Here is a 72,089-nt window from a genome sequence, read left to right as displayed (position 1 = left end):
ACAAGGCAGCAGATGCAATGGCTACCATAGGTTCTCTGATTAATATGCCTACTAATGAAACTCAGTCTGAGTTTATCATAGAACAGTTGATGCTACCAGCTCATGAGATTCCTTCAACAGAACATGTGTGTACAATTGTAGGTCCAGAATCACCTTGGTACAATGAAATATATACATATTTACATACTCAATACATGTCACCGGATCTGTCTAGGAATCAAAAGAAGACATTTATTCATCAAGCATCTAGATACACCATTATAGGTGATACTTTGTATAGAAAGGGCTTCGATGGAACTCTTCTCCGATGTCTTGATGAGAATGAAGCACACCTGGCCTTAAAAGAAGTCCATGATGGAATTTGTGGGGCTCACCAAAGTGGTACATCATTGTCAAAGAAGTTGCTGAGAACAAGTTATTACTGGCCAACCATGGAAAAGGACGCCTACAAATATGTACAATGCCAAATGCATGGAGACCTCATTCATGCACCAGCACAAGATCTTCAATGCATTACATCACCATTCTCACAATGGGGATTAGATCTAGTAGGAAAAATCAACCCTACTTCTTCCAATGGACACAAGTTCATATTAACAGCCACTGAATACTTTACCAAATGGGTTGAGGAAGTTCCTCTTACATACACTACTGGAAAGCAGATATCAAAATTCATGCTCAACTACATTATATGTAGATACAGAGTTCTAATGTGCTTCGTAATAGATAATGGATGTCCATTTAAGAACCATGAAGTGAAGGAATTGTGTGATAAGTTTCACATACAACAAATATTTGCCGCACCATACTACCCACAAAGCAACAGAGAAGCAGAGGCTACAAATAAAACAATATTGAAAATTCTCAAGAAAGTTGTTACTGATATAGGAAGGGACTGGCATCTCCAGTTAAATCCCGCTCTTTGGGCTTATAGGACAGGAGTGTGCACACCTATAGGAGAAACACCGTATTCTTTGGTCTATGGTAGCGAAGCAATACTCCCCATTGAAACAGAAATACCTTCTCTAAGAGTTTCTTTACAAAACATCATATCAGAAGAAGACTATAGGGTAGCAAGGTTACAAGAACTCGAAACTCTTGATAAAAAAAGACAAACAACATTTAATCATCTACAAGGATATCAAAATAGACTGAGACAGAGTTATAATAAAAGAGTCCGCCCACAAGCTTTTGAAGTGGGAGATCTAGTCCTTAAAGAGAATCAAAAGAACCTAGCAGAATGAGAAAAGCCAAGGAAATTCAAACCTAACTAGCTAGGTCCTTTCATCATAACAAGGGTTATAGGCAATGGAGCATATAATTTGGCTACCATGGAGGGAGATCCACTCTCTGACCCTATGAACAACATGCATCTTAAGCGATATTATACCTAAGGACTGTGTAGTTTAGGCTTTACTTTCAGCATTGCATATCATATCATTCAGAACATTGCATTACATATAGTTTTCAAATGCATCGCATTCTCAAAGATTTTACATTTTCATATAGCAGCATCAATAAAACAAGGCAATTGTTCAATTTTATCATCTGTTTACATTCAAGAGAAATAAGGGTCATCTCCGTTCTTAGATGTTCGGACATGAATTCTTTGATGTCCTAAGGTCATTCATTTACAACATTACCCTACTACGACACTTTACTTATGGTTGGGTAGTGATTTCACTATTTGAGACTTGTTAACCTAAAATCTATCAATTGCTATATCTCAAACATAAATCTTTGATTCATTCTAGACACCTGGTTGATCATATGACTAAGTGAAAAATCTAAAATCCACTTCAGCACTGTTGTAATTGTCACATCCAAGTAGGTTTCATTACTTACAAGTCAAGGCAAGAAAATAAAAAGAAAAAGAGCTATGCCAAATATTCATCTCAAGGCAAAAAAGAAATGATATATAACTGAAATATCACACATGCAAGTGCGATAAAAAATCTTGACTATGGGAACATGCAAGTAACTCCATCAAGGCTATGAACGCCTACTAGCAATGGAGCAATATTTGAGAAATTATAGTCTATAACCTCGTCGAAGCTCTCAAGGCTTGCTGGCAACGAGGCTCTATTCGGGATGCTTTTGAAGTTAGGATAATCCATGTAACTAAGTCATATAGGATGTTAAGGATCTCTAGTGAACACAAGAGTAGGAATTAACTCATCTGCACACACATGGGCAAAAGAAGATCAAAGTTTCAAGAACCAATGGGGAATTTTTCCACGTCTCCATTTGTAAATCCTAGTCACTGAGTGTGTTAATTTGGATATTCCAAGGGACCTTAGGGATCAAGTGACTGCTTATCTTTGACATTTTTTGCACCTCTATTTTCAATGGGTGCATTACAAATGCTACAACAAACACAATCAACCTTGTTCGAATAGAAAATTCATCTTCATCATGCATGCTGCATTCACATAGGTCATGTCAAAAATTCATTGTCTCCACATACATTTTCCAGATCGTCATGTCATACAGGTTTGTACACTGAAAACAAAAAATACCAAAACATCCATATAATGTCCTTAAAAAAAAAAAAAATTAAAAAAAAAAAAAATCCAAAAAAAAAAAATCATATACAATCCTGAAAAAATCCTAAAAATCATATAAAGTCCAGCAAAAAATCCAAAAACACTGAAAACAAAGAATACCAAAACATCCATATAATGTCCTGAAAAAAATAAATAAATAAAAAAATACCAAAACATCCATATATAGTCTGAAAAAATCAACCAAAAACATCTGTAAAAAGTCCTAAAAAAATCAATCAAAAACATTCAAATATCGATCCACATAATCCAAAAACATCGAAAACAGCTTTTGAAAAAGAACTAAAAATAAAAAATCAATCAAAAAATTTGCAATAAAATGTCTCGCAAGAAACAAATACCCTAGCAGATATCCAACAAACACTTCGCACGAAGTTAACAAAGGATACGACTATCCAGTCAAACATCTGCAATCAACTGATCAAACTGCCTTATCAATCGTATCATATCCATATCAAAGTGATCATTATCTTGTCTTAAATAGAAGAGGATACACTCAAAATCAGACAGGTTAGTCTTAGATGGGGTCCACAACTTTTTGAGATCAGACATTATCAACCATCACATCAAGCAACTGAGAACGAAGGCACAAGGTCAGTATAGCTGCTGAATTTTGTCCGGGTCAGTCTTTATCTTTTATCATTTGGTGACAGATTATGTTCCTATGCTACTCAAGGATGTCTACAAGTGACTAGAGGAGCTATGATGGGAATTATCTTTTTCTTTGTTTGTTGTTTGTGGTGTGAACCGATTAAATTCTAGGGAAATTGCTCTAGTGGGTGTCTGTGATAAGAACCTTCACATTTAGGTGAAATTGTCACACATACCTCGACCCCTAGCATAATTACCAAAATGGAGGGTTCACTCCTTGTATGCTACGTGTTTGTTTCTACAGTGAGATATCTTTGCATCTTGGTTCCTTATACCCTGATGTGCTAAAGCTTCATTGTTCAAATAATAAGGCTCAGTGATGAATATATATTGACACAATAAAATATGTGACACAGGTTCGTGATTCTTTCAATTTCATTCTCACTCTCATCTCATTTACTTATTGATAGTTTGTTGCTTTCTCATCTTCTAAATCACATTCTTTCTAAGATTATTTTTATCATCAATTTCTCTCTCTTTCATCTAACTAACATTTCTTGAAGGTGTATCTGAGTTAAAATTGGTTCAACCATTATCATACAAAAACAATCATATAGATTCATTTGCATTCATTATAGATTCATTTGCATTCATATAGATTTATATAGATTCATTTAGATTCATTTAGACTCATATAGATTCATATGCATTCATTGTAGATTCCATTAAGCATTAATAAAACATTTCATTGCATTTACTTAGATTTCATTTGCATCGTTAATCCATACATGTACTATCATTGTATTTTACAATCATATAGAATCAAATAGATATGCATTACAACACTCATACAAGCATACATGAAAACCAAAACATAAACAGATCATTGCCAAAACCCACGTATCATATATATTCAACCTCAAAAATGATAATGTGTGTGAATGCAATAAATAAGCCCGAAGGCTCAGATAACATGATCAACCAACACTACCTCTATCAGCAGGTGGATCCTGTCTGCTAGATCCTGCCCCAGGATGTCGAGGTGGTCCCATAACACCACCACTGCTAGTCCATCGTGAAGTAGATCTACTCGATCTCCTCCCCATGAATGCACTAAAGATAGGCTCTCTCTGACCCTCAGGGATGGCTCTCTCATATGCCTGTCTATAATAAATAACCTCCTATGCAGCAGTGAAGTATCTCTCTGCCTGGTCACGCGCATTAGTACCTGCTCTAAGAAGTTGATCAAAGGCATCCATAGTGATCTGACATCTCTGTACTACCTCATCTCTCTCCCTCTAGAGATGGTCTCTCTCAGCCTCAAGGGCACCATAGTCTGCACAGTAGGTCTCCCACTTGATATCCCATCTAGCGACCTCATCCTCCAAACTCCAGACCCACGCTCTAAGAGTCTGCGGATCATCCTCATCGCCCACATGCTCTCTCCCATCATCTTTGATAGGTGCATCCTCCAACTTGGGCATATCATCATCATCTCCATCCTCGCTGCTCGATGACTTCAAAGAATCATCGTTGTCCTCACTACTAATAGACTCAATGTCTCCACCAATGTCTACATCCTCATCTCCCTCTCCTCCCTCATCTCCATCAACTCCACCCTCTCCTTCTCCTCTGGATCCATCTCCTGTGACTATCCTCAACCACTGTCTAGGATGCTAAATCTACTGTGTTGTAATGGGAATGACAGGATCAATAAGTGGAATAGGTCTGTGTTTGACAAACTAAGCATCATACTCAGGCGTTGTTCTTGGATCAACTATACCTATACCCCAACCCCAGAGTAATGGCTGCAGAGCATCAAACTCAGCAGAAGCAACATAAGGCTGTATACACACACCCCAATCACAAACCTCACGAGAAACACGAGTAAAGTAAGCAGTAACTACAGGTGTCACCTAGACATCTCTGAACTGTGTCAGAACCCGCCCTGGAAGATACATCTCAATAATCCGCTGGGTCTCAAAAGTCCTACCAATAAGATATCTCTGTTTTTCGGCAGAAAGGCAAGTGTATTGCATCATCCGGCCAACCGGGGCAATCTAAGTATGGTCTCCAAATGAAATGCTGCAATATGTCTAACTGATGTCTCCAATACAAGGTGTTCCCCGAACCCTTGTGTCTGATACCTGTTGTGTACCTAAAGGCATAAGGCTCATTAGGCTGCAAATATACATGAATGACAGGTCTCGAAATAGAAATGTGCTCCCATGCCCATGTCTGAAGCAAAGTAACACCACAACTGATAGATCGATATCTAAGATACACCATACCATGCATCTGATAGTATAACATGGCTAGAAGACAAGGACCCCACGCATACAATCGACGATGAACAATCATATCATGGAGTACTCTGCCCTATCCAACTGGAAATCCGTGACCTCATCTATCAGGTATCAAAAAACCACCGACAACATTGCATAAAACAATAGTCAAATCATCATAGTATAATCAGGCCCAAGGGATGTTATAATGACCACTGATCTGCAAGTCCTATATCTCACACTCGAATAGTGCACATAACCCAGCAATGCCATCATCATGGTCATATATAACTCTCTCACCATGAATCAGAATACACAGTATACGCCATACATCCTCTAAGGTAATCAATGCCTCACCAGTAGGAAGACAAAAATAACAAGTCTCAGAATGCCACCGCTCTATCAAGACTGTAATCATGGCCCTGTTGGCCGTAACGTCTGGCAAGTGTAAAACATGATATAGACCAAGCTATCAGATATGCTTGATCTCCTCATCTGGTAAGTTCGTACGAAGATCCAATCCATTAGGTTTTCTCTGTCAGCAGTATAACACTCCAATGTTCTCCTGCAGTGAGAAATTGTTCAAAATATCAGATATCGGATCTCGAAAAACTTAAATATTTTCAAACGCATGACAAAAATTATACATACAACGAATGCATAACAATAATGACTAATGTGGTTCAATTATGACTCTTGCATAATGATTGAGGCTAATGTGTAATGACATAAACACATGCATAACAATACACACTCTTGCGTAATGATATACACAAATGCGACATGTTTAATACTAATGTGTGACACTTACGACACATGCGTAGTATTTACATTGTTTGCGGTATAGTTAACACTAATGCGTAAAAATCGACAGGCGATTGCATGATACAATGCAAAAATTGATCATGGAATTTGTTTTTGAAAAACAGGCAAAAATAAAAAAAAATTGGAAAAATACCATGCCGCCAGTCCCAGGAGGTCTCTGATATGAACGTACTCGGTCAAACAGATGCAATTGAGCTCTATAACCAGCCATGATGATCAAATACTCAGATAAAAGCACATAAATTGTAGAGAAAACCAAGAAATAACCAAAGTGCAAATGAGCAAATGAAAACCTAAAAATCTCCATTTATAGCTCAAAATTAAGGTTTTTTTTTTTTTGACACCTCGACGCTCGTGGTCCTTGCCAGCTTCAAATGCCTTGTAGCCTACTCAAATGATTTCGAAATCACACGAAAATTCACACGCTTGCTTGTTACGCTATTATCAAAAACATGGTCTCAATTTTGGAATTTTTCGACCACCTTTTCCAAGGGGGCATATATACACTATACAACAGTACCAAGGCATACTGGGGCAAAAAATTTCATTTTCTTTGAAACAATGTTGTTTCGACATTATCTCACAGAGAGGCAAATGTAGACACCTAAAAATGTCTCATTGATCATGTACTAATTATTCCTCTAATTGATTAAATAATTCTTTAATTATTTAATTAAGTTAATTAATCTTATTCTTCTAATTTCATATTTCCTCATCATCTTACTAATTATTCTATTTTCCTATTCTTTCATCATTTAATCATTTTAACCATTTTCTAAATATTAATTAAATATTTATTATTTAATTAATTCTGGTTAATTCCTCAATTTAAATAATCTTTATTATTTAAATAAATTAATTCTCAATTTCTATCTCAATCCTATCAATCTCTAATCATCAACCCTCTTCTAATTATTAATTAAATATTTATTATTTAATTAATTCTGATTTTAATCCTTTAATTTAAATAATCTTTACTATTTAATTAAAGTCCATTTCTAAATAATTAAATAGTTTCTGTAAATTATCTAATTAGCTAATTAATTCTTCCATTTCCAAATCTCCCAAATTCTAATTTCACCTAATTTCACATTCTTCTAATTTCTTCCAATTCAATTACATGTGCATGATTTCAAAAACCATATTGAAAATCAAAGTCAAGTTCTAAATATATTCAAATGCTAAATTGAATTTAATTCAATTATTTGAATTAAAATCTCATGCAAAAGATTTAATTTAAAAATATAAGTTAATGTGCAAGCACATGCTAAATTAATTAATTCAATCAATTAATTAATTAAATCATTTATCTCTCCAATCTCTAATTCCATCTTTTAGTTAGCTTTTTCTAAATTAAGCTTTCTTTGTCATCCTCTTTATTTCCTCCAATCATTCTTTTTCTTCCTTCAGTTAACTCTTTCATTAATCAGTTAACTCCTTTAATCTATTCAATCTATTGAGTTTCACTTCTAAATCAACAGTTCAACTATCAATTTTCATGTGAGCTCACCTGAGTTCCACCTCTTGATCAAATTGTTCCACCTTTCAATCAATATTCTCCAAAAATCTATAAATTGAGCATTCAATCTCCATTTTCAATCCTCCTCAATCTTGGACAATTACTCTGAATCACGAACTTCGAATCTTTGTGTCACTTGCAGGTTACCAGTGCAATATCTGAGAGCCATCATACCACAGAGAAGAGAAGAGCAATGGAAGCAATATGCGATCTTGGGATAGGGAGTTTTGATTGATTTCATTTATAATTCCTATTTCTTGTTATTGCATTATTTCATTGCTAGTTTGTTAGAATTCTTTGATTAGAAAGGGATTCGTGATTTCCCTATTGCTTCTAATTGATTGCTTTGAATAAGATGAATTTTACACACGACAAAAAAAAATTATTTACTTTCTATATTTCTTTTTTTTTTAAGATAGGTATATGTGCTCTCGGGGTTAGTAATAAGTATTTCCAAGAATTGAGCCACAATTATTGAGTAATTAATACATTCTTGGTCTACAAGAATGGAAGATTTCCTGTTTAAAAAATACCTTATTTGTCAAAGTGAAATATATCTTAAGATATTGTATAGAATTGCCCTACTTGGTCTTATAGAACCAAAAGTGAAAAGGATATAAATGTTGTTATTGAATTATGTTGGTTGGCCACTATCTTAAGGTTTTTAAGCATAGGAAATTGATACATCCTTAGAAAATCTCAAGTAATCAGTTGGAAGAGCCAACAAGGTCAACCTCAATACAAACTCAATGATTAGGGTGAGCCAAATAAAATTTATTAAGTTCTACATAAACAATAGTACCCATTGAGGTTGCTATCAATAAAATAAAGTGTCAAAAAGGCATAGGTAAACCTAGGAATAAAACTCAAATAGGACATGAAGAGACCTTTCATCTACGACAGGAAAGTCATGGGTCCAATGTGGTAAAAACAAGCAAGGAAGAATGAACAATCCATGGGTCGTGGGTGAGAACAACCTAAGCACGATTGTCTTTGGCAAAGAAAAAAAGAAAAAAAACTTTAAAAAGTTTTTGCGTAGCTACCAGTCGAATCCAAACCATGGACATTGGGTGAGAACAACCTGAGCACGATTGTCTTTCTCAAGGAAAAAAAGAAAAGAACTTTAAAAAGGTTTTGTGTCATTGTCAGTCGGATCACATGTGGACTCCAAAATTTATCAATCCAATCACGAAGCACACTTTTAGGGGGGGACCCTTCCCACAAAGTAACCCACAATGGTGAAAATTTCAAGTTATTTGTAGTCTTCTTCAAATTATAGAAGTGGAAACACAATGTCTAGAGGTGTGTTAAGAGACGTATCTCATGAAACACCTTTGAAACAATTTTTGGGGGTTGTTTGAGTGGGGGAGCCATGGGACGATATTGTCAATATTTCAACTCTACTAGCAATAGTTGTGGAGGAATGAAAGGTTGAGGCCATATAAATGAGAGAAGAGAAAAGGTCCTCATTCCTATCCAATTAAAGGGCCCACAATAAATGCAAGAAAAAACTAGAAGATTCCCACAAAAATTGTGATATGGAATGTTCATCAAAGCCAAGAAGCCAAAAAACCCTAGCACAACACCGATCACTTTCATAATAAACCTGCAATTCAAATGTTAATTTAATAAATTAGCAAATAAATGTAATGTCTAAATACATAATATAATTTTAAGTACTCTTAAAATAAAAGATTTTTTAGTTTTTTATTGTATTCAAATAATCTAATAAATAACTTAAATAAATGTTCTAACCAACAAATCAATGAAATAATTATCTTCTAAACAATTTTTTATACAACTTTATCCATAAATATAGATATAAAAAATGCTACTCTTTTAATAATTCCTCCTAAAAGAGGAGCTTATCTAGTATAAATATTCTAAGAATAATGCCACTCTTTTAATAATTCCTCCTAAAAGAGGAGCTTACCTAGTATGAATGATCTAAGCAAATAAGAAATTAAAGGTCACAACATTAAGTGGTTAGAGAAGGGCCCAAGTCAATTTTGTGTGGAGCACATAGATCAAGATCATATAAGAATAAAACATCCACATTTAAATTATATATATTGCCATGACACCATTTTCATACCCACTTTAAACATTGATATGAGAAAAAGGATATTATTAATTTAATTAAAGAGTCGAAATTTGTTTATAGACAAATATAAGATATTTAAATATAATTATATTTAATTGGATGACAACTTAATATACATTTTAAGTAGTTAATTTGAGAATTGTGAAATTTAATATTTTTTTATAAAATTGTTAAGGAAATATTGTTTGCATTAATTTAATAATATATAAATTAATAAATGATGATGGGAAATAATAAATTTATATAATTAAAACTATTGTTTTAAGAAAGTAAATATAAAATAAATAAATTTAACTTAAGAGTTAAAGAACGCAAAAAAATTGTGGTGTTGAAATTTTTATGCTTTTGAGTTTGTAATTAATAAAGTTTGGTTACAATTTAATTTCAGATTTGAAACAATTAGTTTGTATTGAAAAAATTCGAGTTTATGAATCGGAGTTGATTAAGTTTTAGATCAAAGAAATGTTTTGTATTGATTGATTTGATATAATATTCCATAAATTTATGCTTTTTTTTAACCTAATTTATTTTTTCTTCTTCTATTTTCTCAACACTTGATGTCTAGTGATAAATACTTTTGTAAAATTTGTCATTATATCATAAACAGACAAGTTCTTCTAGATCAACCCTTAAAAAATGTACAAATGTTTGAAGAATGAGAGTAAGGACCCTAAAATTACATATGCAAATATCTTATTTCTTTTAAAGAGCCAAATTAATATGGGTCATTTTTAATTGCTCCTAAAATACTCTACAATTAAAAAGACTCATCAATTACAGATTTGTAAAAATGAATGCTTGTAATTTTTATAAATACAAGGATATAGAAACAAAAGTAATTTTTTTATTTAGTTGGTTCTTGGAGAGAAACAAATTGAGGAAAATTTAAATGGCATAAGAAGAGGACAAAGTATAACAAATATATGAAAATATGTCCATGCATAAATGTAGTGAATGTATAGAATCTATGAATACACAAAGAGAATAGGAGATGTGTACATAAAATTGTGTATGATAAATGAGTAGGTGACATAAGAAAAAAGATCCTACTTTATATAAAATTAGATCATTTATAAATCAATTTGTCAATTTATTAAGATACTCTCTTTGTTGGCAATTGACACTCAATTGGTTGGTTTCACTATGTTGTCATTGATGACAACATGGCAAGTTGTTTTAGCTTCATGTTTTGGTTCAGTTGTGTATCGGCAACTACTTCATAGACACTTCACTCGCACCGGCACCGACAGGATGGAAGGAATTCTCAGGTTACCGACAATGCAGGTCGACATGGTTTAGAATAAGGTTATCGATATTGGAGGCTGACATCTTTTGGATCCGGCATCGACAATTGTTTTTGATATTCATGTATTTATGTTATCTAGCTGACATGTATATTGAATTTGTAATTATTGTTATAAGCCGACATAAGGCATGATGAATTGTAAAGAGTATATAAGTCAGTAGGTTAGATCATTTTGAGAGGTGATATCATGTGAATATGTATTAGGAAGGAAATAATGAAGGAGATGTGAAATATATCACAGAGATCATGTATGTGAGGATATTTATGTAAAGGGGTATTTTGGTAAAGGGTTTAGGGTTTCAGACCGGAACAGATAGAGCTTAACCGAAATTGTACTCAGGCATAGAAGATGCTATCTTAGTAGTTCACTCACTTCTCTAGATTGTTGTCTGGATTTATATATAGTCAGTGAGGCTCCTTTTGTGATTGAGGAGTGTGCTCTAGGCTGTAAGCCTTCATGCAAGTGCAGGCCCCTTATATTTTGTAATATCTCTTCACATGGCCAGTGAATTGATATTGTGGGTCACAAATCCCACCGTGGTTTTTCCTCTTTGAGGTTTTCCACGTATAATTTTGTGTGTTATGGTATTCATTTATGTTATTGGCTTATTGGTTTCTTTACTTGTTTCAATTCTATATGTACCGGTATACCGGTTGGTGTATGCATATTTTAATAAGGTTAAAATTTGTCATTCTGGTAGAACACTGATTCGGCCCCCTCCCCCCCCCCCCCCTCCCTCCCCCTCTCAGTGTTCTTGGATTCCAACAATTGGTATAAGAGCTTTGTTCCTCAGAGGAAGTTTAACAACTTGAGGGAGATCCTAAATCCAGAATCCGTGGATATGAGTTTGGAAAAGCAACTTGAGGTAGCACTTGAAGATTATGATGTCGAAAGGATAAAAAACTTGAAGTTACAAAATGAATTGAATTCTGCTCAGGAATTCATTCTTGTCCTACAGGAAAGGTTGTCATCTGTTCAGGCTAGGAGGAAGGAACTTTTGCAAAATTAGGATGATGAAGAGAAAGATGCACACTTAAGAAAGAGTGTCAGAAGTTGAGTCATGAGAACATGGTCATGAGAAATGAAATGCAAGCTATAACTATGATAATGTCTAAAGAGATTGAAGACCAAAAGAAAAAGGAAGAAAATCTTGCTATATCTTTAAAGAATAAATTTGAAGAATGTGGTAGGTTGGTTCATGAGAATGATATATTAAGATCCGATTTAGTACAATCCCAGAGTAATGAACAAGAGCTTGAAAGACAAATGATAATTTTGAGAGATGATTTGACTATTGCAAGTGAGTATAGAGAAAAATTCAAGATTAATTTAGCACAGTTAGATGAATTATTGAAGAGACAAAGGTAGAATGGAGATTCAAGTGGGCTTGGATTTGAATAAGGTCGGAGTTCCGGTACTGCAAATGAAGATCAAAACCATAAGATGCCGGTAAGCCAGTTCAATGCTTATAAATTTAATGGTAGATGTTTTATTTGTAATAAATTTGGTCACATGGCTAGGCAATGTAGAAATAGAGAAAATCAAAACAATAATTCTACTCTCAATCAATGTTCTAAATGCAATAAGAATGGTCATAAAACATAATATTGCAGAATGAATGTAAAATGTTATGCATGTGGAAAGTTTGGACATATGGCTAATCAGTGCAAGTCAAGCAATTATACCGGTTTTAGCAAAGCAATTCAAAAGAACAATGTTACATGTTATGCATGTAATGAGTTTGGACATATTGCTAAATTATGTAGAAGTAGAAATCCACTGGTTGGTAATGGAGGATCAAAAGAGAAAGGGAAAGAGAAGGTTAATGAAATCTGACAAGATCATACCCAGAGATGGGTTAGGAAGTCAGAAGATCAATCTGCAGATGGGAATGCACCAACTAGTTATCCGGCTGAGGAGGTTGCTCCTGCACCAACAGGAAGCTCAACTGGTAACTGAGGCAGATGCCTTAGGGGTAGGCAAAATTCATGAAGATGTTGCATATGCCCCAGGAAGAGGTTCTGGAAGATGTTACAGACATTGGAGATGCTTATCTGGCATGGAGATTTTTTATCGAGATCCATTATCTTCCACCAAAAGTCATTTATATTAATGACAGATTAGGGTTTTTCTTGAAGGTTAAAAGGTTGAATCCAGTTCATTTTTTATCACCTTGCATTCAGAGTGATCAAAGGCGATTCAGTGCAATCAGATATCTTCTTGAGAGATTTCACCGACGATTGGAAGAGTTTGTTAGAGTTTCACCAGAAGCGATTCATAGGTATTTATATTTAATCATGGAAGCGGGATCATCATTTGTGCCTATCTTTGTTGCAAACCCAACTGTTGTTGAGGTCAAGGACTGTCCTAGGCCGACTTTCAAGCAATATCTGCATATTGCTACCATGGATGATTCGATTGGAGCATTTTCCCTTGTTCTGGAAGAAGTTGTGTATGTAGAAGATGTTAAAGCGTACATACATTGTCATATTGAGGATTTGGAAAAATTTGATATGAATATCATGTTCATGAGTGAGTTAATGGGAGATGCAGGAAAGATAAAGCTAGAGTACAAGCACATTGAAGACTTAGGGTTTACTAGCATTTTGGACATTCCAAAATTTGAAGATGAAATAGTTAGGTATGTTTTGAGCAGAGTACATGGAGAGTTCATCTAGTTGGATAGACCATACAAGATTACAAAGGAGGCCATGAGGGCACTCACCAGTTTACCACAAGTTGGGCAGCATCCAGATAAGAAGGTCTCTAATGATCATGTCAATAATATCACCGGTGCAACATCAGACAGGTGATCTATGAGAATCAACACTATCACCGACACAGATATTAGATTTGGTAGCATGGTCATTAGTTACAAGGTAACACAATCAAACTGACTGAATTTTGTTTCTAGCTCCTGCATTTTCATAGCTTATAAGATTATGAGAGAGAATGAGAAATTGGAGAACTGTTGATAAACCTAGGAAAGATTAAAGGTGAAAAGAAAGGAACTTTCTGATATGGCAACTTAATTGTCTGTTTAATGCTATTTTTCATCAATGAGACTCCCGTTTTTGGCAAGAAGCGGTGGGAATTTGATATCCCGGTAGGGAGGCAACTGGAATAGTCAATTTCTTCATTGGGTAGTCAGAGAGATGATAAAGTTTGGGGTTATTTTAATCCATTTCAAAAAGCTATGAAATCTAGAGAGAGGGTTCGTAAGCACATTGTTGAGAAATACTCAGCTGACATATGCTTCATGGAAAAGAAAGATGAAACACTCATGGAAGCGGTCAAACCTCAAAAGATCTGGATTGAGGAAATGGGCTATGAAGTTGATGCACATATTTTAGATGCCTATGCAAAGATGCAAATTGATGCACTGGTAGATGAAACTGTCAAAACCTTTGGTACTGCAAAGCAAAAGACACGAGAGGTTGAAACTGAGTTCAACTGAAAGAAGAGAGAGAAGCGGGAAGGAAAAGAAAGTAAGTTTGTGGAAAAGGTTTCTCAGGACATTAAAGCATTGATTGATGTTTTCCCAGAGAAAGGCAGAAAGAGAAAAGAACCAAAGATGTTCATTGAGCCTGTTACAGCAAAATCTGCATCTAAAGATGACACAGCCTTGGCATTTAAAAGGATATTAAGGAAGAAAACTGAGGAAACCAAAGTAGAAGCTAAGAATAACCTGGTTAAGAAGGTTACATTCAAGTTACCGACATAGAGACGAGCTCTAAAAGAATCACCTTCTGCTCCATCTAGTCCTGGAAGAAGGAAGAACATGGATGACACTAATCTGGCACTTGTCACCAGTAATGTAACTACTATTCCACCTAAGAATTGTGCAGAGTTAGTTGATGAGATTACTAAAGATCATATTTTAAAGAATGTACAATTGTATTATGAGTATTTGGATAATGTTGAACAAAGAGAGGTAGAGGAAGCAGTATTGTTATATTTGAATATTTATAAGAAAGCCTTGATAGAAATTGAAAACCAAATACCGGTAGAATTGTATGATATGTTAAATGCTAGGAGACTATCAACAATGCAAGAGGACAAGCATATTAAGATTCAAGAGTTGTTATCTGTTTGTGTTTATATTGCTCCAGAGGAGATGGATAAAACACTTGAGGTTGCAGATAGGAAAATCTTTAATAGCAAACATAAAATAATCAGTCTTATGTTAGGAAGGGTAAATAAGATAACCAAAGAGACCCACAAGGCATGGGTTAATTGTTAGGATAACTAGTGAACAACTGAGAGGAGGGGGGTGAATTAGTTGTTAACAGATTATATCATTAAATCCACTTAATAACCTTTAACTAGATTAAGTATCAGTAAATTAGAAACAGATACCAGTAAACAACACAACTTAATAATTAAACAGATAATCAATGCAAAGCAACCATACCACATAACACCATGATATGTACGTGGAAAACCCAAAAAGGGAAAAACCACGGTGGGAAGCCTACCCACAATCAAATGATACTTTTGCAGAAAGTATGTGATACAATGAGGGGTTTGCACATGTAGGAAGGCACACTGCCTAGACCATACTACTCATTACAAAAGAGTCTCACTGACTATAGAGAGGATACAACCATCTCAAGATAAATGGACAACAATCCAATAGAGTGAACTGCCAGAGATAGCATCTACCATGCCTGATTACAGTCCTGGTTATGCTGAATACTGGAGGCCTTTGACCTCTTCCTTAATCCCAATTCGATCACCTATGGTCGACCAACTCTCCTTCGCATATGATATTGCATTCCAAGACTATGACACATATTCCCCATGATCTACAATGAGATCTTACATAATTTTATACAAACCTTAAGGCCTAAACCAATTAGGTCAGCCACCTAAAAGATATTACAATAAGATCAATACATAAATCCATTTACAATGATATGCCATGTCGTCTTAAGACCAAAAAAACAATAATCAATCCATAAATCATCCCAAAACATCCCGGTAACATGTAGAGTACACGTTAACATGATACCGGTCCATAACCTAGATAGGCACTGAACCTATTCTGAGTCCACCATGCCAAAGTGATATGTTCAAGAAGTTGAAGCACAATCAAAGAACATCTTTAACATCCTGAAATCCATCTAGAAGCCACACCAACACCGATTATGCATCCTGTCAAGATTCCTCGGTGAAAGCTCTATCGGTAGAGCCTTAAACCAATGTCGATAAGGGTTTACCAAAGTGTATGATAGCAGATCTGATTAACAAGTCAATACCAACTGACCAAAACATTCTCAAGGAGCACGTAACACATAAAATCAAACATACTCCATTGATCCAAACATGTCGGAAGTGTCCAACAGATAGTCTCTTCTGTCGGTAACACTAGATCTTGTACCGGTAACCAGAACCTGTCTTCTGGTAACCAAAACCATAATAGCTAGTGTTGACATCAATGCAACACATAATCAATTCATCCAAAATGCCAATAATCTCCCCCTTTGGCATTGATGGCAACACTAGATGTGAAAAAACATCTAAGTACCAAAAAATGCCAAACAAGTCTCCCCCTGTGGAAGACAACCAACAATCTCCTGAATAACTCTCCCCTGTTAATGATATCTATGTAAAGTTCTGAAATTATTTTCCACATCACTATCTCTCCCCCTTTGACATCAATGCCAAAAATCTGACACAAATATCAAAGCAAGAATATAAACCTCTGTATCTCAAAGATGACTACTCCCCCTGAGTAGTAGCACCACTCATCAGTGCCGAAATGAATATTATCTCTGATAATGCATATCAGACTAATGACAAACCACATCAATTAAGTCTCTTCTGGAGGGGTAGAAACCCCTAACTTGTCTCTCAAAGACTCAAATGATTCCTTAGACAACAGTTTAGTGAATATATCTACAATTTGTTCTTTAGTGTTCACATAAACCAATTTGACTTCCTTTCCTTCTACCTTGTCCTTCAAAAAGTTATACTTTATTGATATATGCTTATTATTAGAGTGAAATACCGAATTCTTAGGCATGTCAATAGATGCAGAGTTATCACAGTAGATAACTATCGGTTCACTACAATTTATCTTGATATCCTTCAACATTTGATTCATCCACAAGACTTGAGTGCAATTAGTTGTTGCTGCAACATATTTAGCTTCTGCAGTAGATAAATAAATGCATGACTATTTTTTGTTGATCCATGAAACCAGTTTCTTTCCAAGAAAGAAATCTCCACCAGAAGTGCTCTTCCTGTCATCAGTATCTCCTACCCAATCTGAGTCAGTATATGCACATAAAGTGAAATCATCATTTTTAGAATACCACAAGCCATCTTATGTTGTTCCTTTCAAATATTGGAATATCCTCTTTACTACACATTCATGATTTTCTTTAGGATTACTTTGATATCTTGAAACAATACTTACTACATTCATAATATCTCGTCTAGTCTGAGTTAGATATAACAGACCACCAATCATAGACTTATACCTTGTCGTATTTACTGGTGTAGAAGTATCCTTGATAGATAATTTCTCACTTGTCACCATAGGAGTACTTACCGGTTTGGAATTATCCATACCAAACTTCTTCAACAATTCCCTCAAATACTTAGTTTGACAGATAAAAATGTCTTTGTCAATTTGAGTAATGTGCAAACCTATTCAACAATTCCCTCAAATACTTAGTTTGACAGATAAAAATGTCTTTGTCAATTTGAGTAATGTGCAAACCTAAGAAAAAATTCATCTCACCAATCATGGACATTTCAAATTCATTCTTCATGTTGTTAGCAAATTCCATGCACAATTTATCTTCTCCTCCAAAAATGATATGATCAACAAATACTTCAATAATCAAAATATCATTATTAGTGATCTCATAATATAAATTATTATCAGCACTACCTTTAGTAAAACAAAGCTTCAAAAGATATTTATCCAACCTTGCATACCAAGCTCTAGGAGCTTGTTTCAATCCATATAAAGCTTTCTTCAATCTGCAAACCATATCATTATCATCTATCAGTGAAAATTCATCATTTTTCTCAATGAATACTTCTTCCTCAAGTTCACCATTAAAAAATGCACATTTAACATCCATTTGATAAACCTTATAGTTCTTATAAGCTGCATATGCAAGAAATAGTCTAACAACTTCAATTATAGCTACAGGTGCAAATGTCTCACCATAATCAATTCCTTCCATTTGAGAATATCCTTTACAAACCAATCTAGCTTTGTTTCTTACAACTTGACCATCCTAATTCAGTTTATTCCAAAAAACCCATTTAGTTCTAGTAACATTCTTATTTTTAGGCCAGGGAACTAAAGTCCAAGTCTCATTCTTCTCTATCTAATCTAATTCATCTTCCATAGCCTTTAACCAATGTTTGTCTTTACAAGATTCAATAATAGATGCTAGTTCAATTTAAGAAATAAGACATACCTCTTCATTTGCCAGTCTTCTTCTTGTCATAACTCCCTTGTTCCTATCTCCAATGATTTGATCTTCAAAATGATTTAATCTTACATACCTTGGTGTCTTCTGAACTTCAGGTTCACTGCTCTGATCATCAGTCATAGTTGAATTTTTTGATTGTATCAGTGTAACTGTCTCAGTTTTCTGTACCGGTTGAGACATTATCGGTTTAGTTATAATCATTTCCACTATCATTTCCTTGTCATATGATATAGATTGATTTATGTATTTCTCATCCACTTTCACATTAGCACTCTTCACAATTTTTTGTAATCTTTTGTTATAACATCTATATGCTTTGCTTTGAATTGAATAACCAGGAAATATCCCTTCATCACATCTAGGATCAAACTTTCCAATTCAATCATCTCTTTTGATATGGAATTTACTTCCAAAAATTCTGAAATTTATTAACAGTGGGTGTATGTCCAAACCATAATTCATAAGGAGTCTTACCGGTTTTACCTTTGATGTGAACTCTATTGAATGTGTAGACCATTGTACTCACTACTTCTCTCCAATAGATGTGAGCAATTTGGATTCCATCATCATAGATCTTGTTGCATCCAAAATGGTTTGATTCTTTATTTCCACTAGTCCATTCTGCTAAGGATTCTGAGGTGTAGATAACTGTCTCTTGATTCCATTTGTCTCACAGTAACTGTTAAATTCATGAGAAGTGAACTCACCACCTTGATCTGATCTTAGACATTTGATTTTCAATCCAGTTTCTATTTCAAACTTTGCTTTAAAGATCTTGAATTTCTCAAAGGCTTTAGACTTCTCCCTAAGAAAATTCACCCACATCATCCTAGAATAGTCATCAATAATCAACATGAAATACCTATCACCTTGAAAGCTTCTAGTCCTTGATGGACCACATAAGTTAGTGTGAATCAAATCAAGTACATCATTAGATTTATCATGTATGCTCTTAAGAGAACTTCTAACTTTCTTTCCCAATTGACATTCTTACATATCAGATTATGAGGCTTCATAACCTTAGGTATATCTCTAACTGCCTTAGTTGAACTGATCTTAACAATACAATCAAAATTAACATGACACAACCTCTTATTCTATAACTAACTCTCATCAGTATGAGCAATCGAACATGTCTTACTACCAGTGTTCAATTGAAAGATATTACCTCCAGTCTGAATAGTTGCAATCTCCAAACCAGTCTTGTTAATGATTTTGCATTTTCTATCTTTAAACTGAAGTTGGAAACCCTTGTCCACCAATTGACCAACACTTAAAATATTATGCTTTAAACCTTCTATATAATAGACATTATCAGTATTATGCTTACCATCCAAAGAAATAGTACCTCTACCTTTGATCATACATGCTTTGTCATCTCCAAATCTGACTTGACCGCCATTGTATTCTTGTAGGGACATAAATTTTCTTTTATCTCCAGTCATATGATGTGAGCATCCACTATCAATTACCCATTCAACCTTATCTTCAACTTTTTCTGCCAAGGCCTTTTCTTCATTCATGATATCCGGTTTCAGTTCATCTTCCTTTAAAGCATAGAACACCCATTCCTTTCCATTGCTGGATCCACTAGCAAAGTCTTCTGTCGGTTCATCTCCAGAGTCATCACTTACTCCTTCCTCATCCGCTATGTATCATTGTTTTCTTTTCTTGAATCTATATCTATTCTGGTTAGGCTTAAATGATTTCTTAAATCTTTCCTCAAATCTTGCATTCCTTTCAGGACATCTAAATGCAAAATGACCAATCTTATTACATGCAAAACATTTTAAAGGTGCTTTTCCTTCATACTTACTTCCTATCGGTCCTTTAGGTACTCTTCTAGAAAATAAGGCTTCAAGTTGCTCAAATTCTTCATCTTCTTTCCTCATGTCTTCTAATTCTTTTTCATATAGGACTTTACAATCACTTTTGCCGGTAGATGATGATGATGATGCATGAAAAGCAGGTTTAGACTTTACAGCTCCAGAAGATCCAAATTCTTCAAGTTCAAAAGCATATAATTTCCCAATCAAAATGTATTTGTTAATTGAAGAGTTAGCCATTGTTCTCAACTCATTAATTGCAGCTGCCTTCATCTTGTAAGCCGGTGGAAGGGCTCTCAAGACTTTGGAAACTATTTCATTTTCACTTAGAAATCCTCCACAACATTGAAGTCCCATAACAATCTCATTTACTCTTTCCATAAACACAACAATTCTTTCATTATCTTCCATCTTTAAGTTTTCATATCTTACCTAGTAACCATCAAGTTTAGCAATCTTGACAGTGGGATCACCTTCATTCAGAGTCTAGAATTTATCCCACATTACCTTTTTCATTGATTTATCAGTCAATCCCATGATCTGTTGATTAGTAAGTGCACACAAGAGGGATTCTCTAGCTCTGCAATCATTTTTAATATTCTTATCCAAGTCTGCAAGAGCAAGATTGCCAGATGTTGGATCATAAGCTGTGTATCCTTTCTCAGTGATCTCCCAAATATCCTTGCCAAGACATCTAAAATGAGTCTCCATTCAAATTTTCCATATACCATAATTTATTCCATCAAGCTTAGGGATTTCTCTTCTAAAAATAGTTGTCGGTGGATTTGAAGTGTTAGCTACCATAGGATCTACCTCAAGCGGTTAAGCTTCTACAAAAGAGGACCAAAGCTCTAATACCAATTGTTAGGATAACTGGTGAATAACTGAGATGGGGGGGTGAATCAGTTGTTAACAAATTATATCATTTAATCCACTTAATAACCTTTAACCAAATTAAGTACTGGTAAAGTAGAAACAAATACCGGTAAACAACACAACTTAATAATTAAACAAATAATCAGTGCAATGCAACCATACCACATAACACCATTATTTGTATGTGGAAAACCTAGAAAGGGAAAAACCATGATCAGAATCCTACCCATAGTCAGATCATACTTCTTTAGAAAATATGTGATACAATGAGGGGCCTACACATGTAGGAATGCACACTGCCTAGAGCATACTACTCATTACAAAAGAGTCTCACTGACTACAAAGAAGCTACAAACATCTCAAGATAAATTGAAAATAATCCAATAGAGTGAACTTCTAGAGATAGCATCTACCATGCTTGATTACAGTCTCGGTTAAGCTCAATATCGAAGGCCTCTGACCTCTTCCTTAATCCCAATTCGATAACCTATGATCGACCAAATCTCCTTCGCATATGATATTGCATTCCAAGACCAAGAAACATATTCCCCATGATCTACAATGAGATCTTACCTCATTTTATACAAACCCTAAGGCCTAAACCAATTAGGCTGGCCACCTAAAAGATATTACAATAAGATCATTACATAAATCCATATTACAATGATATGCCATTTCGGCTTAAGACCAAAACAACAATAACCAATCCATAAATCATCCCAAAACATCTAGGTAACATGTAGAGTACATGTTAACATGATACTAGTCCATAACCTAGATAGGAACCAGACCTATTCTGGGTCCACCATGCCAAAGCAATGTCTTCAAGCAGTTGAAGCACGATCAAAGAACATCTTCAGCATCCTGAAATCCATCTAGAAGCCGCACCAACACCAGTTATGCATCCTGTCAAGATTCCTCAGTGAAAGCTCTGTTGGTAGAGCCTTAAACCAATGTCAATAAGGGTTTACCAGAGTGTATGATAGCATCCGATTACCAATTGAATACCAACTAACCAAAACATTCTCAAGGAACGTGTAACATATAAAATCAAATATACTCCATTGATACAAACATGTTAGAAGTGTCCAATAGACAGTCTCTTCTGTCGGTAACACTATATCTTCTACCGATAACCAAAACCTATCTGTTGGTAACCAAAACCATAACAGCTAGTGTTGACATCAATGAAAAAGCATCAATGCAACACATAATCAATTCATCCAAAATCCCAACATTAAGTTCTTTCAAGAGAACCGTGGTTTCTATGCTTCACTGGAATCAAAAATAGATACTGCAGACATCCCAATTGAAGGAAAAGGAAAGGGCATTATGGGTACTTCACCCTCAATTTTGAAAAACATTAAGATAGTGGAATTTAAGCCCCTGATAGATACAAATGTATAGAAAAATGTCAAGATACCAACAAATACAGAGAGTGTAAAAATTGATAATGTATAGGATACTAAAGTTGAAGACAACAGTCCTTCGGATACAGATGTACAAGATAAGGATACAGTTCCTAGGGAGGAACTGACAATTACTAAGACTACACCAAGTGGCGAAGCCACCGGTGTAAGTGAGGAAGCTACAAAAGTCAAATCATCATAGGAGAAGAAAGAGGAATTCGGCAGGGAACCGGTAGTGAGTCCATCATTGTTCTCAATTGACACCTCGCAGGTTGAAAAGAAAAGCATAACTAAGATGAGTTCTATTGAACTCATGATGATGGTTGTACATAAAATGTTGAAGGAGGGATCTATGGATAAAGGGACTATTGATTAGCCTATCACTATATTGCATAGACTAGTCCCAGAGAGAAAGTTTGACAGAGAAGCAAGCCCATCCGGCAAGCTTAAGACAATCACATAACACATTTCAAAGGATTTCCAATCCTTTCAGTAGATTTCAAACCAGCAAGCACTGGAGAGGTTCACATAGGCAAAAAGAGCTACATTTGATTAAATGATTGAGTCTGAAAGGAAGGAAAACAATGAAAAGTTGAAATTGATAGATAATTCTTTAAAGCAATGTTTAAATATTTAAAGAGTATGTTGTAACACAGTTGTTCTTACATTTAATTTGGATAAGAAGATTAAGGAATCTCATGAGATAATTGCAAGTATAGCTAATTCTTTTGATGGATTAAATTCATTGACTACATCCATTGATGGTCAGATTTTGGTTTTGGAAGCCCAAGTTTCTTCTCTTGAGAAAGAAAAAGAAAAAATCATAAGAAGAGCCAGAAGTCTTAGAGGTTTGGTGAGTCCCTGATTGGATTCACTCAGTGTACATAAGGAATGTATAGATATGGTTGGTAAGCCCACATTGGCAGAGTCAAATGAGAAAGAGTCATTTGCCCATATGCTGAATGGACTTGTATCTATTTCCAACACTTTCAAATCTGGTTGGGACACTAATCTTGAGCTATTGGAGAAGGCATATCCAGAAATTTTCAAACATATTAAGCTCCGATAAGATTTTTTGGGGATATTCATTGTACGATATCTTTCATTCTTCGTCTCGGTTTTGGATCTTTGGTACTCATTTTGAAAATTTTGATGGCATTGATGTCAAAGGGGGATTGACATAGATGTGAAAAGAAAAAGAGGGAGTTTAATACATTAGGGGGATTATAGATGGAAAACTATGGAAGTATGAATTATTTTGTATTGATGGATATTCATCTCAGGGGGAGTAGGCTCAGGATGAAACTGGCAGATGAAACCATGATCATTTTTTACATGAGTGTTGCAATCAATGCCAAAGGGGGAGATTGTTGGCAATTGACACCCAATTGGTTGGTTTCACTATGTTTTCATTGATGGCAACATGGCTTCATGTTTTGGTTCAGTTGTGTACCAGTAGGCACTTCACAGACTCTTCACCAACATCGACAGGATGGAAGGAATTCTCAAGTTACCGTCAATGCAGGCCAACATGGTTTAGAATAAGGTTATCGTTATTGGAGGCCGACATCTTTTGGACCTAGAATCGGCAATTGTTTTTGGTATTCATGTATTTATGTTATCTAGCCAACATGTATATTGAATTTGTAATTATCTTTGTAAGACAGCATAAGGCATGATGAATTGTAAAGGGTATATAAGTCAGCAGGTTAGATCATTTTGAGAGGAGATATCATGTGAATATGTATTAGGAAGGAAATAATGAAGGATATGTGAAATATATCAGAGAGATCATGTATGTGAGGATGTTTATGTAAAGGGTTATTCCAGTAAAGGGTTTAGGGTTTCAAACTGAAATAGATAGAACTTAACCGGAATTGTATTCAGGTATAGAATATGTTATCTTAGCAATTCACTCACTTCTCTGGATTGTTGTCTAGATTTAAATGTAGTCAGTGAGGCTTCTTTTGTGATTGAGCAGTGTGCTCTAGGTTGTAAGCCTTCCTACAAGTGCAGACCCCTTATATTTTGTAATATCTCTTCATATGGCCAGTGAATTGATATTGTGGGTCACAAATCCCACCGTGGTTTTTCTGTTACCAGATTTTCACTTTCAGGTTCAATCAGGTAGAGCCATCATGTTGTCAAGCAAAAAGGTGCATTTTAAAATCCTTACATTGTATTCACCATTATAAAATACAATTAGCTTTAAATGAACATAACAAAGTTCAAGAAGGTCATTTAATTTTTTATAAAAATGAACATAACATAGAAAGATTTGTGCAATCTTTTCTAAAAAATAATGTAATCTTTATTCATTAAATACAAAAATGTACATGTAGTCTCACACAAGCCATGAGACTGACCTTTACTTATTTGAAACAAAAGAAGAACAAAAAATATATGAAATAAGTAAAATAAAGGCATAAGCATGTAAAGAGGGTAACCAGTCATTGCCTGGATGACTAGTTAGGCATCTTCAATGGTGGTCTGAAGCTGATTGTTTCTGTACATCTCGGGTCCTTCCAAGTGCCTAGATTCCTGGATTAGTCATAACAACGATCTTAGATCATGAAGGATCTAAGAAATGACTTGTTATATGCTACATGATCATGTGCTTATACATATATTAGTTGATCTCAATGTGCATCAAAAAAGTAAAGACATGTATCAGCAAATTTAAAAAGAATCTTTTGTTAACTAGTTTGTTCCATGTGCAGTAACAGGTCTAATCATTTTCAGTATCAGCATGTGGGGTAAAATGTGGCTCCCACAAGGGTTGAGCCTAGCATGCAAATGAAAAGTACAGTAATTACATTTTCGCCTAAGACTATTTAAGTCTAGAGTCCTGCCAAACAAATAATCAGTTTTGAAAGAGAAAGGATATCTGGTGTTGGTTTTTTGTACTCGCTATCAAAGGATTCATTTGGCAGAAACTCTGGACTTAAATGGTCTCAGAGTATTCATGCCTTTCATGGAGTAAGTAGTTAGCGGTATACACAATGATAAATTAAGGTAGTATAATGACATGCCACTATCAAAGCATTGATGAAAAAAGAGCAGATTAGTGAATTCTTGAGTGGACAAGGGGGTATTCATAAATTTTTGTTAAGAATTAGAAGTGATTGTTTTGAATAGAAACCCAGTGAAGTAGTTGAAGAAAATCAATCAATATGTACAGTCAAAGAATTACCATTTGGCGGTCAATATTGAGTATAGCATTAATGGATAGTAAAAGGTAATCAAAGCACAAGCACCATTATCATAGTAGAGATATGGAAGGGCCTACAACAACTAGTACCAAAAGCCAGACCAATCTCATATGTATTCACAACCAAAATTGCAATCAAGGCATAAGGGACTGTTTAAATATGCAATGAAAATGGAGAGATTGGATTCAAGGATAGGCATTACCCTAAGATTGTCAAATTCTTAGCGGTAGAGAAATGATAAGAAAATAGAATAATCAAAGGACACGTAGTTATAGCCCTTAAGTTCAGAGTAGCAGCCATGGAGCCCAAAGTTCTCATAGAAAATAAAGTTGCACATTCATATATGTTGGCGTATGCACACTCCAATGAGACATTGTATGTGATTGAAGGTTTTGTCATTGATGGCAACCTTGCAATCCTATGGCACCGGAAAAGACATTATACCAGCATCAGCAGATCAAACTCTACACTGGCACCGGCACAGAAGAAAGGAAGTATACCGGCACAGAGGCCAACAGGATTTTTGTTATACAATATTTTGTTTATTATTGTAAGCTGACTTGGCAAATTGTAAAATGACTCTTATATATAAAGGAGATCATTATAGACATTTGAAAAAGGGAGGTAGAAGCATGAAAGAAAATATTAGGTAGACCTAATATGCGAAATATAGGTCAAAGGGTATATGTAAAGAACAGAGCAGAAACCGGTACTGAATCTGGCATTGAAGATGCTACTGTAAAGCAGTACAAGTTATTGGATTTGTTTAATCCACATTGTAAGTCAGTGAGACTTCCCATTTGAGCAGTGAGCTCTAGGTAGTTGGCCTTCCTGCATGTGCAGGCCCCTATTGTAAGTAATATTCTCTTATTGGCCAGTGAGTGAATATTGTGGGTCACAAATCCCACCAAGGTTTTTCCCACACCAGGTTTCCTCGTTAAACATCTTGTGTTATGGTGTAGTTTTCATGTGGATGTACTTAATTCTGTTTATTGCATTATTTCTTGCATACCGATACACTATTATATTATGTTCTGCATATTTTAAGTTAAGAAATTCTAATTACCGGTTAGATACTGATTCATCCCCCCCTCTCAGTATCTGTGGGAATCCTAACAATTGGTATCAGAGATTGGTCCTCTATTTTTAGAAGCCTAACAGCTTGAGGAAGATCTTGACACCGATAAAAATGGAAAATCTGATGAAGCAACTTGAAGGAGCTCTTACAGACTATGATGCAGAAAAATTGAAAAATATCAAACTAGAAGATGATTTAAGGGCAGCACAGGACATCATTCAGGCACTTCAAGGGAATTTTACCATTGCAAGAAACAAGAGAAGGGAATTATGTGAAAAATTGCAAAATGAGAATGATGAAAAGGAATTACTTAATGATGAGATAAGCAAGCTAAAACTGGAAAACATAACAACAAAGAATGAGATGCAGGATATGACTATGAGGTTCTACAAAGAAATTGAAGATAGGAAGAAGAATGAAGAAGAATTGACCAAAAGACTAAGTGATGCAGTAAATGAGAATACAAGACTTAGCTATGAAAATGACATGTTGAAGACAGATCTGATGCATACTCAGAATGACTCAAATGAACTGATGAGACAAATAGAAATCTTGGAAAGAGAACTGGAAACTGCAAATCAACACAAAGAAAAATTCAAGAAAAGCTCAGAGGAACTTGGCACCTTGCTGAAGAATCAAAAACCTAAAGGAGACACTTCTGGAATTGGCTTTGAAGTTGGTGAAAGCTTCGATACTGCAAATACTCAGGATCACAGCAAACCGGTAAGACAACCTAATGCTTATAAATTCAATGGAAAATGCTTTAACTGCAATAAGTATGGTCATGGAGCAAATGAATGTAGATCTAGAAATTATCAGAATATCAACACACCCACCGGTCAATGTTCCAAATGCAACAAAGTTGGTCACAACTCTGAAAACTACAAAATGAATGTGAGATGTTATGTTTTTGGAAGATTTGGACATTTATCTAATCAATGCAGAACACAAATTGGCATAGGTTATGGGAAAGCTATTCAGAAAAATAATGTAACTTGTTATGCATGTAACAAGATTGGGCATATTGCTAAATTTTGTAGAAGTAAAGGAACACTGGTAGACAACAAAAGTGCCAGCTTGAAAGGTAAATAAAAAGTTGAAGAGGTTAAGCAAGAATTCTCTAAACAATGGATTAGGAAAGCTGATCTAAATATTGGGAATACTCCTCCATCGGTAGAACAAACCAATGATTCACCGGCATGACAGAGTGATGCTTCACCAAAAGGATAGAGCAGTGCTCCACTAGCAGGAAGTTCTTCATCTAATTGAAGAAAATTTCTTTGAGGGTTTGGCAATCTAATGACACGTGTTATTTTTCCCTTGGTTAGAGACAAGAAGTAAAAAAAATAAAATAAAAATTTACTCATTACTGGCAAACAATGTTTAACTTAACCGGCATGCAATTAATGTGGTAGATGGTGAATAAACATTATAAAGTTGAGGTTTTGGCTCCATTTCATTTCACCGAGATTTCAAACTTTCAGAGAGCGCGAAGACTCCGAGCTAAGACATTTCGAGCAAGAAGCAAGCACACTCCAAGCAATTATCCATCCAAGGCAGTAAAAGGTATTTAATCATGGCATCCACCTCTACAATTGAATACATAGCAAACCCTACTGTTGTTGAAGTAATAAAAAGACCTAGGCCCGTATTTCAGTTAGTTCCTGAGATAGCAAATAAGGATGATACCATAGGTGCTTTTTCTCAAATTCCTAAGGGAGTTGTTTTTGCTAAAGACCCCCGAATGTACATCCACTGCAACATTGAAGAGTTAGGAAATGAGGAAATTAAAACCATGTACAAAACCGTGATATGTGATAATACTGGCAATGTAAAGGATGAACACAAAATCATTGAGACCCTAGGATTTACAGAGATCCTTAGCATTCCTGAATTTCCAAAGGATGTGATTAGGATAGTTTTGAGCAGGGTACATGGATAATTTTTCTGGTTAGATGCAATCCATAAGATCACCAAGGAAGCTGTGAAAGCTGTCACAGGGTTACCGACCACTAGTAAAAGGCCAGATAAAACCAAGAAGGTCTCCAATGACCTAGTTATAGACCTAACTAGTGCAACATCTGACAAGAGGTCTCTAAGGGTTAATGATATAAAAGATATCAATGTGAGATTCATCAATATGATATTAGGGTATAAGGCAACTCATGCAAATAGACTAAATTTAGTTTCAAGTTTATGCATTAAGAGTGCTTATGATATGGTAATAGATAATGCAAAAATTGACATATGTGAATGGTTAAAGGATGAATTAATTGACAATCTTGGAAATATCAAGAAGGACAAGAAAGGAACCTTCAGATTTGGAAATTTATTGGTATGCCTAATGCTATAGATAACAAAATAGGTTCCCGGTATAGGTTACAAAGAACTTGGATACAACATACCGATAGGCAAAAAATTGACTAAACTATTCAATAACATGGGAGAGAACAAGGAAAACAATATTAATGACTTCTTTCAAGCATTAAAAGTCAAAATGAAGAAAAGAGTAAGGTTATCACAAAAGATTGTAGAAAGTACAAGGATGAAATATGCTTTGTCATCAAGAAAGATGAAATCTGGATGGAAGCAGTCATCCCAAGGACAGTTTGGGTAACTAAGATGGGATATGAAACAGATGACCACATAGTTGAAACATATGCCAAAGCACTTCTGGAAGCCCCCAGAGAACCTAAGGAAGAAGTATTTGGTAGTGCTGAAACCATAGAAAGCCAAATTCAATCAAAGAAAAGGGTGAAAAAGGTTGAGGCATTTGTAAGGAAAGGATCCAAACAAGGCAAAAGCCATCAAGGAAGATGAATTGAAGAAAACCGGCATAACAGAGGATGAGTTAGCAGCTTCACGGCTTGAAACTCACCTATCACCGGTAGGTACTTCTTCAGGAAGTGACATGCCTGCAACTTGTAAAAGAGTTGTAAGGAAAAGAGATCCCTCACTGGCAACCACACCTTCACCTAGAAGGACAAGGCAAAAGCAACAAGCTGTGAAATCTCCAGTCAGAAAGCCTACACCAAAGAAGAAACTGACACCCAAGAAGAAGAAAAGGACAAACAAAGATTTGGCCCCTCTTGACATATTGTTAAATAAAATCATAGAGGAAGGTAAACTGAAGAATATAGAGAAAATATATGACACTCTAACAGCTGATGAAAAAGAGCATGTTGAGAATAGTTTTATATTACATATGGATATGTACAAGAAATTTTTGATGGAAGTAGTCAATGAAGTTCCAGATGAATTATTCAAAAGACTTGAGGCAAGAAGACAGACAGTAATAGAATTGGATAAGAAAATAAAAATTGAGAAGCTACTTGTTGTATATCTGGTAAACTCTCCAAAAGAAATTGATTATTTGATTGCTCAATTAAACCGGTCAGTATTCTCTACTGCACACTGGCATATTTTACTAATGGCAGGAATAGAGGAAACAGAAGATGGATGGGATATATTCCTGGTTGAGAAAGAAAAACAAGAAGAGTACAGGAACCCTAAACTTATAAAGGTTTACCAGAAAGACAGAGACAAAGGGAAAGGTAAAGTTGGTGGACCACCAAGCAACAAAGTTAAAGACAACTTACCCCCACCTTCTTTAAACACTCCATCGGTGAAAACAACAACTACTGAAGATCCACCGAAAGCTTAAAGTATGGATGTAGAGGATAATAATTCTAATTCTGAAGTCCTATATACTGTAAATGTTGATACTCAGAAGATCAACATAGTAGTAGACAAAGATTCAACTGATAAGTCAGATATGGCTAGTGAGCCTCTGGTGACTGAGGAAACTATGAAACTGGCAGATGATAAAGAGAAAAAGGCAGAGACTGAGTCACAGACTGAGGAAATTCAACATACTAAAAAACAAACAGAGCTAAAGGCTCCAAAACAACAACCACTGGAATAGGTAAATAAGGAAATAGTGCCACCGGTAACTAGTGAAGTAGGAAAACCAATGCTTAAAGAAATGCAGACACAAACTGACCTACTAGAGGTCAATACAAGCTTGGTAACTTTCACCGGTACTCAGATTGTTGGATCATCATCAGCATACAAATCAACAAATGTGACTGAGGTATTACTTAATTCTATCAAGAAAATAACCGACTGTAGCTCACAAGCTTACAAAGTAATTGATGATTCCATACCAATTTTGAAGGTAATTGCACCTAATTGTAATATAGATAACAAAGATTCTTTAGGACAATTGGACACACTGTGTAAATATATCTTAGAGAATATTGAGAAAATAAAGGAAGAGTCAGTAAAGGATAAGGTAGAAATTGAGAAACAAAAATTCTTTGATGAGGAAATAAAGAAGTGTAATAGAGATTTAGACACACTTCTACCGGAACTATGTAATTTGTTGAAAGAATACAAAAATCTGTATAAAGATACCTGTAAAACAAACTTTTTGACTATAGATATTGACAAGAAAATAAGCAAGGTACAAGATGAGATAAATAAACTTGCAGACAGCTTTGTCAACTCACCTGATACACTATCAACTTTTGAGAAAAAGATAACAAATTTTGAAGAACTACTCAAATTGGAAAGAGAGAAAGAAAGGATAATAAATAAGGCAAAACATTTGAGATCTAAACTAAGTCCAAGATTGGACTATCTAGCATCTCTGCGGAAGGAAATTTCCGAGGCATTAATACAGGGAAGCAAAACACCGACAGAGCATTTGCAGCATCTCACCGGTACAGTGAAGAGAACTGAGGCAGCAATAAAGGATAGTAAGAAGTTTATGGATAGTATAAACTTGATTTTGGGAGATCTTTTTCAGATTATAACTACCCAGCTACAAGGTTAAGTTTATGGATAGTTGAAACCACAAACTCTACTAACATCTTGACAACCTTTGTCATTGATGCCAAACGGGGAGTAGTGGGATGAGAAAATTAAAATCACTAGAATCATATACTCAGGGGAAGCACACACACTTTTGGTAACATTTTTGGACTACACATTTTTGGATACTTTTTGAAATTTCTCATGAGTGTTGCCATCAATGCCAAAGGGGGAGATTGTTGGCATATGCACACTCCAATGAGACATTGTATGTGATTGAAGGTTTTGTCATTGATGGAAACCTTGCAATCCTATGGCACCGGAAAAGACATTATATCGGCATCAGCAAATCACACTCTACACCGGCATCGGCACAGAAGAAAGGAAGTATACTGGCATAGAGGCCGACAGGATTTTTGTTATACAATATTTTGTTTATTATTGTAAGCCGACTTGCCAAATTGTAAAATGAATCTTATATATAAAGGAGATCATTATAGACATTTGAAAAAGGGAGGTAGAAGCAAGAAAGAAAATATTAGGTAGACCTAATGTGCAAAATATAGGTCAAAGGGTATATGTAAAGAACAGAGTAGGAACCGGTACTGAATCTGGCATTGAAGATGCTACTGTAAAGTAGTACAAGTTATTGGATTTGTTTAATCCACATTGTAAGTCAGTGAGACTTCCCATTTGTGGCCATCACAGAAGTAGGGGAGAAAATACAAGATGTAAAATGAACTAAGGAGGCCACAAATCATGTTTTTTAGTGTTAGAATACCCTAAAAAATATCTCGAGTTATGAAGGCATATTTTTTATGCCTTGGTTTTAAAATAAAGATTTGTAACTAATGTCGTAGTGGGCTAAGACTTATGTCTTATGCTTTTAAAACTTAGAACTTTATTCCTTAGTGTAAAAAAGACCACATCTTTTACATGAATTTATGATGTGAACAACAAGCTAAGTGTTGTTTTGTAAAACACTTCAACTTGTTTGTTATTTTTTAAATGTAAAATTGCCACATGAGGAGATCATTGAATGCAAGTTGTAGATGTAGCTTTGAAGTGATTATGTGCCTTAAAGCCTAGTCAAAGACATTTTGAAGCTTTCATGAGTTTTTCCAAAGGTATAGGGAGTTTGTTTTCTTTTAAAAGCAAAAAATGAGCTTTTGGGGGGTAGTTTGATGTATCATCATGTTGGACCAAGTCATGTATGACTTTTTCACTCATTATGAGCTCTTTTCATAAAGATTTAGGTGCTAGATTTTAGGATTATTGAAGGATCCGACCCCAATCAGTTTCTGGCTCCTATCTTCTTGGATTTTTGGAGGGAGAGCATGGTTGGTCTATTTTATCATGTTGGTAACTCATTTTGAGGAGTTCTGGATTATGCAGATTTGGATCTTAGTGACTTTTGGCAGTCTTTTGTCCAATTTTTGCCATATTTTTATAATTCATATGATTTGATATATATAGAAGCCACCTTGGAGACAGATAGCAGGGTATTATTACCTTCTTATCATTTACAGAATTGTGTATTTCATGTGATTGATCAAGTTATAAGTGAAGTTTGAATGCCTTCCTTATAATTTTGTCTCACTTTCTTCATGCCTTTTCTGTGAAAGTGTTATGTGCAGGTTACATTTTGTGTCTAAATAAGTGATGTGAGCTCAATTTCGTGAGGTTTTCTTTCCTTGGTTGAGAAATTTTCATTAAGACCTTCTTGTGAAATACTTATGCATGTGCATGTTTAGAATGAGTCATGTAAGTTCATTTTTGTCATCTTAGTATTCAAGTTTCTGGGTTTTTTAGTATCATAACTTGCAGTTTGGTGTATCACTTAGTCTTTTTTATTTAATTAGAAGTAGTAGGTTTTACTTTCCAAGTTATCCTTCTCCCTTTTCCTGGTAAGTTTAGTTGTGTGGGTGATAACCAGCTAGGATCTGACCTTATCCGGAGGTTCAGTTCAGTCGTAGGTGACCCACAACCTTGAATTGATCCCATGTTTCTCTAGAAGGCTTTAGTTTTTTCAAAACTTTGCTAACGGTGCATTTCTAGGAGATAACATTTTCCTCTTTGAGGTTTTCTACGTATAATTTTATGTGTTATGGTATTCATTTATCTGATTGGATTATTGGTTTCTTTACCTCTTTCAATTGTATATGTAACAGTATACCAGTTGGTGTATGCATATTTTAATAAGGTTAAAATTGGTCATTCTAGTAGAACACTGATTCACCCCCCTCTTAGTGTTCTTGGATTCCAACACTCTTCATATTAAATTTTAAATTAACTATTAGAAAACATAAATATATAAATTTCATCATTACAAATGTGTTATATATCTTTTAAATAAATTCCAATTTCATCTTATTATTTATATATCCTTGACGAATCTCCAATTTGTAGATAAAATTTGAGTTTATTGAAGTTTTTGATTATGGTAAGTAAGGTTTTGAAAGAACCCAAAAAATTTATGGATCGTAGGAATAATCTTGGAACACAACCCAACACCAATGAACATCAAGAGGAACTAAAAGAGACTACATAGGACAAAGACTTACAATAACCAAACAGTCTTGGCTAAGTTTAGGTGGTTTAAAAAACTAATCCAAGGAACTTTTCTTAATCTCGAAGAAGGGATCTTTCTCACTGAATCTAAATTTTTTGAGACCAGGAGTCATAGATCTTTCTCACCGAATCTAATTTTTTTGAGACAAGGAGTCATAGAATCATCAATAGAATCATCAACCAGCCCCAAATCATTAAATGAGGAGTCCATTGTTGAATAGTCTATTTGAGATTTAACTTAAATATCTACTTTTTGAACCTCCCAATGAAGGGATAAGGGAATCCATTTTAGGATTTGGTATTTATACTTCTTCTTTCGAACAAAATATTATTTTTTATTATTCATATAGATAATGGAAGCATGGTGCACTATACCACAAAAATAGAACATGACAAGGGAGTCTTCATAGTCTATTTATTGCACACAAGCACCAAATTTTGAAGAAAAAATAATTTGAGTGGGGAGTGTTTGTACATAAAATTTATCATATATAATCAGAATCAAAGGGAAATCATGAATCCCTATCTAATCAAAGAATCCTAAATAAACCAATGAAATAATGCAAAACAAAGCAATAAGGTTTATAATATTCTATCAAAAACTCCCTATTCCATGATTGCATATGGCTTCCATTGTTCTTCTGCTTCTTGTGGTATGATGGCTCTTTGATATTGCACTGCTAACCTACAAATGACACAAGATTTTGAAGTCCGTGATTGTTGAAAAATGGAGAATTGCTCCTGAAATATATTTTTTTGGAGAAGATTGAATGAGAGGTGGAACTCAAGTGAGCTCACATGTTGATTGATATTTGAACTACTGATTTGGAGGTGGAATAGAATAGATTGAATAGATAAAAGAGTTAACTGATTGAGAAAAAGCTAACTGGAAGATAGAAAAAGAATGAGAGGAGGAGAATTAAATAATGATGTAATCAATCAATTCATTGAACTGAATTGAAGATTGAAATAGATTGATTTATTAAGTGGAGATGACTGATTAAATGTTTTTTGGGAAAAAGCAAAGTGGAAGATAGAAATAGAGATTGGAAAGATAATTGATTTAATTAATCAATTAAAATTGAATTGATTAATTTAGCATGTGTTGTATGATTTTTATTTGAAATTCAATTCCATGTTTGCATGCTTTTGAACTTGATTTAGATTTTCAATTTAATCTTTGCATGATATTGAATTTTGATTATTCAATTTTCAATTTTGATTTGCATGATATTGAACTTGATTTAGTGATTCAATTTGATTTTTGCACATGTATTCTAAATTATTTGAAACTAGAAGAATCTTAATTAGAATTAGAGAAATTTATGAAATTATACAAAATTAGAATTTGGGGAAATTGAAGGAATAAATTAGTTAATTAAATAATTTAAAGAAACTATTTAATTGTTTAGAAATTGAATTTAATTAAATAATTAAGATTATTTGAATAAAGGAATTAAATCACAATTAATTAAATAATGAATATTTAATTAATATTAGAGGGGGGGTTAGATTATTAAATGATGATAGAATAGAAATGAATAATTAGTAAAATGAAGAAATATGAATAATTAGAAGAATAAGATTAATTAGCTTAATTAAATAATTAAGAATTATTTAATCAATTAGACAAATAATTAGTACATGATCAATGAGACATTTCTAGGTGTCTACATTTGCCCCTCTTTGAGACAATGTCGAAATGATGTTGTTTCAAAGAAAACAAAAAAAATTATGCCCCAGTGACACTTAGGGTGTAAATATGCCCCCTCAGAAAAAGTGGTCAGAAAATTCTGAAATTGAGACCACTTTTTCGATACCATGCTAGTGAGCAATCGTGTCAAGTTTCGCATGATTTCAAGTCCATTTGACTGGCCTACAAGTTGGTTGAATTTTAGGGGGACCACGGCTGTCGGGGTGGTAAAAACCCTAATTTTGAGCTATAAATAGTATTTTGGCCCTTTCATTTGCTCATTTGCTTTCTTTCGAATTCATAGATTTCTTTGAGTTTTCAAAGCTTTCCTGCGACTATTTGATCACCATGTCTGGCATTAGAGAACTTCAACATTTTGTTGGGAAAATGGTATCTCAACCTTACATTTACATGAGTTTACTATTTATAGTAAGTTTTCATTTGAGTATGAAATGGTGCGAAATTCTCTCTGAATCTTCTAGTTGGCTAGATAAGCATTCTAGTTTTGAAGGTATTGAATTTTTCATTTTGGAGGGGTCCAATGAAAGGTTTAAATTTTATTTTGGGGAATTTAGAGGCCCCTAAATTCCCTAAAAAAGTGTGTATAAATGATGTAGTGGTTTACGAGGCAATAGAGCACTTTGTGAGCTTTTTGGCGCTTCAAACGGTTTGTCAATAGGACATGCGATTCTCAAGTTATGGCCTCCAGAAGTTTATACTCCTGAAATAGGAAATATAAAATACATCGGATGCATAAATGAGCTTTAAAAGGGGAGGGACACATCATAGGGCATCTAGAAGGGAGATAAGGTTGGCTACACCTTATTGGGTGGTTTTAGCCCATGGTTTTTGTAATGTGGTGAAAAAGGATGATGGAGAAGTCAAGAGGAAAGCTTTTCTCTCATCAAGGAAAGGAGTGAAAGTTTTGCAAAAGATTCTCTTCAACCTTTCACACACATTACATTTAAAAGAGGGGGGAGAGTTCACTATATCCAATCTCAAGAGATTGAATGCTAAGTGAATTGACAATAAATTTAGAAAGTAAAAGCAACACCTCTTTTAGAATGCAATAGGTTGACTTATGTGATTTAAGACTAAGTGTAAAAGTGACAAAGAAATGATTATAAGTTGAGATCGAAATGCAGGATGAAGTTGTGCTAAGTGAATTGACAATAAATTTAGAAAGTAAAAGTAACACCTCTTTTAGAATGCAATAGGTTGACTTATGTGATTTAAGACTAAGTGTAAAAGTGACAAAGAAATGATTATAAGTTGAGATCGAAATGCAGGATGAAGTTGTGCACCTGGAATTATCAACAAAAAACCAAGACGAAGCTCCCCTACAAATTTGGGTAAAATTTTTAAGGACTGTGTTGAAACTGCACATGATGCTCCAAAAAATCCGTGCACCGAAAAGGGTTTTTCCATCTCTGAGAATGGAGTCTGAATCTGCAAATACAGTTGTGCACCTACAACCTACACACAAAAAAGAAAGGAAATGTTGTTGGGATTGGGGGTTTGCCTTCAGGTCAAACGCCGGTTTTGGAATTAACCAAATGATGAAAAGTATTTGCAAGTAATGAAAGTAAATGACTAAAATGGAATTCACCTCAAGAGAGGATGCAACTAAAATATTGATAGAGTTGTTTGAAAGGATATGTACAATTGTATGTCACAAGAGATCTCCTCTTCAATGGTTGAATCCTTGACTTGAATGCAACACTTAGCCTTGAAAGGAAACTTGAGAATGCTCAATGTTTGAAAGGAATGCTTGAATGCTTGATTTCGCTTAGGATCACAATTTCCTCTTCATGTATGTATCTTCTTGAACTTCTTGACCTTTGCAAATGGGAGAGAGAATGCATCTTATATATTCTCCAATTAGGGTTAATTGACTGATTTTTTGTTATAGGCCAACATAAGGAAACTTTTCCCTCTTTCCAAATACAAAGCCTAATGAAGGATAAATGTAGAGGGGGCTCAAAATAGGGCAAGGATAGGGGCGACATGCCCCTATCCTACCCTAATTCAGGACAGAAAGCAGCAAAGGAGAGTGTGAGGTTCGAGGAAATGTAAACTTCGGGTAGTGTGAGCATGTCTCAGGTCTCCAATCAAGCTTAGGGATTTGTTTCACAAATGTGAAGACCCAAATGTGGTTCAAAATCGCAAGGTCACAATTTTATGACTCTACATTTAGCCCCCACTTTAGCAAGAGTATAAGTGTACGCAAATATTTTCAGTAAAGTACAAGGAAACAAGATTTAAATAATTTCACCATGTCAAGGAAGCAAGATACAGAAAGCCCCTAGTAGACTAAGGATCTTACGACAGTGATTGACAAAGTAAAAGGGAAGATCAAGAGGGAAGGACCACGACTACTTATAGCAAGGCTTCCCTCACTATGAGTCATGAAAAGAAAGGATATCAAAAATTACAAAGTAAAGCCAAGTTCACTAAGTAACTTTGAGTATCAAGAAGGAAAATATGAGTGGAGTGTATGCCCCCATGTTAAAGTGATCACGCATGCCTTATTAGGAGTGATTTCTTTAAGGTAGGATAAACCCAAGAGAGAAAGAGAGGGAGAGCATGTTATCACAAGGATTTAGCCCCCCATTGAGGGATAAAACCAAGGATAATAAACACAAACATAAATCATGAGGTATTTTTGCTTCCCTTGGGGTCAATATGTTGTATGATAACTCATGTATATATCTATATATATATATATATATATATATATATATATATATATGTGCATAGAATAATCGTCATTCCCCAAAGAAAGGAAACTACCTTGGAAGAAAGGGAATAGAAAGTGTCTTTTGAGTCAACATGAAAGAGACCAAAAGAGATCTCAATTCTTTGCATCATCCTCAAGTAGACATTACTAGGGAACATAGAAGAATAGTGATACACATAGAGGAATGGTCACAAAAGAGCAAGAAAAGAGAGAGATAGAGGATCTACAGTGCTAATGAAGCTAATCTAGCACGTCATCCACTTCTCGATCTTGTTGATCACTATTTTGGGAAGGCAGGAAACAAGCTAGAGGAATGACATCACGCACAATAGATAGAGCTATCACAAGATCAAAACAAGGACTATGCTCATGTGCTAAGTCATTTTGTTTGTTTCTAGGAGCTAGGATTAAGGCTTTTGAAAACTTTGGAGATAAATTTTTGTCCACATCAACATATTCATAGTCACTATCAGAAGCATTAAGAGTTGTATTGCCATCATGAATAATATTTTCACCTATTTCTTCATCAAGATTTATAGAAAGAGGAGCGCAAACATGAATGGGAGTAAAACCATCACATATTTTTTGCAACTTATGATTTGGAGATGTAGGTTCAACATCTTGTATAGGAGAAAAGGGAATCATGTCAACTGTTGGATTTTTGGGAGATTGAATAGTTTGAGGAACAACTTCACGAGCTCTAGAATGATGTTTTCGTCAGTGATTTCTCACACAACGAATCCGTCAAGTCTTAGCGGAAGGCTGAGAAGAAGGAGGTATATTTATAAAATAAGGAATATTTGTTGAAGGACAAATATTCGCATATTTGGTAGTTAGAGGTTTAGGTTGAGGTATCTTAAGTTGAACAAGAGGAGAGGCATGTCTCTTCTCTCTATAAGAGAAAGGAAGCAAAACTGCACCATATAAAGGAGGAACGTTTGGTGTGGGAAGGAGACCAAGTCCATCATGAGGAGGAGGTATAGTTCTAACCTTAGGAGGAATGTTACTATTCTTCATAGGAGAAGGAATATTTTCATCCATAGGAAGATTAGTTCTATCCATCAAGGGAAGAACCTCATCTTCAAGAAGGATGGGAATATCAAGTTTTGGAGTTCTAGGTTGTCTTAAGGATAGGATCATATTTTTCTTCCACTTTTCATAAGATTGAAAGAGAGCATCACTTCTTGGTGGAAGAGATTGAAATTGTTTAGGCCAAAAGAAATCAATGGGAACACCTAGGCTTCTTTTAGCTGGTCGAAATAAGATATGGTTAGTAGTTATGATTTCTCCATTGTGGGGAAATTTCAAACATTTATGGATTGGAGAAGCAATAGCCAAGGATAGCCCAACTTCATATGGAATTTCTCAAAGGAAGGAATGATAACAAAGTTGGAATCCATAGATTTAGTGTGAACCTGAATAGGAAGTGTGATAGAACCAATGGAAGGACAAGAATCCATCAAATAACTTAACGACCATATTAGTGTCATCATAGATTTGTTTATGTAAACGTAAAGTGAAAAGATACTCCTTAGTGATGACATTAACCATGCAAGAGGGATCGATAAGCACACCATGACAAGGCATTTCTTGAATCTTTGCAACTATGTATAAAGGCTCATCAAGATCTCTAATGGTCTCACCAGGGTCAAATGTGATATATAGATCCTTAGGTTTTCTTTGTTTCTCTACCATATTCACCAAATTTTGAACTGTAGTAGTCACATCAGAAGGAGAGAAAGAGGTATGTTCAGTCTCAATCACGTTAGAGGTATGAGAAGGTAAAGGATCAGTAAAAATATTAAGATTTTGATTAGGAGGGGCTACTGATTTGTTTCCCTTATCATTCACACCTTCCATAGATAAAGTATTGTTATCAATCAAATCTTGAATCTTACTTTTTAATGCAAAACACTTCTTAGTGTCATGACCAGATTGACGATGAAATTGACAAAAAGAATTATTATCAAAGTAAGGTGGCGTTGCCTTAGAAGGGTCAACTGGATTTATGGGAGGAAGTTTGATAAAATTTGTTTGTAACAACTAAGACATAATGTTATGTAAAGATCCATTCAAAGGAGTAAATTGTCTCTCTTTTGAAAAATTTAGAAATAGGAGGCACACCTGTAGTAGCATTCACATTGTTGTTGTTGATGTTGTCATTGAATTTGATAAATCCTTTGCTTGGTTTGAACTTTGCAAATGGTTTTTGAGAACTGACACCCTTATCACTCAGAGCCATAGGCTTGGATTTCTCCAATTGACTCACAGTCAGTTGATAATTGTGAAGTGTTGCACATAATTGCGGAAAGGAAGTAAACTCAGAAAGGAGAAGTTTTTCTCTAATATCTTTTTGCAAATTAGAAATGAAAATTCTTTGAATATCATTATCAGGCACTGGAAAAGAAATTTGAGAACACAAATGCTTATATCTACCAATGAAATCAGTCACTTTTTCTTTAACACCTTGTTTAAAATGCATTAAATCAATCAAAGTGATTTTAGGACCTATGATGTTTTGAAATTTTTGAATAAAAGAATTTGGTAATTATTGAAAAGAAGTAATAGAATAGGAAGGCAAAGAGAAATACCATTGTAAAGCCTTATCGCTTAGCGTTCTAGTAAACAATTTGGCGAGCAATCTTTGATCTTAAGAAAAGTTAGTACACAAGGTTTGGAATGTTTTGACATGTGTTAAAGGATCACCTTTTCCATTATAGAGTTCCAATTGAGGGACTTCAATGTGTTTAGGAGGGACAACTCTAACAATATCAAGAGAAAGTGGGCTCGCAACATCAAATGTGGGTATATTAAACTTGGATTGACTCATAGAAGCGATTTGTTGTTGCAATGATGACACATATTTGGCAAGGCTATTAATGGTTAGTTTGGTTGAAGAATTTATGCTAGACATGTTTGATTGAGAAGGTGGTGTGATGTTATTGAAAGAAGGCATTGATTGAGAATAGGGTGGTGGAACATTATGGTAAGTAGACCCATAGGATATGATTGAGTAGGAAATGAGACATTAAAAGGAGGGATAGAATGATTGGATGAATTTCCCCCTTGTGTCACATTGATTGGTTGAGAGACAATAGGAACACTTATTGAATAAATAGATAAAGATGGAGGATTGATTGAGGAAGAGGGATTTCCCCCATGACTAATGGTTGTAGGTATGACATTTTGAGTTGATGTAGCCATGATGTTTGAAGTGAAAGTAGGAATGATAGTCATTGAAGTGTTCAAAGGAATAGAAATGATTGTTTTGTGTAGGAGGTTGTGAATAACCTAAGTTCTCAACACAACTCTTTATAGGCATGACATTAGAATCAACAATATGAGGAATGCCACGCAATATATAAATGCCATTCTTATCACTTTGAATCATGTGCTTTAGGCCTTCAATTAATGGAAGAGCTTCACTATTAGGTATTCTTGGGACATCCATCATTGAAATTTGTCAAATTGATTATCCAATTTTGAAAGTTGATCTATGGAAACTCTAGTCAAAGCCTCTTCTTCATCATTGGAATCATCAATTAGGTAAATAGGAATGTTATTAGGATGGGAAGAATTAGCATTATCCTCATTGAAAAGCTCACATAAATTAGGCTCCATCTCCTTGGTAATTAAACCTTGGGAAGCCTTAATTCTAATGCTTCGTCTAATGGGGATGGTGTAGGTAGGACTAATAGTGGTAAAACTCATGCCCTAGAGGGAAATTTTAAATTTTAAATTTGAATTTTGGGAACAAAGTTTGCAAAATTGAATTCACAAAATTTGAACTTTGTTGAAAGGAGAAATGACACAATTTCCAAAAGAATTGAGTTTTAAAATTAGGGCTAATTAAATACCACTTAATTTCAAAATAAAATTTGTTAAAATTTGAATTTTTAAACTTAGGGCAGATTAGAATTAGCCACTTAATTTCAATTTTTTTCTTGAAAGTTGTGATATTGAAATTGGGAAGTATTTTTAATTTTAGAGAGAGAAAAATTTGATAAAATCAACCAATTTTCTAGATTTAAGCAATTAAATACAGTCATAACAGTCTCCCGAAATTTCAAGGAAAAAGTGAGGGACCGTGCTAAAAGTGCACATGGTCCTCCCAACTTTTTTGGAAATTTTTCAGGGATGAAAGTCACGATGATTTTAAAGCTAACCCCAAAAAATTGGTTGATTTAACGAAATTTAGATAGGGGAAATTGAGGTTTGAATGTGAAAATAGGACCCTAATAGGGTTTTGAAAAAGACAAGAAGTTGAATTGCAAATTTGAAAAAGGTCAAACCTATTGGATAGGGCCACCTTGAAGAATGTTTAGAAAACTAAAATTGATTGAAATTTACACAAAATCCAATTAATTTTAAATATTAGGGTTTTAGGACCTAACCACTAAATTTTAAAATTTTGAATTTTGAAAAAGGGAGGGAAATTGAAATTTTGAATTTTAGGCAAGAAGACAGATCTAAAAATATTCCTAAATCTGAAAATTAAAGGTAAATTCAAGTTTTGAACAAGTTCAAATTGATTTTTAAAAATTCTAACCACTTAATTTTGTGAATTTGATTTTCAATTTTAATAAGACAATGATGAAATTGAATTTTACAAGCAAAGAAATTTTCCGATCTAAAACGATAGATAACAATTTTTACAGACACGAGTTCAATTACAATTTTTAAAACTAGGGTTTTGATTGAATTAAGCACTAAGTTTTATAATTTTGCAAGAAAATTAAACTTGTAAATGAAAAAAAATGCAATGATTTGAATGTCAAGCATGTAAGACGTTGGGTTCACCAAAATGTAATGTGGTGAAAAAGGATGATGGAGAAGTCAAGAGGAAAGTTTTTCTCTCCTCAAGGAAAGGAGTGAAAGTTTTGCAAAAGATTCTCTTCAACCTCTCATACATGTTACATTTAAAAGAGGGGGGAGAATTCACTAGATCCAATCTCAAGAGATTGAATGCTAAGTGAATTGACAATGAATTTAGAAAGTAAAAGTAACCCCTCTTTTAGAATGCAATAGGTTGAATTATGCGATTTAAGATTAAGTGTAAAAGTGACAAAGAAGTGATTATAAGTTGAGATAGAAATGCGGGATGAAGTTGTACACCTGGAATTAGCAGTAAAGGTCGAGATGAAGCTCCCTGCAAATTTAGGTGAAAGTTGTTGAGACCGTGTTGAAAGTGTACATGGTCCTCCAAAAAATCTCTGCACTGAAAAGGGTTTTTCTGCCTCTGATAATGGAGTCTGAATCTACAAATACAGTTGCGCATGGCTAGTAACCTACACACATAAAAGAAAGGAAATATTGTTGGGATTGGGGGTTTGCCTTCAAGTCAAACCCTAGTTTTGTAATTAACCAAATGATGAAAAGTACTCGCAAGTAATGAAAGTAAATGTTTGAAATGGAATTCACCTCAAGAGAGAATGCAATTGAAATGTTGATAGAGTTGTTTGAAAGGATATGTAGAATTGTATGTCACAAGAGATGTCCTCTTTAATGGTTGAATCCTTGACTTGAATGCAACACCTAGACTTGAAAGGAAACTTGAGAATGCTCAATGTTTGAAAGCAATGCTTGATTCCGCTTAGGATCACAATTTCCTCTTCATGTATGTATCTTCTTGAACTTCTTGACCTCTACAAATGGGAGAGAGAATGCATCTTATATATTCGCCAATTAGGGTTAATTGACTGATTTTTTCATTATAGGTCCGACATAGGGAAACTTTTACCGCTTTCCAAATGCAAAGCCCAATGAAGGATAAATGCAGAGGGGGCCCAAAAAAGGGCAAGGACAGGGGCACCGCGCACCTATCCTATCCTAATTTAGGATAGGAAGCAGCAAAGGAGAGTGCGGGGTGCGAGGAAATGCAAACTTTGGGCAGTGTGAGTGTGTCTTAGGTCTCCAATCAGGCTTAGGGATTCGTTTCACCAATGTGAAAACCCAAATGTGGTTGAAAATTGCAAGGTCATAATTTTATGACGCTACAGTTTTGTAATACTGTTTGATGATTTCTTGTATTGTATCTCCTATATATGAGGTGTGTGAGATAGAGGTTGTGTGTAAGAGTCTTATGGCTATTGAGTTACGTATGAATCTCTGAATAGTGGTACTCCTGTGAAGAGATTGCTCTGCAAGTATATTGTAATTTGTTTTGATTGTTGAATAATATATTGGTCGGCTTTTGGAGTTTGGGGTTTTTCTCCCATAAGGGTTTTCCCTATGTAAATCACTATGTTATGGTTTGAATGTTATTATATTTATTTCTGTTTTTTGTAACTGTTGTGGTGATTTGTAAAAGTTTTTGCATTACCCTCCTCTCAAGGTTCGTGTAGGAAGTTATTCTGCTACTTGACTTCCTTACAAGTGGTATCAGAACTTGATCACCTTTGGTTTCAGTTATGGATTGTTGGGTTTTTTGAACTAATCCAGTTTTGAGTGGGAGCTTGTGTAGAAGACACTTTTTGATCTTGTTGCAAGAATTTTTAGATGGCAAGTTCGTCAAGGAAAATAGAGGTGGAGAAATTTAATGCAACAAATTTTGAGATGTGGAAGCTGAAGATGAAAGATCTGCTAATAAACTGAGATTTGTGGGATGTTGTTAATGTGAATGTCCAAAGGCCCTCAGATCCTACTGTGGTGGCTCAGTATGATGTTATGGACCGAAAAGTCAAGGGTCTAATCAGACTGTGTCTGGCAGACTCTGTTTTGATCAATGTCCATGAAGAAAACACTACAAAGAAGCAATGGAATAATCTTGGTGAAATGTATTAAGCAAAATCTTTATTAAATTAGGTTTTCTTGAGGAAGAAATTGTATTCCTTGAAGATGGAAGAGGGTGGACAAATTGCAAACCAGTTGGAAGCATTCAGTATGTTGGTGGCTCAATTAGTATCTGTCGATGTTAAGATGAACGAAGAAGAGAAATGCCAGATCTTGATAAATGTTCTTTGGCTAATTCATTGGATTCTCATGTTATGGCTATCGGTAGTACTTCTATTATTTTCAATTATGAAGATGTGGTGGGTGCCTACTTGGTGAAGAGATGCGGAGGAAGGTATCCCTTATTTCAAAGGAAGCCCTAATTGTTCATGGAAGACCTAAGGAGAAAGGCAAGAAGAATGAGAAGCGTGATAATTCCAAATCAAGAGGGAGATAAAAATCTCTTGGAAAGTCCAAAGTCATTTTCTTGAATTGTGGTAAACTAGGTCACATCTATCAGGATTGCCAAGAAGAAGATTGATTTTGATTCTGAGTCTAAGAAGGAAGATGGTGATGCATTTATTGCATCTTTGGTGACTCATGCGGGTAATGATGCCTAGTTGATTGACTCAGGTGCATCTTTTCATATGACTTCCAATAGAGATTGGTTTTCTAAATATGAATAATTTAATGGAGGTAAGGTGTGCTTGGGTGATGATTCACATTTAGACATTTTTGGTCAAGGTAAAGTTAGAATCAGGTTTTTAGATGGTAGAATAAAAAGGATTAATGGTGTGTTGCATATCCCTAGATTAAAATAAAATCTGTTATCTATGAGAAAACTGATAGATGTGGGTGTGCAGGTAGTCTTTTCTGAAGTAGGATGTAAGATGATTAAGGGTGTTATGGTAATTTCTAGAGGTGTCAGGTTCGGTACTTTGTATAAGCTAGATGCATACACCGTTGAGTGTAATAGTACTTTTGTAAAAAGTAAATATGTGGAAGATTTGAGGGTTTCACCTTTAGCAGATGGAAATGGCTTTTGGGTACCTAAGGGTGCTCTTTCTTTTGATGCAAATTTATCTATAGATAAGACTATGTTATGGTACTAGAGGCTTGGCCACATTGGAGAAAAGGGTCTAAGAACCTTGAAAAATAAAAAACCTTGTTGAAGGTTTGAATGATTGTAATCTTGACTGATTTTTGTGAGCATTACATTTATGTAAAACAAAATTGCGTTCAGTTTTACTTGAGATCTCATACAACTTGTGGTGTTTTGGACCTTAATCATTCTTATGTGTTTGGTTATGTAGATGTTCCTTCAATTAGAAAATTTAGATATTATGTTTCATTTATTGATGATTTTAGTAGGAGGACATGGGTATATTTTCTAAAGAGTAAATCTAAAGTTTTTAGTCGATTTAAAGAACTTAAAGCAGTGGTTGAGTTGTTGATTGGAATGAAAATTAAATGTTTGAGGACTGATAATGGCGGTGAATTTTACTCTAATGATTTTGATAGATTATATAAAGACTATGGCATTAACAGACAAAATACAACTCCGTATTCTCCACAATAGAATACAGTTGCAAAAAGAATGAACAGGGCATTGATAGAGAAGGCTAGGAGTATGCTGAGTGGTGTTGGTCTAGAATAAAAAAATTTGTGTTGAAGATCTTGCTACCTGATTAACAGGTCTCCTACATCAGCTCTTGTTGATAAAATTCCTATGGAAGCATGGTCAAGTCACAAGCCTTCATTGATACATCTTAGAGTTTTTGGTTGTGAGGCATATGCACATGTGCCAAAGGAGAAGCGGACAAATTTGGTGAACAAGGTTGTGAAATGTATCTTCATTGGGTACAATTATGATGTGAAAGGATACAAGATTTGGGACCCTATTGCACAAAGGGTAATTCATAGTAGAAGTGTTATTTTTAGAGAAATTAAGTATCCTTCTATTACATTGCAGCCAGAACAGACTGAAAAGGAAGATGTGATTCAATTTCCTCCTACACTTGAAAGAGTTGAATTGAGACCCCTAGATAGGCAAGAAGTTGAGGAGAGCTCGTTTAGCTCTGAAACTTTAGAAGAGGATGAAGAACCTCCAACTTAGCTTGTTTGAAGGTCTATAAGACATAGACAACCACCTAAAAGGTATTCACCTGATGATTGGAGATGTATTTTTGCTTTGAATACTAAAGTGGATGAACCAAAATTTATAGAAGAGGCATTAGGTATGAATGATGGAGAATCCTAGAAGATTGCTACGGAAGGAGAAATGACAGCTTTGAAAAAGTGATACATGGGATCTTGTACCATTTCCTGAAGGATGGAAGCCTATTGCTTGTAAATGGGTGTTCAAGAAAAAGACTAGTTCAGATGGAAGCATTGAGAAGTATAAAGCGATGTTGGTTGCAAAAGGCTACTTTCAGGTTGAGGGTACATTGATTATGGTGAGATATTTTCTCCTGTTACAAAAATGACATACATTAGATTTTTGCTTTCTATTGTTGTTGCTTATGATTTAGAGGTTGAGCAAATGGATGTGAAAACTACTTTCCTTCATGGTGATTTGTAGGAGGATATTTATATGACATAGCCAGAGCACTATTTGGTGAAAGGTAAAAGTAATTTGGTCTGTAAATTAAAGAAATCCATGTATGGCCTCAAATAGACTCCTAGGATGTGGTACCAAAAATTTGATACATGTGTTGAGTTTGGGATTTGAGTGTTCTAAATCAAATCATTGTGTTTATTATAAATCTAATGATGATCATTTCCTGTACATTGCATTGTATGTTGATGATATGTTATTCATTGGTAAAGGGAAAGGTATGATTTCAGAACTTAAGTCTCAGCTCGGTGCTAAATTTGAAATGAAATATCTTGGTGCTGCAAAACACATTTTTGGGATGGAAATTAAAAGAGATAGAGTGAATAGAAAGTTATAGCTAGGCTAGAGTAAGTATGTGAATTTAGTGTTACGAAGGTTCAAAATGCAAGATTGTAGACCATTGTGTGTTCCTTTTACCGTTGGAATGAAATTATCTATCGCAGATTGTCCTACATCCCCATCGGAGATGGAAGACATGAGAAAAGTGCCTTACCAAAGTGCAGCTGGAAGTTTGATGTATGCTATGGTCTGCACTAGACCAGACATTGCCCAAGCAATGGGAGTTCTTGTTGGCAAATGCACACTCCAATGAGACATTGTAGGTGATTGAAGGTTTTGTCATTGATGGCAACCTTACAATCCTATGACACTGGCAAGGCAATTCACCAACACTACCAAGATCAGACTCTACACCGGCACCGACAGTAAAAGCAAGCATACCGGCACAGGAAGCCGACATCAATTTTATTGATAATATATTTTGTTTATTATTGTAAAAACATTGTAAGTTGACTTGGCATGATGTAAATTGACTCCTATATAAGAGAGATCATTGTAGAACATTGTAAGGGATAAAAAGGATTATTATGGATGAATGTAATTAGGCAAAATAAGGCAGACCTATTACGCAAATTATAGGTTAAGGGTTTATGTAAGAAGAAGAGCTATAAACCGGTACTAGATCTGGCATAGTAGATGCTATTTTGCAGCAATACAAGACATTGGATTTATATAATCCATTTTGTAAGTCAGTGAGACTTCTATTTTGACTAGTGAGCTCTAGGCACTTGGCCTTCTTGCATGTGCAGGCCCCTCTTGTAGAAGTAATATTCTCTCATTGGCCAGTAAGTGAATATTGTGGGTCACAAATCCCACCGAGCTTTTTCCCACACTAGTTTTCCTCATTAAAATATTGTGTTATGGTGTGTCTTTCATGTGGTTATTTTTATCTCTCTTTATTGCATTATTTTCTACTTACCGGTACACATTTTTAATTTGCTCTACATGTTTAAAGTTAAGAAATTCTAATTACCGGTTAGATACTGATTCACCCCCCCCCCCCCCCTCTCAGTATCTATGGGAATCCTAACAATTCTGTCCAGATATATGTCTAATGCTGGTAGAGTTCATTGGGATGTAGTCAAAAGAGTCTCCAGATATTTGAAGGGTACCTTAGAGTATTCTTTATGTTATCATGGTAATTCAGTTGGAGATAGGATTTCCCTTGATATTCATGGTTATGTGGATTCAGATTGGGTGGGTGATATTGAAGAAGATCAACCAGTGCTTATGTGTTTACTTAATTTGGTGGTGCAATTAGCTAGATGAATAAGCAACAGACTATGGTTTCTTTGTCCACTACTAAAGTAGAGTATATGGAAGCTACTCATGCTTGTAAAGAGGCCATTTGTCTTAAGAGACTATGTTCAAACATTGGAATAAAACAAGGAGCCGTGACCATTTATTGTGATAGTCAGAGTGTGATCTACATAGCTAAGAACCTGAGATTTCATGCTCGAACCAAGCACATTGATGTTCAGTATCATTTTGTCAAAGATATGGTGGAAGATGGCAGGGTGAAGCTGGTTAAGGTGGAAACTTTTATGAATGTTGCATATGCTTTAACTAAGGTTGTGAGCACAGAGAAATTTAGATGGTGTTCAGAGTCTATGGGCCTCATGGCCCCTAGCAATTGATTCCATGTGTTGATACTCCCTTTGCTCTTGCAAGGTGTTCGACAAGTGGGAGATTTATTGGAAAAATGGTGTCTCAACCTTGCAATTACATGAGGTTACTATTTATAGTAAGTTTTCATTTGAGCATGAAATGGAACAAAATTCTCCCCAAAGGTTCTAGTTGGCTAGATAAGCATTCCGGTAAAGTTACGTCGCAAGATCACAGCTAGTTTTGAAGATATTAAATTTTTCATTTTGCAGAGGTCCAATGAAAGGTTTAAATTTGATTTTTAGGACTTTAGAGGCCCTAAAATACCCTGAAAAGTGGGTGTAAATGGCATAGCCATTTACGAGGCAATAGAGAACTTCGTGATCTTTCTGACACTTCAAATGGTTCATCAATAGGATACATGATTCTCAAGTTATGGCCTTCGAAATTTTGTACTCTTGAAATAGGAAATATAAAATACATCGAATGCATAAATGAGCTGTAAAAAGGGAGGGACACATCATAGGGCATCTAGAAGGGAGATAAGGTTGGCTACACCTTATTGGGTGGTTTTAGCCCATGGCTTTGTAATATCGCTTGACGATTTCTCGTATTGTATCTCCTATATATGAGGTGCATGAGATAGAGATTGTGTGTAAGAGTCCCATGGCTATTGAGTTACCTCTGAATCTTTGATTAGTGGTACTCCTATGAAGAGCTTTCTCTACAAGTATATTTTAATCTGTTATGATTGTTGAATAATATATTGGATGACTTTTGGAGTGTAAGGTTTTTCTACAGTAAGGGTTTTCCCCACGTAAATCACTGTGTTATGGTTTGAATGTTATTATATCTATTTTTGTTTTCTGTAACTGTTGTGACAATCTATAAAAGTTTTTGCATTACCCTCCTCTCAAGGTTAATGTAGGAAGTTGTTCCACTACTTGACTTGCTTACACATTTGTCCGAGCGAGTGTGTTCGTATCAGAGACCACCTCGCACTGGAGGCATGGTAAGTTTTTAAAATTTTGCTCAATTTTTGCCTTTTTTTGGCAAATTTTAAAAATTTTCCTCTTAGCTAAAAAAATTAACATTTTTGCATATGTATATCATTATTTTTGCATGCGTTCATGTTTTTATGCAATAGTCTTAAGTGTTTCACATACGTTATTCTTTGTCACATTAGTAGTAATTTTTATGCATTCGACTATCTTTTCTCACATGTGTTCATATGTTTGCACAAGCATGCTAAATGTTGTGCAAGAGTTTTAATTGTTATGCAATAGTGTTAATTGTCATGCAAGAGTGAATGTTATTGCATAGCGTTTTATTATCATGCATGTGATCATTTTTTCTTGTGAGGTATGATATCTAACATTTCATCATGTTTTGGTTGTAGGAGAGCTTTGACATACTTAGACGTAGACAAAGTAGACCCAGTGGTCTTGATCTTCATGGTCAGTTACTTGCGGAGGATATTACACTCATTAGACATCTCAGATTGTATTATGTTCTTCATCTTCCTGAGATTATTGCCAACAAGGCCTTGGTCACTACATTAGTTGAGCGGTGGCATTTCAAGACTTGTACGTTTCATCTTCCCACTGGTGAGGCGTCCATTGTATTAGAGGATGTCTGGCGTATACTCCATATTCCCATTCATGGTGAGCAAGTCATCTATGATCATGATGACAGTCTTGTTGGACTCTATGACCTATTCGAATGTGATGAGAAGGATTTACAGATCAATGGTCACTATGATATACCATAGGCTCTTCTTGATTATGATGATCTGATAGTAGTGTTATGCAGTATTGTAGTAGGTCGACTCATCCCTGATAGACGAGGTCACAAATTTCTCATTGGATGGGGTAGAGTGATTCATGATATGATCATTTATTAGCATGTGTATGCTTGGGATCCTTGTCTTTTAGCTATGGTATACTATTAAATACATAGTGTTGTGTACTTGGGATATAGATCTAACAATCGTGTCATGACACTACTCTAGGTCTGGGCCTGGGAGCTTATTTCTATTTCTAGGCTAGTGGTTCATGTTGATTTGTAGCCTGAGGAGCCATATGCTTTGATATATACACCAAGGATTAGACATAGGGGCTCGAGTAACACTTTGTATTGGCATCATCAGATTGACATTTTGCAGCACTTTATATGGAGACCTTACTTGGATTGCCTCATTTGGGCGGATAATGACTAGCACTTACCATTCTGCAGGCACCAAAGATACCTTATAAGCAGCATTGTGGAGACACAGCGAATTATTGAGATGTATCTATCAGGACGAGTACTTAGGTGGTTTGGGGAGGTACAAGGAGTACCTATTGTGACAACTTATTGTGTACGAGTTGTTCGAGAGGTTTCTGATTGGAGAGCCTGTATACAACCACATGTGGCTTTTGTAGAGTTTGATGCACTTTGATTAGTACAATGAGGTTGGAGAGCTGGGTTTTTTATCCAAGTACGACATCTCAATATGACGCATGGTGGGTCAGACATAGGTCTATTCCACTTACAGACCCTACACTTCCTATTACACCTCAACATATATGTCACCAGAGATGGCAGAGGAGGGATATTGAGGAGGAGGGAGAGGGTTATGAGGGAGATAATGGGGGAGATGGAGATGATGGGGGAGATGGGGATGGTGGAGAAGATGAGGAGAGAGAGGAGGATGTACACATCGGTGGGGATACCAATTATAGTAGCAGTGGAGACGATGATGATTCGTCTTCAGGATCATTGAACAAGGAGGATGATGATGAGGAGATTCCAGAGTTGGACGATGTTCCAACCATAGAGGTAGGTGGTCAGGGTGGAGGACAGGGAGGAGAGGATGATGACCCACATATTTTGAGGGTACGGGTTCAAAGTTTGGAGGATGTCCTAGCCACAGAGTGGAAGAGGCAGAGGCATGATTGTGATACCTTTCAGAGATCTTATGTAGAGTTAGTCATAGAGAGGGATCAGATAGTTGGTGAGAGGGATCATCTCTAGAGGGAGCGAGATGATGTAGTGCGAAGGGTTCAGCTAGTTCAGGATTTCTATGATCAACATTTTTCTCTGGGTATAGACATTTGAACATAGTCTGATAGGCTTTATTATGCTGCACAGAAAGATTTGTACTATAAACAGCTTTATCAGGGAGTTATTCATGAGGGACAAAGAGCTCCTATTTATAGTGATTTTAGGGGCCGATCAGGTTCTAGCAGGTCTACCTCGTGAAGGACTAGTTGTGGGGGTGTGATGGGTCCACCTCGGACATTATTAGGGCATCCTGGAGCAGGATCTAGTAGATAAGATCCACCTTGGGATAGAGGCAGTGTTGGTTGAGACATTATTGATCATGTTATATAAGCCTTTAGGCATTTTTGATGATTGTATTCTGACACATTATCATTTTTGAGTTATATATATGATATGAATTTTTGTTATGTTTAGTTTATGTGATGGATGATTTCTATATGCTTTAATTTAAAGAATGATTTCTATATTCTTTCCTATTGTTGGTTCCCCAGATGGGGTTTACACTACAAGAAGTATAAACCAATTTGATTCTTCAGATTATCTATGAAGAAGCCAACTCCAATTATCAATATCTTGGCCTTGAATTCCCTTTTATAGAAAATAATGGAGCAAACAATTTGTGGGCCAGAGAAGTCACATGTCACTCAAAAATGATCGGTTACCCATAATTCTATTACAAAATATTCCTCTTAAGGAATGTCACAACCACGACCAAATGTCTGCAACTGATTCATCTTGACACTTTATGCATTTTTTTCCTTTTCGTTGTCCTCGACGAAGATCTGAGACAAGCCCACCTTCTTATTTCTCACGTCCAAAAAGTAACCGCTACAAAGAAACAAAATTGTTTGCCAGACTATCACATCACACAATTAGCTAACTAACTATTTGTTGTCCTCATTCATCCTTTAAGTAAGTATTACTCCATTCGCCATATTCTTCATCTGATGGCCATTTGAAATTCATAACCTCATCAACTTTTTCTCTATATGGAGTATACTTAACTACCACTTGATTCGCCTCTCTTTCAAAAGATTCAAAAAATGTTCTTGTATTTATTATCTTGTCTATGTTGTCCTCCAGCATGCCAATATCGAGATCTTCACAAATTAGCTCCACTTGGGCATTGATGACTCTTTGTGCCTCTTTTCTCCAAAATTTAAAAGGCTTAATTTCCCCACTTTCATCCTCAATATCTTGTATAAGTGTTGCATTCAGTTCACTCAAACTTCTCATCAACTCCCTTATCTTCCTTTCTATATTTTCTGGCAGCATCTAGGCTTCCTGCATTGACTTTACCAAAAAAAAGGTTGGCCAAAGTGTAGGTGGCTTCTCAGCATGGTACTTGGAATCCATTGACATTATTCTAAGCTCATTTCCCCTTTGTAACCACTTTGTAAACAAAGGGATTGCAAATTCCTTATCTCTGTCAAAACTTTGAATAACATTAAACAATAAAGAATATAAATAATGCATGCTATTTAATCTACTATCTACCTTCTCAATCAAATGAGTTAGCATTAAGCTAACTATCTCTCTTTTCTTGATGGAAGACTGGTCTTCTGACTTCTTTAGCTTAATTTCTAACTCACTGATTTTCTTCAAGATTTGGGCTCTTGTCAGATCAATTGATCTAGTGGGATCAAGCTCTTCATCAACATTTGGCACTAATGGTATGATTGGAATATAAGTCTCACTGTCAAATTGAATTGTTGCATCTATTTGTGAGATAGGTGGAGACCTAGACATTGATGGGACTAATGCAATTGTAGGAACTAAAGATGATGCTCCTATCTATTTCTGCTCAAGAAGCTGAACTTTAGTCTGCAACTCCACACACCTTTGTTGAACTACATTATAATCATTGAAAAAACTTCTCAAACTTCCTCATTAGTTCCTCCTTTTCCATAGCCTTCCTTTTTGAAGTTTTATGGGCCAATTTGTCCACATCAATAGCTAACTTTGAGGCCTCTACATTTGAAGTATCAGAGGCTCTTTTTATAATGAGGCTTCCCTTCAAGTTTGGATTTATATTATTGATATCAGGCCTCTTAGGCCCCTGTTCTAGTACCCATATTGCCAAGTTTGCAGAATCATCTACAAATTATGATCCTTTCGGTTCTTCTTAACTGAATTGTTGATCTTTTGATTTCCTGATTGCATCAAAGGCCACTGCATCAGCTATGTCCCATTCTGGAAAAATTAAAACTCTGACCTGATTTATGATCATACCGCATTCATCTGCAGTCATTCTTTTGAACTCTCCCATCATTTCATTCTCAAATTCTTCCTAATTCTCTTGATCATACCTATTTGGCCTTTGGGCATTTCTCTTAGCACTTCTCCTCTTATATTCATCTATCTTCATTTTCCATATAAGTTGCAGGAAGGTCGGGCTTCTTACAAAGGCTTCATCCTCAAAAAATCTATCACATGCCTACTTCCTAGTATCTCTAAAGGCTCTACCCCAAATATCCAAAGGAGTGGGGTCCAATTCCAAAGTGGGAGGCACATGAGGAATACCATTGTAGTGACAAATATAGAGATGCATGATTTCTATATGCTTTCGTATGATGTATCTATTATGATGAATATGTCTATATGTGGAATGCACTGTAAATGATCTTTAAATATGTTAATGATCCTAAATGATATGAAATGACTAAATGAATGGTCTTAAATTAAAATCATATGAACTATAAGAATCTATATGAATCTTAATGAAAATGAACTTAAATATATCTTATATGAATTAAAATGAATGTTTAATTAATTATGAATCATATGTGTCTAAATGAATGCAACATGTTTTTCTTGACATATGCCAAAATATATTTTTACCCTTTTTGACTCAATTACCCTTTAGAAGAAATGCTAGTAGGATGAAAGAGAAAAAAGATGATCAAGGAATGAATTTAGATGACAAGATAAGAAGTGATTTAGAGGAAGAAAAATGATCAAAGAAAGAAATAATGAGGAAAGAATTAGCAGAACTAGAAATACACAAATGAGATGCAATGAGAATGATAGATTCACAAACTTGTGTTTTTATTCATAGCACAACATATTCATCATTGAGCCTTATTATGTAACAATGGATCTTTGCACATTATGGTACAGGGAATTAAAATATAGAGATATCTCATTGAAGAAACAAACATGTAGCAGACAAGGAGTGAACCCTCAATTCTGGGAATAATGCTAGGGGTTGCGGTATGTGCAGTAGTCACACACATAACTATGCATGATATTTTGCATATGATATTTGTTGAATGAACGTACCAATCATAGACACCCACTAGAACTATTACCCTAGAACTTCATTGGTCCACACCACAAAAAACAAACAAAGAAAAAAATAATGTCCATCACGGCTCCTCTAGTCACTTGTGGACATCCTTGAGTAGCATAGGAACATAATTTGTTGTCAAATAATAAAAGATAAAGACTAACTAGGACAAAATCCAATAGCCATACTAATATGTGCCTTCATTCTTGATTTATTTACATGATGGTTGATAATGTCCGATCTCAGAAAGTTTGGACCTTGTTTAAGACTGACCTATTTGATTTTGAGTGTACCCATCTCTGTTTAAGACAAGATAATTATCATTTGATATGGATATATGATGATTGATAAGATAGCTTGATCAGTTGATTGCTGATTTTTTATTAGATAGTTGTATCCTTTGTTAACTTTGTGCGAAGTGTTTGTTGGATATCTGCTAGGGTGTTTGATTCTTGCGAGACATTTTATTGCAATTTTTTAAAATTGTTTTTCAAATTTTTAGTTCTTTCAAGAGCTTTTTCGATGTTTTTGAATGATTTTTGTCATTTTTCGACGTTTTTGATTGATTTTTTCAGGATCATATATGGATTTTTTTGGTATTTTCTCATAATCATATATGATTTTTTTGGACTTTTCAGTTCTTTTTATGCTTTTTAGGATTTTTCTAGAACTTTTTACGCTTTTTCAAGATATTTTCATCCATGCTCCCAGTGTGCAAACCTATATGATACGATGATCTAGGTGATGTACATAGAGACAATGAAGTTTTGATATGAAGCTATGCTAATGCAGTATGCAAGATTAAAATGCACTTTCTATTTGAACAAGGATGAGTGTATGTGTCTTTCATTCTGAAATGCACTAAGTGGATTAAAGGTGTGAAACATTTTAGAGATAGGAGTTCAATTAATTCTGAGAAGACTTAGAACCATCTGACCTAACACACTATGTAACCAAGATTTATGAATGGAAGCATAGAAAAATTCTCCATCAATTCTTGAAACTTTGATCCTCTTTTGCCTATGTGTGTGTAACTGAATTTATTCCCTTGGAATCTTATATGACTAGATACGTAGTTATTCTGACTTCAAAAGAATCCTAGATAGAGCCTCGCTGCCAGTAAGTTTTAAGGGCTCCAATGAGATAATACACTGTAATATCATGAATATTGATTCACTTCTAGTAGGCTTTCATAGCCCTGATGGAGTTACCTGCATGTTCCCATAGTCAATCTTTAAGATTGCACTTGTATGCATGATATTTCAGTTATATATCGTTGCTCTTTTTTCCATGATATTTTGATATTAATTTTGACATATCATTTTTTTTCTTTCCTTGACTTGTAAGTAATGAAACCTACATGGGTATGATGATTACAATGGCGCTGAAGCAAAATATTAGATTTTTCACTAGTCATATGATCAACTAGGTATCTGTAATAGCTTAGAGAATTTTGATAAATGTGTGAGATATAACAATTAATAGATTTTGGATAACAAAACTAGAACATGAAACCTCTACCCAAGAACAAATAAAGCTCCATCACAGGATGACATTGAAGATGAATGACCTAGGACTACCGTAAACTTCATGTACTAGTATCTAGGAAATGAAACTACCTCTTCTCCTCTTGAGTACGAATAGGTAAAAATCGAGCAATCTCCTTAATCTATTGATGCAACTATATGTTAATGTCAAAACTTATATGCTATGAAGATTGTGAATGCGATGCACTTGAAAAGAAACTATATGTAATGTAGTGATGTTTTAAGAAAATGATATGCAATACAAAAAGTAAAACCTACATTAACCTAGCCCTTAGATGTAATATTGTCTAAGGTGCATTTTGTTCATAGGGTCCGAAAGTGGATCTCCCTCCATGGTATCCAAGTTATATGCTTCGTTTCCTATGACCCTTGTTATGATGAAAGGACCTAGCCAGTTAGGTTCAAACTTTCCTAGCTTCTCACATTTTGCTAGGTTCCTTTGATTCTCCTTGACAATTAGATCTCCTACTTCAAAATTCCTTGGCCTTACTCGTTTATTGTAACTCCTTCTTATTATGTTATGGTATCCTTGCAAGTGATTGAAAGCAGTTTATCACTTTCCATCAAGCAGTTCAATCTCTTCCAATCTTTCAACTCAATAGTCTTTCTCTGATATGATGGTTTTTAAGGAGACTCTTAAAGAAGTTAGCTCTACTTAAATGGGTAGAATTTCTTCTGAACCATAGAATAATGAATAAGGTGTTGATCATGTAGGTGTGTGCGCCCCTATTCTATAAGCCCAAAGAGTGGGACTTAACTATAGATACCAGTCCCAACTTGTGTCAGTGACAACTTTCTTTAGGATCTTCAATATTGTCTTGTTTGTTGCCTCTGCTTGTCCATTACTTTGTGGATAATATGGCATTGCAAATCTTTTTTGTATCTAGAATTTTTCAAACAGTTCTTTCATTTATTGATTCTTAAATAGACGTCCACTGTCAGTCAGTGTACACATAGGGACTCTATACTGGCAGATGATGTATTTAAGCATGATTTTTTCTATCTTCTTACCAATGGTGTATGTTAGAGGGATTTCCTCAACCCAATTGATAAAATAATCGATAGCCATTAAGATGAATTTGTGCCCATTGGATGAAGTAGGATTGATTTTTCCAACAAGGTCTAACTCCCACTATGAGAACGGCCATGGTGATGTGATAGGTTGGAGATCCTGTGTTGGTGCATGAATGAGGTCCCCATGTAATTGACACTGTCTATATTTCTATAATTGGCCAATAGTATCCAGTTCTCAGTAACTTCTTTTCTAGTGTTGGACCACTTGAATGTCCACCACAAATTCCATCGTGTACCTCTTTTAAGGCAAGTTGTTTTTCTTCAGTATTAAGACATCAAAGGAGTGTCCCATCAAGGTTCTTTCTATACAATGTGTGCAATAATGGCATGTCGGGATGATTGACGAATGAGATTTTTCTTTTGGTTTCTTGACAGATCAGGAGACATGTACTAATCATGTAAGTATATGTATATCTTATTAAACTATAGGGATTCAAGACCCACAATTACACACACATAATCTAATAAGGGAATCTCATATGTTGGGACCATCAATTGTTCTATAATAAACTCGAATTGAGTTTCATTGTTAGGCATGTCTAGGAGAGACCCTACTATAGCCATGGCATCAGCTGCCTTGTTCTATACTCTTAGAATTTGTTCAAAGGTGATATTGGTGAAGTGGTGTTTTCAATCTTCGATCATTTTCTTATAAGGCATGAGCTTATCATCTTTTGTTTTATAATCATCATGGACTTGGTTGAAAATTAGATGTGAATCACCATACACTTGTAGTTCTTGTATCCTCCATTGTATAGTTGTGTGAAGTCCTATGATGAGAGCTCCATATTTAGCTATATTGTTTGTATAGGGAAAATTGATTCTGAATGTCTTCTGGATAGAGTCACCTTGAGGGGTGATGAAAATAATCCTAGATCCTGCTCCATGATTTGTGTAAGAACCATCTAAGTACAATTTCCAGGTAGTGGATGTTGTCAGTGTATACACAAATTCATCTAGAAAATTCACTAGTAACGGGTGACTATCTTGCAAAAGAAATTCTGCTAATTGGTCTACTATAACCTGTCCTTTGATTGCCTTCCTATCTATGTCTTCTATGTCAAAATCACTTAAGATCATGACCCACTTGTCTAATCTTCCAGTTAGTGTTGCTCTACTTAAAAAATACTTGAGAGGATCAAAGTGTCCTATGAGTTGTACTTTGTGACTCCGCATATAGTGTCTAAGCTTTTGAGATGCGAAGATCACTGCTAGACAGGCTCGTTCTATGGGAGTGTAATTAAGCTCATATCTGATGAGGGTTCTACTTATATAGTAGATTGCTCTTTCCTTTCCTTGGTCATCATGTTGCACCAAAAGGGCTCCCAAATATGAGTTTGTTGCTGATACATACAGTAATAAAGTCTTGCCTAGAGTCGGTGGAACTAACACTAGAGTGGTCAAAAGATAATCCTTTAAATCCTGAAAACATTCTTGACACTCCTCGATCCATTTGAACGTGACTCCTTTCTTGAGTAAATACTGAAATGGGTTACATTTATCTGGTAGTTGTGCTATGAACCTTCTTATGGATTGTAGTCTTCCTTGTAACCCTCTTAACTGCTTTGACCTTTGCTGGATCTACCTCAATGCATTTGTTAGAAATAATAAAACATATAAGTTTTTCGGTTATGGTCCACTAAACACACACTTATTTGGGTGTTATCTGGCATTGTATTGTTCTAATCGATCAAATATATTAGCTATATCTTCTAGATGATTGTCTCTTGTATTTGACTTTGCCAACAAATCATCAACATAACATTCCATGATATTGTGTATCATGTCATGGAATAATGTTGTCATGGACCTTTGATATATTTCCCCAACATTCTTAAGACCAAATGGAATTACGTTCCAGCAGTACATTCCCCATGGATAGGTAAATGCAGTCTTGTGCTGATCTTCTGGTGCAATCCTGATTTGGTTGTATCTTGAGAAACCATCCATGAGTGAAATCATTTCATTCCCAATAGTTAGATCAACTATCATTTCTATGTTGGGTAATGGGAAATCATCCTAATTAGGACATGATTTGTTTAAATCTCTGAAAGTTGTGCAAATCCTTATGACCCCAGTAGTTTTGGTTACTGGTACTAGATTGGATATCCACTTTGCATAGTCAATAGGTGTAATGAATCCCACATTCAAAAGTTTTTGTAGTTATACTTTTACCAATAATGTAATCTGTGGATGCATCTTTCTAAGTTTTTTCTTGTATGATTTGATCCCTGGTAATAGTGGTAAGTGATGAAATACCAACTCTGGGTCGAGGCCTGACATATCTGCATATGACCAAGCGAAATTGATTAGGCATTGTTTGAAGAACTGTATGAACTTGTTCTTTTCTTCATGATTTAATAATTTAGCCAAGTGGATATTGTGTATAACCTCTCCTTCTTCTATATTGACGTCTTCAGTCTTTTCCACAATCAATGCAAAACTTTCTTGTTCGATAGGGAGACTGTCTAACTTGCTTTTGTCATTGCTATCACTTTCATTTAGATCTTCTAATCTAGAGAAACTTGCCTCACCAAAGTAAATTGTTCTATCCAACTCTATAGAAAACTTTACCTTATGATCATCATAGGGAAACCCTTCTCTAAAACCAAGGAATTTTGTTATGGCTTCATCATTCTCAAACTAGTCTAGACTTGGCGACTATTCTTTATCACAGTCAATCAAATCTGAATGTATGAGGGGTAAGCCCTTGTTCTCTTCTATTGGGGAAGCCTCTGATATCATGCATACCTGGTTATTCTGAACATATTTTACTACTCCTAGGTGAATTTTCTTGTCTTTATAATCAATACCATCATCAATGAGCGGTTGATTGTCACCTACCATGTCTATTGTTTGTGGGCTATTGTTGTGAAGAGATAGAAATTCATAATCATGACAATCTATCACACTTTCTATGTATGTCCCAATGTCTGACATTGCTTCATTTATCTCATCTCCTTCCTCAATAGGTGATAAGGAAGTTTCAGCTGTAGTAATGAATAATGGAATCTATTCCTAACTTAGGGACCTTCTTTCTGTAATAAAGATTGATCTCAATCTGGGTATAAGACATTGTAGTCTTTTTTCATCTGACTCATTTAGTAGAGGTTTATTTGTTTTCCTCGGTAGAATATGCCTGAAGTTGGTATAATCTAGGTAATAGAATTGTTTGTAGGTGTTAACCCAGTCTTTGTTACTTCATTCGTTGGTCCTAAACTAGTCTTTGTGAGGTCACATTTGTTGGTATGAAACCTATCTCTGTGACCACATTCGCCTGTGATGAACTTTCAGGTACCATATTGTTGGATAATGCCTCATTATTTTCTTGCAAAAGACGTTTGAGATCTTCACCATTTGATTCCTCTCTAGGATATGTTTCTTCTTCTTTAGTTCTATGAGATGAGGGAGGAAATACCCACATCGATGCATCACTATGAGGTACTTTCTAAGACTCATGTCTAGGCATATTTAATATGTCAAGTATATGTTTTCTTGCCTTTGTTATATTTTTGGTGTGTTTGTACCCCAACTCTTTATTATCTAGGTTCTATTAAGGTACGACAGGTTCTATTCCCCTTTGTTTTTATGGTCCCAAGCCTGTGGTACCATCATAACCATGTTTTTGTAGCATTTTGAAACTATCGCCATAATGGTTTGAGGGTAGCCTGACTATTGGCATGTCATCTTCTTCTTTATATAACCATTAATTAACATCTTCATCTAAGGATTCTTCTTGTAAGTCTCCTCATCTAATGAATGAGCATGAATCTGAGTACTTGACTATCTCTTTTCCTTTATCTTGTTTTGTTAGAACAGTTTAAGGTTTCTCAAAAGATCTAGTAGAAAGAGATAATTGTCTAGCATTTGATGTACCTGCAATGGAATGTTCCCCGCATCCAACTTCTTTAATCTATATAGAGGATGCCTGAGGTGTAGCTTTTTGTGTTTTTGTAATTGCCAATGAGTTCATTTGTGTAATGAATGGGGCTACTTGATTGATAGGTACCTGATTATCCACACTTTCCTTTAAATGATTACAATGTTGAAACGAGTCTGGATCGCCATGGATGGTGATTTGAATGTCGTTGTGTGTAAATTTGACACATTGGTGGAATGTTGAAGGTACAACCTACATGGCATGAATCCATGAGCTGCATAATAGTATGTTATATCCCAGTTCTCTATTCAAGACTTGAAAGGTAAAATCTATTGTGACAAGTCCTACTTGCACTAGTAATGTAACTATACCTTTGGAAAGGCGTTCTTCATCATCATATTCCTTGATGTTTATTTTCTTTGTAGGATCAATATGAAATTCAAAATAGCTCAATGCTTTGATCAAATTTAGTGTACAAATGTTAAGACCAGCTCCCCCATCTATTAGTACTCTCCTGGCTTTCTTCTTATGTATGTAAGCCTCTAGATGTAGTGGATCATTGTGAAAGGGTCTATCAATAGGAATATCCTGCTCTGTAAAAGCAATATGGCTAGAAGCAGCCAAATTCGCTACCATGGATTGAAAATTATTTTTATCTATATCCTTGGCGACCACTGATTCTTGAAGAGTTTTTTCTAGGATAGCTCTATGATTTGGCGATATGTGCAATAAGTCAAAGAGAGATATTTTTGTCGGGGTTTTCTTTAGTTTCTCAGCCACGTTATAATTTCCTGTTGCTGGTGGATGATTTGATGGTACCCCTTGTAAGGTTACTTTTGATCAGCGAGTGATTACTGCACAATCTTTGTCTCTTGAATTTATTGTTATAGTAGTCATTGTGTTATATGTTGTGCTATCAAGGTTTATTTCATATCCCCTCTCATAATCATCATGTGGAATTTTCACAGCCATGAACTCTGCTATGACCTCATTGTCTTCGAACCATTCTGAATATGGTGGCTCTTGTTTCCCCCAGTCTATAAGATAGAGATTCTTATCTTCATCATACCTTAGTACTACTAATATCATGCAAACCTAGTTATCACAATTATCTGTCCATTGACTTTTCTCACCATCATGTGTTATATCATCAAGTTTATCTTTTGAGATAAATATGGTTGCATCTCCTACATTAATTGCATGAATGGTATAGTCATATGAGACCCTTGTGTAGTTAGCAGCATTGTCTTGTGTTCCTGATGATGATGCCTTTCCCTTATCATTTTTGATAAAAGGGTCTTTAAAGATGGTGTGATTTGTGTTTGTTGAACCTTTTTTGTGTCCACTATGATATCACCTTGGTCTATCAAATCATGAATTAGGTTCTTCAACTTGTAACAATTTGCATTCTTATGACCCTTTGTGTGATGATAGACAGAGAAATCATTATCATTCCACTAATTTAGTTTGAAAGGACCTGGTTCATACACTCTAACCTCTAGAAAATTGATCACATTTGTTTGTATCAATTTCTTCAACGTTGATTCAATGGGCTCTCCTAGTGATGTGTAATTCCTTCTTGGGACATTCATTCTTGGAAATCTTGTATTTCTAGCTGGTGTAGCATTTGCATTTGTCAATACTGTGTTATTTTGTAGATACTGATTTTTATTCTGAAATGACAATTGACTTCATCCTTGTAAAGACACAGTTGGTTGAATTTTGTTTACTACACGAGCGTCTACAACACCGTTATTGGTCACATTCTTCTTTCTTGGCCAAAACTTAGGTCTATCATTGTTTGTGTTGTTTGTATAACCTCCATACTTTATAATACCTTGTTCTATAGGCCCTTTCTTGCATTTTATGGATTTTTCCATGATTTGTTTGAATGTGGTCAAACACTGCATTTGTATTGGGTATTCAATCTACGAAATTAAGTTCTCTGAAAAAATGTCAATCTGCTCAATCTCTGGGATAGTACTCTTGCATCGTTGATAGAGAGATCTCCATCTTTGTAAGAAGGATGCAAAGGTTTCATTTTCATTTTGTTTTGCAGTGCATAGATCCATTAGTGTGATCAGGGTATCTATGTTATGTGAGAAATTTACAATGAACTATTCAGCTAGTTCGCCCCATGATGTGATCTTTGGTGGAAGGTGTGAAAACCATTCCAAAGTGGGACCTTCGAGAGTTTTAAGAAATAATCTCATTAGATAGGTGTCCTCATGTGCAACCTCTATACATGCCGTAAAAAATTCTCTTATGTGATCCCTAAGATCACCTTCACCTTGATATCTATCAAATTTTGGTGTTTCAAAGTGAGGAGGGAATGCATGCATGTATAGTGTATGATCAAAGGGATAAGGACATAAGTCCTGCATTATATAACTCTTCTTGTCATTGCCTATTTGCATAGTTGTTACTTTTTGTTGGAGATTATGCACTTGTTGGGTTAGAATTTCAATTGGAGTTAATGTTGCACTTTGGGCATACATGTTTCCCACAAAATAATTAGTGGTAGTGTAAATAGGAGCTTGTTGAAATGTACCATAACTGTAATTATGCGTGCTAGGGCTTCCGCTAGGTGTTGTGAAATAAGAAAATTTTGAACCTATATTGGGTTGAGTTGCACCCATGATGTTAGCGGATCTTGGATTTATGTTCTAATGACTATATGTAGAACCGATTGAGTGGGATACTAGAGGTTGTTTTGTACTTGTTGTATGCAAGATATGTGAGGGGTATGTTTGATTTGGTGTAGAATCACTTGATATCGCTAGCATGGTTTGAGACGGTGCAGTAGCCTGCATTTGTGTGTTTATGTTCATAGTTGATGATGATGCACTAGCTTGAGAACTTGTGTTTGACACCAAAGTTGCTTGGGTTGATGATGTTGATGCACTTTGGGAGGAACTTGAAGTCATAGCTTGTGTTTGTGTTACATTAGGTATTTGAACACTAGTCTGAGTCAACATTATTCATGGTGGTAAGATGGTTGTAACATCAAAACTTGGAGGTAACTTGGCACCATTTTGTAATAACAAGGAAAGATATCTATCTCTGTCATTATTTATGAGGGCGTTTAGGATCATGAGGACTGATGGATCTTATTGGGCTGCCTCAATCTCTTCTCGTGTCAATTTTTGTTGTATCTCTTGTATTGTTGGCATGGTGTAAAAGTTCAACTATTGATAGTTTTGACTATCTGACATATCCATGTTCCAAGTAGGGTTAACTAATGGGTCAGTGTTTGGATCCATCTACCCTTTTCTTTTTGTGATCTTGTGATGGGAACTTAAGACTACTATATAAGGACACTTAAGACCTAAAAGATAAATGACTTATGAAAGATGTAGGGTATGAATGCAAGACTCTAGACTTAGGAATAGTGATGCATGCAAAAACTATACCAACTCAATAATGGGGATTAGGACGTGGAATTTGATGAGGAATTTGATGAGGAATTTGTTGAGAATGTTGGTGTTGTAATGTGGGCTTCTCAAGCCTTTCTTGAAGTAGTTCTTGTGCAATTTCCCTATCAATTCTATGGGCTATCTTATACTTGTGGTCTATCTCAAACTTGACTCCTTTGTAGTGAGATGCACTTGTCTTTAAATCCCAAGCCAAGTTATCTAGACCGTCAAGAATTTCACGTTGACCACCATTTGGTACTAGTTTAGGTTGTTCAAAGGGTAACAAACCATCACCTGGTAGACCTATTTTAACTCATGAAATGACCTTCTAAGATGACAATACAAATGGTGAAGGACTGTAACAGACATATATGGGGTCTAGACAAGGACTAAAATGAATATTGTGAAGACACTAGAATGAGGACTTTATAAGAACTATGTAAGACCATGTAAGGACTTATGTGAAGATTACGACGATGTATATGAGAATTCTATGAGGATTACGAGTATGCAAGGACTTATGCAAAGTAAGGACATAAATGAGGACTATAACTAGGATGATAATGAGGACTATGCAAGGACTTATGTAAAGTAAGGATGTAAATGAGGACTATAAGTAGGATGATAATGAGGACTATGCAAGGACTTTATACAAAACCTAAGGACTCTATGGAAATCTATGATCACAAATATGGTAAGATGTTTATGCTGTGAAACTTTTGGACCTTGTTGAATTGTATGATGTTTCAAGGTAGACTTTGTTTTAAGTAACTCTATTTGTAGGAAAAGTATTTTTTCAGTTTTGAGAACATTGTCTAAAGATAAGTATAGCTAGATGAATTGTGTTCTGAAAAAACTGAGAATTCAGAGTCATGCAAAGTAGGGTCTAAAATAGCCCAAGATGAAGACTGGCTCAATACTAGTTTAGCACAACAGTAAATGAAAAAACATAACAAATAATTTCTTAGGCTAGATATTGGAAACCATTCGATGAGGCCCTTACAATAAAATACCGAAACAAGATGAATAGCTAGAGAGTCTAGTAGAATTGGCTCCACTCCATGGCACACACTTCTTGGGTATGCCAGTCTCCCTTACCCCGAAGATCCTGAGATATGATCACTGGGGGATTTTTGTCTCATAATGTAAGGGACATGAAGGGTATCTATGGCGTATGATGTGCTCCTAGAATCACGAATATAGGATTTTTGGATACTAAATTTGGCTCGTAGAGGGGAAATTTTTAGGGTAAATCAGGTGTATATACATGCGGTGGCTAGCTCATTTAAGAGATATCCTAGCCTGTAGAACACAAGTTTTTATGCATCTGGAAAACAAGCATCAAGGGATTTTGACTTTCATCAAGACCACAGAGGTATTTGCATGTCGATACTAAGGGAAACCATTGGTATACCACAATGACACTAGTTAATTTATGGTTTTCACCAAAACACATATATTTATATAGTGGACTGAAAGAGAGCACCGCTTGGGTCGTTCCCTTCTAGAACTAGTGGGGTTCCAAAAGGCAGGCCCTAATTTCTAAAAAAAAAAAATTTGAGTGTTGCTAACACTTTTCTCTTGCACCTACGACCATGATAGCCAAAGGGAGAGGATAGTGTGTGTTAACAATGGGACCGCTCCAAACAAAGAGCAAGCGCTCAAGATTATTCCTTAAGATAGCAATTTGTAATTTAATCTAATGATAAGCCAAATTCACGTGAATTTTAAAGCCCAAAACCAGATGTGAGATATGCATGTGCATGTCTATTTTTAACACCACAGTGAAGTGTGAGATCATGCATGTCAATTTTAATTCAAGATTTATTTTAAGCACCAAGATGAAGTGTGGGATCATGCATGTCAATTTTTATCCGAGATTTATTTTAAGCACTAAGATGAAGTGTGAGATCATGTATGTAAATTTTGATCCAAAATCTAAAATTGAGTTAACCCTAAAGGATCCTACAATCAAACTATTAGTAGTCTCAAAATAACCAAGAATGATCCATCCTTCTCTGTAATTTTGCCACACGCTGCAAACAAGAAATCAGTAACCAAAAAAACACACAAAAACCAAAAAACGGAAAGCCAATTATCTACCAAATGAATGCGAAACATTATACTAATGAATGTGAAAACCCTATTGCACGAATGCGCAAAACTAATAGAACAATTGCAGGAATCTATCAAAATGCTTGCGCAAATTTGACAGCATGATTATGCAATCAAAAGAAAAAATAAAAAATAAGCAAGAAAAACACATAAAAGCCAAAAAAGCAGATTGTTGGCAGAATATTTAGAAGATCTAGAATCTCAAACAGGTTCCTTGAATAGTATGATATTTGTGTATGTATTTGAGGATGATCTTCCAATAATGGTAATAAGCAGCTTCATAGATTTGATCTTTTTCTTTTAGCTTATCTTTTAATGCTCTATGAAACTCCTTGTATTGTCTTCTTTTTACTGCTCTCACTCTATAACTTGAAATCCTAAATTTCACCTTTATAGCCATAAGATGTCATCCATTTAATATAGCATACAAAAATAAACTCTTCAGATTTGTAGAAACGAAAGAGAAATTTAGACAGAAGAGAAGATGACAAATTGATAGAATAAAAACTAACTAAATGCAAGTTTAATCTAAATGAATGCAAAAAAGTATGAAAATGAATACGAAAATGTATCAAGATGAATATGGAATCGTGTCTACGTGATTGCGCAATTCTATCTAGATGTTTGTGAAAAATTGTCTATGCGAATGCGATATTTTGTCTGGACGAATGCGAAATTGTTAGGTGTGCTTGTGAAATCCATACAAAACCTACAAAAAAACCTAAAATCTGTACGATTATGCAAAAACACAAAGGAAATAGAGAAGATTAATAAGTTGTAGTTCACGTTGAGCTCACCAAATGTTTGTAGATAAAATTCATCATATTTAATCATAATCAAATGGAAATCACGAATCCCTATCTAATCAAAGAATCCTAAATAAACCTGATGCTCTGCAAAAAGGATTAGAAAATCTATTTGATAGCAACACACACAAGAGCACAAGAAACAAACGTTAGTGTTAGCAACAAAAGATTATCCTAAACAGGCATATCAAGAGAGATATTAAGCATGAAATAGAAAGCATATAAACATAGAATGAAATAGCTAATCAAGATGCTCATAGTTGCTCCTCCCTTGTTCCTCTCCTCTCCAAGTCCCAAATGAGTGTAGCTCTCAGCTTTTAGCACTAGCCATGGATGCCATATGGAGATTCAAGATGGTTGAATATGATAAGCAAATACTATGCAAGAGTAGATAGTGATGCTATGAAAAAGCTCTATGTTAATGCCAGTATAACAACAATACTCTAAAATGCTTCTCCTTTTGCTTGAGGAGAAGGGTTCTATTTATAGAAGAAATAGGGAAATGAAGGGTTAAGATTGAGCAATCTTAACAAGGGTTAGGATTGAAAGTTGGGGATCCATGTGCACAATTGGCACCAATAAAATGGTGACAAGTTTCAACATAGGATTGGGTTGAGAGAAGAGGTTGGAGGCATTAAAGGCCTGAGAAGACCTCATGGTTATCTAGAAGGCAAGGGTCAAGTCTAAATTAAGATTACCCACTGGATTAGGAGTTAATGCAAGGATAAACCTTTGTGCAAATGATTAAGAGATAATCATGGTCAAAGCATTAAAGGCTTGATGAGACCTTTGGGTTGGGTAGAGGTTGAGTCAAAACAAATGTTTTAACCATGTGGGAGGGTTTGAGGTAACCATTAATGGTTATTGGAGACTTTGGGGATTAAGTGGTTGAAGGTTGAAAGCCTTCAATGGTTATCAAAGACTTTGAGCCATTTAGTGGTTGAAGGTTGGAAGCTTTCAAAGGTTATCCAAGACTTTGAGGGTTAATTTGTTGAACACACAAAGCATTAATTGCTTTTCAAAGACTTTGGAGTCTTTGAGAAGTGACTCCAATTTGCTTAGGAATGTGACAATATTTAAGGGATGGATTTAGGCTAATTAGGAAGGGTTTAGAAGAATCTAGAAGGGGTTTAGGCATACAAGTGGATTTTGTAGGAAAATGCAAGTGGGAGAAATTTTGGTATTTTCAATTAAAATAAAATCATTTATTTCAATTAAATGGTGTAAGTTGCATTTGGATAAATATTTAAATAAATATCAATTTATTTAAATGAGAAAAAGAAGATAAAGCATTAAAATGCTTGAAGACTTTGAGGGAAACCATTAAAGGCTTGAAGACTTTAAGGAAAACCATTAAAGTCTTTAAGAAGATTATAGAAGGAAGCCATCAAGTTTGAAGACTTTAAAGCCATCAAGTTTGAATACTTTAAGGGAAACCATTAAAGGTTTCAAGTGGGTGAGGATAAATAGGATTTTAAATAAATAATTTATTTAAAATAGTTGTGCAACTTGCTTTTGTAGGAAAATACAAGTGGGTGGAGGATAAAGGTGATTTAAATAAATTATTTATTTAAAATAATTGTGCAACTTGCTTTTGTAGGAAAATACAAGTGGGTGGAGGATAAAGGTGATTTAAATAAATGATTTACTTATTTAAATGTGAGAGGTGGGATTTTGGGGGATTTAAATAAATATTAATTTATTTAAATGTGAGAGAATATTTTAATTAAATAAATATGATTTATTTATTTAATTAATGGTCTGAATTTGGTTAAGTGAATTAAATCAAATAAATTGAATAATTTATTTAATTAATAGGAGAAGAGGGTTAAGATGAATTAATTAAATATATTAATTTAATTAATTATTAATTGATGGTTAAATAATCAAATAAATATTAAATATTCATTTAATTAAGTGGACAGATTTATGTGACTACAAAACCAATGGAATAATGTGAAACAAAGCAATAGGCTTTATAATATTCTATTAAAAACTCTCTATTTCGTGATCACATATGGCTTCCATTGTTATTTTTCTTCTTTCGGTATGATAACTCTTAGATGTTACGTTGCTAACCTGCAAATGACACAAGATTTTGAAGTTCGTGATTATTGAAAAATGGAGAATTGCTCCCAAATTTATAAATTTTTGGAGAAGATTGAATGAGAAGTGGAACTCAAGTGAGATCACATGCTAATTGATAGTTGAACTACTGGTTTGTAGGTAGAATAGAATAGATTGAATAGATAAAAGAGTTAGATGATAGAGAAAAAGCTGACTGGAAAATAGAAAAAGAATGTCTGGAGGAGAATTAAAGAATGATGTAATCAATCAATTAATTGAATTGAATTGAAGATTAAAATAGATTGATTTGTTAAGTGGAGATGGCTGATTAAATGTTTTTTTGAAAAAAGCAAAGTGGAAGATAGAAATAGATATTGGAAAGATAATTGATTTAATTAATCAATTAATTGAATTGATTAATTTAGCATGTGTTGTAAGATTTTTATTTGAAATTCAATTCCATGTTTGCATTCTTTTGAACTTGATTTAGATTTTGAATTTAATCTTTGCATAATATTGAATTTTGATTATTCAATTTTCAATTTTGATTTGCATGGTATTGAACTTGATTTAGAAATTCAATTTGATTTTTGCACATGTACTCGAAATTATCTGAAATTAGAAGAATTTGAATTTGAATTAGAGGAATTAATGTAATTAAATGAAATTAGAATTTAGGGAAATTGAAGGAATAAATTAGTTA

This window comes from Cryptomeria japonica, chromosome 4 (genome assembly GCF_030272615.1).
Source record: "Cryptomeria japonica chromosome 4, Sugi_1.0, whole genome shotgun sequence".
NCBI classification, from domain to species: domain Eukaryota; kingdom Viridiplantae; phylum Streptophyta; class Pinopsida; order Cupressales; family Cupressaceae; genus Cryptomeria; species Cryptomeria japonica.
The sequence above is the reverse complement of the archived record's forward strand: the minus strand, read 5'-3'. Positions refer to the sequence as shown.